Here is a 60,948-nt window from a genome sequence, read left to right as displayed (position 1 = left end):
TTTTTTATCCATGAATATCAAGAAACAGTCAATTTCATAGAAGGCTTATAGTACCTCTACTCAGTAATCAAGATTTGCCCTGAGTGTCAGCTCCAATGGTTGATGTATGAGCCTGGTTCTTTCTCCAGAATAACAAAATTTTATTTTCAAAAGAAGACGCATGATCGGTAGCTTCAATTTTATTTTTGCAAAAAATGCACTTCATTTAGCCATAGTTATAGGTATTTCATAATGTCATTCTCATTGAATAACGTTGTTATTTACAAATACTTCATACTGAAGAAATTATTAAATGAGTTGTTTGTCTTCATAAACATTAAATGAGTATACATTCACAGAACCTTTGTCAAAACGAGAATACCTTAATATTTCAATACGCTGACTGTTAAGTTCCTGCTATACACTCTTATGATTTCATCTTAACACCAGAACGGTATGTTTCACACCTTTGCAGGCAATAGCTATAGTGTATTTTCTTATTATGAATTACAGTGTATTTGAATCAAGACACACGTGTAAGGATTGGTTTTTCAGCTCCCAAGTTGAGCTAAATTTATAACCGTTTCTTTGAGTTCAACAACAGTAAAGATTATATTTGTGCTCTTAAAAGTTTTACATTTGCATTATTTTGCAACACTAATTGTACTGTTTAGATTATTTTTTGCGGCCTATTTCCCTGTGAATTTAACTGAATCGTAACATACTACGGTAAAAGTAAGCAATAAAATGATTTAGTCAGGCAGCATTTTCAATTCGTTACATTTAATTTAAGATGAAATCTTATGTTATAGACATTCATTTATTTTTCAGGTTTTTTGTAAATTTCATTTTTTTTTTTTTTTAAAAACCGATTGTTTATACTTTTATAAAAATCATGAGATAAGCTTGATAAATGTAATCTGAACCCATATAATATAATTCTGTTTTTTTTTTATTTATTAATCTTTTGTTTGTTTGTTTGGTTGGTTGGTTTTTTGGGGAGGGGGTTGATTTGATAAACAATGCAGACAATGTCATCATAAATTATATAAAAATATCTTAAGTTCACTTTTTTAAATAAAGTATAAAATAACATGCAAATAATTTATACAAAGAATGTATTGTATGAAAGATTAAGTACAATTACTTTATTGGTATAAAAACTGATATTTTAACGAAACAAGTAAAACCTGAAATACATAAATGTTAATGACATTAATAAATAGCAATCCAAAATACTATTATTGAATGAAATTTGGTCAAAATATTCTCATGTTTGATTGATGTAGAGGGAAAAAGACTACTTTCCTCTGCATGAATACACTTCAAACTGTAGCACACATTACTGGCTGTTCAGTAGTCACGTTGATGGAGTAAAATTTCACTGATGTATCAAGTATTTAAAATCATACCCAAATAAAGTTATGGTAGTATACTCTAGGGAATCCAGATATAGTATTTACCTGTAGAATCACGTATGTTTACAAGTATGGTCACAAAAAAAATCCCGCTTCCAAGTTGCGGTGAAAAAGCAGTTTAATCTTGCATCATTCTTATAAATTCTGAAATAGAAAAAGAAAATCAAGTTTCAGCCAATGTTTAGAATTGGACTTATTTTGAAATACCCATGAAAAAGTACATTAAGCTTTAATTGTTGGAGCAATGCTGCTTTGAAATGTCTACATAAGATTATACCCCTTTTCCCTGAACGATAGTATTTAAAATACTATAATTCAGTACACGTTTTTTTCTTTCCTTAATAAGTTTGCTTTTTCTTCGTGTTGTATTTTTTAGTTGATCATTCATTGATTTATAGATATTTTCAAAGACTTAGTTTTCTTAGAAACCGAATCATTCAGCTTGTATCGTCGATTTTTTGATTTTATATTGTGCATTGCCTTCATTAATGCAACTGTACCATATTTCATATTGATAGTTTTGTTTATATATAGGCTTTCTTGGTCCTGTTTTTTTTTCTTCAGAAAGCATACCAAAAATTGTGCATCGAACAGTTATGGCGATGTTATTCAGGCGGGATCAAGGATTTTTTTCCTTGGGGGGGGGGGGGGGGGTCTATCCCAGTCAAAAAAAAAAAAAAAACATTGTAACCCAAAAATTTCTTGACAAGCAAAAAAAAACTAAATAAATAAATTAATAAATTCCCTACCGAAACGTATTAAACCCAGAAGATTTCTTGACATAGAAAGAAAAACGTAGAATCCATTTTCGCGATGATGATGGCCGGTGGGGTCCAAAGTTATTTTTTATTTGCTTCGGTATATACTTTAATAACTCTGCAAATTCCAGTATACACCGGGAAAAAAACACCCAATTCTTCTTACAAAACGCCGAATTCTCACTCTCCAACCCCGTTTTTTGATTACGTGTGCACGCTTTGTTGGTATGTCTTCTTTGCAATCTTTTGAAAGAACAACTTATCTGCTAAAGTGTCTATTTTAAAAGCAAGTTTTGTTTTTTTTACTAGTATTATCCCCGACCCACCCACCCCCCTCCCCTAGATCCGCGCATGTTATTGAACAAATTCTTCAAAAATGCAATGCATTTGGTGATTTTAGGATTGATATTTCAAACTTTGGGGTTTGGGGGACAGCAGTTTGCCGATACGCCTGTCCCTCCTCCCCCTTCTATGACTCTTGAGACTTGTTACCTTCGTAATCAATTTTTCCGTCTTTGTCTAAGTCGGCCGTTTTAATCATGTCCTCTGCCTCTTCCTGTGATAGTTTATCCCCTAGTTTCATCATGGCTTCTTTTAGCTCCTCGGCGTCGATTTTTCCACTGCCATCTTTATCAAACATCTTAAAAGCGTCCATCATCGAGTTTTGGAATTCATCTGGATTCTTATAATTTTCAATCATGTATTTTTCAAACTCTTCATATTCTATTTTTCCATTACCTAAACCAAGAAAGACCATTTTATTGCATTAAAGTTTTTATTCACAGTAACATGAAGTTAAAGTTTTCTCTAATCAAAACAAGGTGTGTTTGTGAAACACTGATGTCCCCGTAAGGCAGCGTAAGATCAGCCCCTAAGCTTAACCCCAAGATCAAAGTCATAAGGTCAAAAATGTTGCTTCTTAAAGAAAGCAATATACCATTATCACCTGTATATGGGGGTTTGTGTCTACTCGATATGCAAGAGCACGCCCTACGTAAATTGATTTCTAGAAAGGAGACAGGCTACTGAGTTGATAAAAAGTAATAATATAAGGGTATCAACAACTTCGGTTAAAGTCAATATTTCGAAAATTCTACGCTCAATACAATGATCTTGTTTGCAAATATACTGTACTATCTGTCGTTAAGTAGAATGTTGACTGCATGCCTTCCATACAAAATGTTATATTCATACTGAATTGTCCACGGATTTCTCCGTTTACCCGATCATGACAAGGGGTACATTACAGTTGTGACCGGTGGGCAGGGGATGTTCACTCCTCCTTGACACCTGATTCCACTTCTGATATTTTCAGAGATCCGTGTTTGCTCATAATTGGACTTTTGAACATGATAACTGCTTCACATGATTACCTTCACATTTCATTCATACATTACAATTATTGAAAAAATCATCTATCAGGCTCATTATGAGTATAATGAAAAGTTAACCCTCCTACAAAATTATGAAAATCATGACCCCGGGGTTCAGGATTTAAGCCGAGGGAGGGGCAAAGCTGGCCACATATTCAAATGTTCAATATTCATTATGATCAGCAATTAGCTTTCCAACCGAATTGGGAAATCTATGTCCCCTTGGTTCAGGGATCAGAGTAGGGCTAAGTTAGTTACATTTTGGAAATATATTACACCTTTGAAAATCTCTCTTTCTGGACATCTAGCTGCAAACCGTTTAGATTATTATCTCGCTAACAAATTTGAGAAAAACATGTCATACGAAACCAGGGTTGAGACTAAATTGGGGACAAGTTGGTAATGTTTTGAAAATACACCTTTGAACATCTTTACTTAAAGACAAAAATGGCGTATTTTTTATAAGTTCAGATAACCAAAATTTAAAATATCTTTCTATTTGATTTATTACTTTATGTAAAGATAGGACTTTTGAATCACACAATTTAAATCAACAGCGTTTCAAAGATATCAAAAAAATAAAACAATAACCGATTTATTTACCGACTCCACGTTTAAATAAAAGACACATTTAAAGTCATTTTAATTATAGAAACGTGTGGTTATTCGAGTTCAAAATCGGTGAAAATTTTAATTTGAAAGTAAATAACATTGTATCATGAATATCTACACACAATCTCGTATTATCATTTTTTAACTCAGATACACCATATATAGCTTTAAGGCAAAGCAGGCAAATTGTTCGTATGACTTTGAAGAGTGTTTCACCCTCACAAAATTATGCATTTACGTATGTCCTCTTGTAACATTTCAAGGTTGGGACTACCTTGATCTTAGATCTTTGAAAATTCATATAATTCAAACTATACTTCAAATATGATGGAAATAAGCTACAAGTCCTTTTCAAAGGCTTTTTGATTCGCGTATTTCGCCTTTTAAAAGGCGTTATAAAGCATTTCCCTTTGCCTTATTATTCCTTTTGTATATGCGTTTGTTTGTTTGTTGACTAACGTTCCTCTCGAGAATTTTTCACTCATATGGAGACGCCACCACATGCCGGTGGAGGGCTACAAATTTATACCTATACTCAGCACTCAGGGCCATTGAACAGTGAGGCATCTTTTTTTGTGCACCTACTGCGACACGGGATCTCGTTTTCTACGGTCTCATCCTAAAGACCCGCAGTGGATTCGAACCCGCGACCTAACGATCAGCTCCTTACTCCTCGACTCTATAGCAGACGCTCTAATCACTGCGCCACGTGGGCGACTTTGTATAGGCGTAATAAATCTAAAAAGAAAACATTGATGTTGCCATCAATTGTCGCCCGGGAAATAAATGAAGTAAATTTTGATCATCAAACCGCTTCGATTTGTGTGATAAAGTAATACCTCTGAATGATTGTGACTTAATCGACAAGATTTACGGAAAGCTTCTAATCGGATGAAAATCGAACCAAAACGATGCCGTTTTTAACTTTATCATCTCCTCAAGTAACTGTTGGCTGCATAAAATATAAAGTAGAATCAGACACGTGAATCACCTATCATCAAACATTTATTTGACTTAATGAATGTAAAAAAAAATGTGTAACGTACGTTTTTATGCGATAAGTAAAATTTGATGTTCTAAAAAAGGGACCTGTCCTTTTGCCGATAGTAAATGATAAGCAACTTTGTATATTACGTATAAAAAACAAATAATTTTTTAAGATGCACATCATGGAAGTAAATATATTGTGTATCTCGTAATTTATAAAGGGAAAGAACATTCTGATGTGTTATCTTTTTAATGCCTACCTTTAATTATGTTTAACTTCTCCCATCTCAATCCAATCCACTAAAACTTAAACTTATAAAGAGAGAGAGAGCAACCGGTCTTCCAGGCTGCAATAATGCCTTTTTAGCTCACCTCAACGAAGTTGGGGGAACTTACGTAATACCGACGGCATCCCAGATTAAAGTTTTTGGAGCAGATTTCTTTTCAAGAACTTCTATCCATATATTAATCAGAAATGCATTGGGGATGCTTCTAGTATGTTTCATTTACCAGTGGAGGTTTCAGATGCTGCAATTTCAGCTAAAGAATGACCAGGTTAATGTTTTTGGAGCAGGTTAAAGTTTTTGGAGCAGGTCTCATTTCCAAGTAACTATAAATATTGACCAAACTTCCATGGATGATATATCTAAGAATACACTCTACCAGGTTTGCTTCGGATGCTTGATCTGACCTACATTTTCCGGATGTGTGAACAGGTTAAAGATTTTGGAGCAGGTCCATTCTAAAGTAACTATAAGCACTATGTTGACCAAACTTGCATTGATGACTCCGGATGCTGGATCTGACCTATATTTTCCGGATAAGTGACCAGATTTACGTTTAGACAATATACAGATGTTTTGTGATTAAAAAAAATAAATAGCTTGAACAGATACTAAAAAATAATAATGGGCGAGTGCAAAGCACCTATTACGCTGTCTAGGATGGGAAGGGCAACCTCCTATCCTCAACCCCCTCCCTTCCCTCCTTGACCTACCCCTGCGAAGTTTTCTTTCTTAGTTTTTCTACCTTATTTGATTCCTCGAGAAAAGTTTTTCTACCTTATTAGATTCCTCGAGAAAAAGAGATTGAAAGAAGATACTATCCCTCACGAATATGGTATTTTAAGTTATTTATTCTGCCTCTCATCCTCTATTGTGTTGAGTGTATACCGGTTAATCATGTAAGCGCCCCTTATACCATACCACTAAATACTATTAAGGTTTTCTTATCTATTATCAATTCCGTAACTCCGTACATAACACAAGTTTAAATGGCAAAATAAGCCGCCCACTGTAAAAGTTAGCGCTTCTCGCAGAAGTCCATTTGCCCTACCTGGACTAAACTTGTACGGATGATACATCTAATGATGCACACTACTGGACTTGCTTCGGATGATGGAACTGACCTATACTTTCCAGATGAGCGAGGAGCAGTTTCTTTCTAAAGTGACTATAAGACCTATGCTAATCAACTTTGCACTGAGGATACATTTATTGATGCACTCTACCAGGGTTGCTTTGGATGCGGGATTCGACCTACATTTTCCAGATGAGTTAACAGGTTAAAGTCTTTTTAGCAGGTCCATGACCAAGAAACTATAAGGCCTACCTGAACCAAACTTGCATGGATGATGCATCAAGGGATGCACACTATTAAAGTTGCTTCAGATGCTGGATTTGACCTACATTTTCCAGATAAGTGACCAGGTTAATTTTTTGGAGCAGGTCCATTACCAAGAAACTATAAAACCTATCTGAACCAAACTTTCATGGATGATGCATCAAGGAACGAACACTCTCAAACTTGCTTCAGATGCTGGATACTTACATTTTCTGAGAGTGACTAGTTTATAAAATTTTAAATAAATCCATTTCCAAGTAACTACAAGCCCATCAGACCAAAACTGCATTAATGTGGTACATAGGGATGCAGCACTAGATTATTAGTTTAGCATGGTAATTTGCCTTAGTTAAACACAACACTCTTTAGTCTCTGATTAGGGTGAATTAAAAAAAAAATGACCACCAAACTGAAATTTTTTGGAAAAATTCAACTACTTTCAACATATTTTTCACTTATATCATCCTATTCCACATGCATTCTAGTTTAAAATCCTGAAGTGGCAATAAAATAGACAATTGGATAAAAAAAGTTTCGGAATTTTTATTAGTAAAATTTCTTTTGAAAAAAGAAAATATCATTACACCTTAAAAGACTTTCAAAAATACATAATCACAAGAAATTAATAGTTTTTTATGCTTCAAAATGGTAATAGGGTATAAATGATTAAATCTAGACCTTGATTGAGTATCTTCTCTTGTATATGTAACAAAAAACTGGCTTTTTTGATTGTTATTTTACATTAGTTTTTCAATTCTGGTTTGAAAAGTTTTAATATGAAAAAAATATGAAGCAATAAAATTCCCCAAAATTCACTTTTTTGTCCGTTTAAGTCAATTCTTTAAATCTAAACCAAAAAAGAATTCTTATATACGAGTTCTCTTACAAAAAATACTAGATTTTGAAGTGACCCTATGTTACATTATTGTGTTGCACTCCATACATCTGATATGTATTTTATTTAACATTGTTTAAAAATTATAACACACAATAACCCATTCTTACTTTGTAAATCAATTTGTTGTTTTGATATTTTTCATCGTTTACGCCAGGTTTTTCATATTTTGAAGACCTTAAAACATGATTATTTGCAAAGTGTAATATATATAAATTGTATTGAAAATATTGATAATATTATGTGAAATGATGAAAACTATTCCCTGAATTGACTGTAAAATTTCTGTAATTTGTTGATAGACATAGTGTTTTGAACATCAAATAGTATCAAACATTTTTTTTCAACTTATTTTTTAGTAAAGATAGTTAAAAAGCATTGGTAATTATAAAGCAGTTTTGTTGCACTCCTGACTGCAGTAAAATTTAAATTTAAAACCATACAACACAAAAATTCATAAAGTGTTGGAAACATCAAGTGGTAATGAAATTGTGCAATATTTATAGCCAAATACTTCAGTATTAAAACAGATGAAACTATTCAAAATTCGCATTTTATCTGGAATTATTCCCTATTTATGCCAAAAAACTAGTTTAAATGTATATTTAGAAGATAAAATATATTTTATAGCATATTTTCCTTTAGAGGACAAACACAGTAACCCACCAGAAAAATTCTAGTCATCATTTTTTCTTTATTTTTATTCTTATTGGATGATGTATAATTCTAACATATTTGTTGCACTCCTGACCAAAAGCATTGGGGCCGTTAAAGTGGAATTGTGAAGTGAAAATTACATAAGAACTTGTTCTGCTGTTTCAGTGAAGCTGAGGAAGAATTACTTGAATTTTATGACATTTTAATGTGTTTATTTTTAATTTTCATTAAAAAAAATCACAAAAAGATAAAAACACATCTGAATTGATAAAATTGAAAATGGAAGGATTTTAATAATAAAACTGTCAATAATTTAGTATTAAATTATACAAAAAGATCATTATTAATTAATGAATACTTCTAAGCATGAATAGAAGTGTGTTCGTCACACAACTTGAATCTTTAAAAAAAAATGTGTTGCACTCCTGACCATAGAAATATAGATTTGAAGCACAGACAGATCCTGTAATTGATAAATCTATTTGGTAAAAATGTTCTTTGTGTCTTTATTTTCCAAAAAAAAAAATCAGAAAATCATATAATGATAATAGTTTTTTCATGCTTGGGAGCAAAACATCAAATGTTGCACTCCTGACATTATTGGGTATGCACATATACTTGACTCTCATTAATGCTGCTTGTGATTTATATAAAATTTTTAAGTTTTAAAATGTATATAAGTTATTGTTTTACACTTTGAAAATTCTTTTTTGTCTTAATTTTCTTTCAGAATTTTACAACTGATGTTTTTTTGGCAACACTACATTTTTCTGTTGCACTCCTGACATGGTATAACATTTTTTAAACATCAGCCATGACCACAACTTGATTAAACAAAAGTTACTACAGTCCACATTTAAAGCTCAATACTTTGAATTTTATCAGGAAAGTCTTTATTTTCAACATAAAGCATTATTATTTATTTCACAGATCTCCAAAAAATATTGAATTTTCAAAATGTCACAAAAAGGTGTTGCACTCCTGACAATTTTAGCATCATTATTGGGCATAACTTTTTTGTTAATTGAGATATCAACGATATTTAGACACTATCTAAAGATCATTGCCTGTATTTTTAGTGTGGGTTAATAAATATGCGTTTCGTCATTTTTTTTTAATTCACCCATTACCTAGTTTAAGAGTCGTAATAACGCCTTCTTTTGAAAGGTTTTAACGTTCTAATGCACTTCATCTCGCTTTCTTACACCATTTTACAGGAAAAGGCCTAATAATGCCTTTTCAAAAGGCGCAATAATGCTTATTACGCCTTTTGAAAGGCACAATAATGCCATTTTCGCGTTATGACGCTTATTCACTTTACGTTATTATGTCCCTTTATTTTGCGTTTTTGACGCTTTTCAATTTTTTTACAGTCGTTTGTTCTTATAGGATTTCGTACCTGTGAATTTACTCAAATCAGATGAGGACATTGCGATTAATAACTGATAGCCATTTTACAAATTTGGAATTGAGCGTTCGGACGTTAAAAAGTGCAAAACGCCTACCCAGGCACTGGACCGTAGTTTTTACAGATTAATTTTTAAATTACTCTAGCTTTTGATACCTAATGTATCAGAAGCCTAAAGCTTAAAGCTTAAAGCATGTTTTAAAGATTTTATTTTAACCCTCACCGAGATTAGAATCCAAACAGTAGCTGAAATAGTGTGTGCTCTATCCTATAGTAATTTTCTAAAGTAATCAACAGACAGATGCTATAAGCTTAATTACAGGGGTAATTACCGTTAGTATCGAGGCGCTTCATTAGCTGTTGTACCTCTGCCTTGGTTGGGTCTTGTTTAAAAGCTCTCATGATAGTCAGAAGCTCTCGGGTGTTGATATAGCCGCTGTTATCTTTGTCAAACATGTTAAAGGCATGTCTGAAGTCTGGAAAATATGCAAGACTTCCTATTGTTTGTATTACTTAGTATTATCTTATATTTTCTAATATGCGCTTTTTGATGTTTAAAGATTATTGCTTCTGTATCAATTAGAAGTAGCCTCAATGTATGATATCAAGTCTGCGTTATTGTCAGAGGTTATTGATTCTCGTATATTTACATTCAGTGTAATTTTCTTTATGAAAACATTGGAAATCTACATTATTCAACCCCCTAAAACACATACGAATTCTTGTCACATCGCCGTAGAATACACAATGGGGACTACATACAAGATACACCAAAATGTATATTGTTTGGCTCAATTTAATTAAAAACAAATTCCCTATTAAATTGTTGTAAAAATAAACCAATTGTACATTTAGAATTTTAAAATTTGTCACTTTTGCGCTCACAATATTCCTTTGCAATATATAATTTTCCACTTCAAAATGGATCTTACTTATTTAACCACACCAGTTTGGAAAGACGTTAAATTTATAATTAAGATGAATGAAAATAACATTTATGAAGAGAGAAAATTAGAGAATATAAATATAAGCATTGAATTCTTATATTTGGATGTCGTCGGTTGTACAAAAGCACTGTACTTGCCGACAAATCATCATAACAAATGCAATATCATTCTAATTTAGAAATAATTGATTTCAGGTAAGTAGAAATCTCATGAAGCACACGTATAAAATTTATTTTCTCTTTTTAAAAAAATGAATTGATTAAAATAGTCAAAACGTATACATTAAATAATCAGAAATGTACACTAGAATTGATTCTAGAGACAAGAACGAATTATAATTGATCTCACATCCCGTCTCTGCAACGGCTATAAATAATTTCTATTGAAAGAATTCTAGGAGGGAAAAACATTTTTCTGTGCATGCATAATTTACAACTTTGAAAGAAAATTCAGTAATATATACAGCAAATACGTGTCTAATGATTGAGAATCGTGACAGAAGTCAATCAATAATCACATCCGGTATTTCGAATTTAAAAGAACTCTGTAAACGTTGCCATTGAAGGAAAAATGTGTAAAAATTTCCATATTTAAACAACAGAAAGTAATATATGTACCTTTCTTCTTCTCCTCTGGCAACCCACTCTGTAAAAATGAGGTATAAACACGAACAAATACAAATCTTATTAGAACTAATTTATTTCTACTTTTTGTTTAATAATAATTTGTGTGACATAAAGGCCTAAATTAACATGAAGAACTCTGTCACGGTTCTAAAAGTATGTTACCTGAAATTATGGGTAGTCGTAAGGGTGAAATCGAATCGCTTACCATGGTGTTTGTTTCAGATAAAACACACAGGTCCTCTCAGGCTTTGAGCATCCTAATCAATGCCAAACAGTCAAACACGTCTCGCTTAGTAGGTATCAGTTTGTATTTCCAATGGTATTATACGCCACATTGGGCTTTTAAGCTAAATATCGGTCTCAATGCTTGTATTACAGAGGATGGTATCATCAAATGAAATCTTGTTTAATATTGACGATAAGGGGATATTGCATGGAACAGTAAATTTTCCAGACCTTTAATAAAAGATGTTAAAGGTATCTCGTGTATTTGTAAATATTTGAAATACTCATTCCATGCATACCTCGTATTAAGCCTAACATTTTCCGGACTATGATTGGAAGTACATTAACAATAAACCGTGTATGCTATATTTTTCAGTCTGATCACCAGCAAATTTATCTGAATCTGGATTATTTTACTGAACTTTAGAAATATCTGTACTTGATAGAAATATATTTAGGAAATACTTTCCACTATAGCTAAAAAATTCTTGATAAAATGACCAAAAAAAACCCCCCAGATTTAATATATTTGAGAATTTAAGGAAGAATACTTGGGTGACGGTTGTGCCAGCATTATTTTGTCATGGAGTTTTTTGTACTGTATTCCAAAATTTCCAGAAAGAAATTCTGATAATTTTTCCTGTTGCATTGAAAATGATTTGTATGGATACTGCATCTAGGATGATAATATGATATAGACAAATATAAATTACAATTACAAACAGCTCCTCTCTGTCCACTACAACTTAATATTATCACATAAATAGTATGTCCAAGAACTATTGTTCACATCACAACTTGGCCTCGTTCGGGTGATTAACAAACACATCATGTGTAAATGAGTTACTAAGTTTTTTTTCGAACAATAAGATTCCTTAGTAGCTATTAACTTCACGTGGGTTGAACGTAGATGTACATGAATGATTCTATTTCAATTGTCAACTTTTCATATGTGTAACTAAAAATATATAATAAACAAATTTGGTTTGCGTATGAAATATTGTCTCATGAATATTACGTATGAAATATTGTCTCATATATACGAGGGGTGATCAAAAAATTCTCGAACTAATTGAATAACTCCCATAAAAGAAATAAAATTAGATTTCGGTGTTTATTATTTTTTTTAAAGTAGTCCTCTCCGATTTTAATGCACATCAGCAACCGTTCTGCCCATGCGCGATTCACGTGATCCAGGCGGTCACGTGACATGCTCCGAAGCGTTCTGTTCACAGGAGCTAAAAGATTTTTCCGAGTCTTATATTTCTTACCATACAACTTATCTTTTAAAACAAGAATTGTCCATTTGTCATAAATGGCCTAATCTCGGCAATAGGATGGGTTGATAAGGATGTCTTTTGCCATTACAACCCGACTTCTCTGTCTTGGGTGCGTCGTTTTTCCATTGTGAATAAAGTATGGGCGCCTTCTTTTTATCATATCTGATATGTTTAAAGTCTGAAGTAAACGATACTTTTGTGATTTAATCATTATAATATTCTTAAAATATTCAACTATATTTCTAACTTAAACTTGACGATCTTTCATAATAAATTGCTCAACTAAGGACACACCTCTTCCCCAGCTTACTTTCACTGGGCATCAGAACAAACATCATTTTTTACCATCTCCCTTCCTTCACTAAAACAATCAATCCAATTATTGATTTAACTTCTGGCAAGTCTTTTGTCTTCATAAACCTTGTACAAATTACTATATGCTACTGCAAAGGAATTTCCAAGATATACAAGTTCAAGGTCATTAAAGATCAATATCTGGTATGCACCCCACAGACAACAGTAATTAAAAACAACCAAAATCTGCATAGGAATGATAGTACTCTCTAAATGCAGAGCGTGGTTCAGTTGTTGCAAGTCTGCGGATGGGGTTTTCTTTGGCAGATACGCCTATCCAATTTATCCAATGCATTCTCAATGGGGTTTAAATCTGGCGATTTAGATGGCCAAGACAGCACAGGATGCTATGGCTTTGCAAGAATGTGTTTGTCAAACAAGCCGTTTGTGGCTATGTATTGTCAAATTAAGATACAGCTCCAGGAGGCTACATTATTGGAAAGACATGTGCAGGTAGAACGTCGCCAGAGTACCTTTGTGCCGTCATTCAAATATGAACCAAATCAGTCATATGTATACATCATTACACTATCATGACCAAATCTATCAACCTCCTGGAGGCAATTTTCTGCAAAACGTTCATTACAAAGTTTATGCAATCTGACTCTTCCAGCAGGCTTTGCGATAAAATTTTGGACTCGTAGGTAAACCAAACTGTTTAGCGGTGTTGCTGTGGCTATACTCTGTTTGTCTAATACATTTGAACTATTTATAGTGTTGGACGGTCAGAACGATGACATGAAAATGTCTGCTTTCTCTACTTCGGGCATCCGGTAATCAATCGTAAACGGTCTCGTTTGATATTCTGTGCAGTTCAGGGAGTGCTAATGCTGTGGGTGACGTCATTGTGGAACGTTTATGAAGATTGTACGTAAACCAATGAAGCGATCCCGTGCTGCTGATGTCAAGCGTACGTGGTCTGTCATATTTTTGTCAATCGTTTGCTGTACATGATGTTGGTATCTGCTTTTAGGTAAGATATGGTGCTTTGTCCAACATTAAATCCTCTTGCAGTTGTAGACTGTTGTTCACCTGCCCCCAGTTGCCATATTCCATTTTCTGATATGCATTGCTCAAATTCAGCATTTTTGAATAGCACCAATTTTCAAAAATACCAGATTCAAAAAATCAATAACTCCAGCTTTTGATAGACCTTTTGAACCTGAATGGTGTGGAACAGAAACCAACAAAAGACCAAATCTTAGCATTTTGTAAAGTCGGGTCTTTTTGTCCGAGAGTTTTGTAGAATGACTGTCAACTTTACAAAAGCGTTAAAATATAATGAATTTTACTTGAGTGAATCATACACATCTAAAAAAAAAAACTATTTTATACTATTCACCATGAAAATGGAGATAACGAACATTATTCAAGCTCAAAGTCCTTTAAAACAGTACAAATCGGGAGCAGAGCAAACACGGGCCACCAAAACATCAGAGGTGGGATCAGGTGCCTTGGAGGAGTGAGCATCCCCTGCCGGCCGGTCACACCCGCCGTGTGCTCCTTGTCACGATCGGTACATAACGGGAAAATCCGTCCACAATTCAGTATGTAAATAATGGACTAACATTTAGTATGAAAAACGTCAGTCAGCATATGACTTAATGATAGATTGTATTTGCTGACAAGGTCATTGTATCGACCATAGAACTTACGAAATGATGACTTTAAACGAGACTGTTGATATTCTTGTTTCATCAACTTGTTTTTCAATAACTTACCTCGTTTTAGGAATTGTTCATACGTAGAGCATGCTCTTGCATATCAAATCAACTGAGAAATATACACCCCTTATGCAGGTGATATGGGTATATTGCTGCATAAGTAAGGGAAGTTGGTGATAGAAAAGTTAAAGTCATCACGTTTATCATAAGGCTTTGTTGTTAGATTACCATTAACGTCTTTTTCTAGTAAAATATCCAAATATTAAACAGATGTGTCAGACTTTGTGGTATCTTTTATTTCAAGCTCACTGGGATATATCGTGTTGACATATGAATGGAAATAACTATTGTTAATTGACAATACGTCGTCAATATATCTAAATGTCGAGTTGAAGGCCACAGCAAGAGATTTCTTTTTCTCATGTATACGATTTTGAATAAATTCTCCTTCATATGAATACAAGAATAGGTCTTCTAACAACGGGACGCAATTGGTACCCATGGGATTTCCAACAGATTTTTTTAAGACCTGGTCCCCAAAAACCACATAGACATTGTCAATCAGAAACTCAAGCATCTTTTTAATATCAATTTCAGAGTACTTGTGTGTACAATCAGAATGTTTTTTAACAAAATAATTTTGCAAATGACCAATGACAAGGTAAGTAAATTTACGAGTTTCATTTTTATTGAAAAAGCAGCTGTCAATGATGTCAAAAAGCCTGGACTTTAATTTATCCTGGGGAATGGTTGTATACAGAGTTGAAAAGTCGTAAGGTTTTGGTAAAATGTGATTTCAAATTTTCCAAAAGTTCCTTGGAATTTTTGAGTATCCACACCTGATTTACACCACTTCTTGAATATATTGCTGCAAAGTACTCCTGAAGTTTCTCCTTCATTGCTGTTAATATTTTAGTGAGGAGTAAAGAAAGAGGCTTGGTAGTACGACTACCGAAACCCTCTATGTATCTTTGTTTCGGAATCCAATATAAATATGGTAATTCAAATTCATTTTGATTGTTTGGAATATTAAAAATATTCAGAACTGACATATGATTTTGAAGAATGTCCTCCTTAGAAGGGGAGCCATGGGAGGAAGTTGGGTTCCCACTTGTAGAATGCCAGTTCTTCTAAAATACAATATTATCATTCCTATTATGCATTTCATTTTTATGAATAGTATTACGAAACAGAAATATCCTTATGGACGCTAAAAGATTCTACCCAATTTTAGAACAATCGGAAAATATGGAAAGTTTAATACAACCAAATGATATTATCAATAGTCGACGACAGGCACCCAATCTTAAAAAATTGTTAACCAAGGCCCGTTTTACTACACAGGAGGAAATTCCAACCATTAAAAAATGCGGAGGTCCAAGATGCGGAACGTATACATATTTAGAAGAGGGAAATAGAATCCAACTTAAATCAGGAATGGAAATTAGAACCAATTCACCAATGAACTGTAAATCCGAAAACGTTATCTACTGTGCAATCTGTCCGACATGCAAAGAATTCTATATTGGACAAACGGGAAAACTAAATGCCCGGGTTCGTGTACACAAACAACAAATTAAAGACCCTAGTGTGCATAATACACCATGTTGTGAACATTTTGCAAAATGCGTCAAAGGAATATTTAAGATTTTCCCTTTTTATAAACTTCCCAATGAAAATGAAAATCTACGTTTGGCAAAAGAGGACTACTTTATCAAACTCTTTAAACCAAAGCTTAATCGAAAATGATACATTATTATATAACATATTGTAAGATTTTATGCATATCATGTGTTCAAGTTAATGCAATATTTGTACACTATCTAATACGGCAACTTTACGCTACCTTGATCTATTATGACGTCACAATGAACTTTTGCTTTTGGACGTTACCAGGTAACCTACCTGACATTTGTATAACTGCCTGAAAAGCCTAACATGGCGAAAGCGCTTGCAGAAAATATTTTGTGGTTTTTTGGATTTTTATTTTTAATACACCCAGCAAAGCTGGGGTAGACTTTACTTTACCGGTCCCCAGATCCGCAAGATCCGCGCGCTCATTGCACTATGACGTAAGATTTACGTCACTCAACTGATTAGGGTTGGTTTTGCACATTTTTCGACTGGTTAGGGTTAGTCTTGCACCCACCTGAAAGATTAGGGTTAGTCCTTGCATAAGTTTTCGACTGATTAGGGTTAGTCTCGCATATATCCGAGAGATTAGGGTTAGTCCTCGCACATGGGTTAGTCTAGCATGGTCTAGCATCCGCCTGGGAGATTTGGGTTAGTCCTCGCATACCATCCGAGAGATTAGGGTTAGTGTCTTGTTCTTTTAGATTAATTAAGAAATTCAGTTGCATCTGTATTTTTGCAAGATCTTAATTCAGCTTCAACGACATCTCGTTGGTTTGTTTACATGAAAAAAATGGCTAAGTACGAAAGAAACGGCACTAAGCATGCGCCGCACGCGCTTCGTTCACAATTATTTTTTGTCTCCTTTTCACTGAATAAACAACATTTATTACTTTTTTTTTCAGAAAACGAGGTTAAAAACTTCGTTTATAAACGAAGTTTTAAACTAAACTTTTAACCGTAGAATTCGAATGTGGGGTCAAAAAGGCTTAAAACCTCATATTTTTTATTTTTTTCGATCGCTCACGCGATCTCATATATATTGAAGTCGCCTACGGCGACACTAAATTTTAGCGCGTTTTTCTGGGGACCGGTAAAGTAAAGTCGTTCCCAAAGCTGTACCGGTTCTTCATTTTGTTTTTGAAATTATTATATATATATATATATATATATATATATATATATATATATTACACTATTTCATACGTAATATTTATGAGAGAATATTTTATACGTATCAGAATTGATTAGTCTTAAATCCAGGTTGGTAATTGAGATGTATGCTTGAGAAATAGCGATAATAATGAAGAAATATTGCATGATTTTATATTTTCCCAAGTATTCGATTATTGATTTCAGTATCCGACACTCGGACCTTTCGACGAGTAATCGAGTAACCGGTTACTCGTTGACAACCTGTTGTGTATGTGTGTTTGTATGTGTGGGGGGGGGGGGGGGGGCACGTATGGAACAATGGCGATGATGCCAAAGGTTTTATTTTATGCAGCCTTCTCGGAAAAATACAAAGTAACTTACCACGAAAAATAACAAACGTGTTTTCTTATTTTTATTTATTACATCAAGTATGAAGTATTTTAGTACACTGCATGAAGTATTGCAAAGATTGCTATGTTTATAAAGTGCGTAGTATACATACTGAAACGGTTTCTGTATTTATGTAGTCATGAATTACATTGTAAACAACATTTTTTATTATTTTGTTGGATCAAACTTTCTTTTAAAGTATATAGAACCACAACATATTTTACCCATTGTTCAATAAATCATAAAATACCCATTGTTTGTAATGAACGGATCTTTCCTTGTTTCTTAGCTGCCTCTGTATACTTTTGGTAGGAATGTTCTATTTCATCATAATTTTAACGAATTCTGAAAATTAAAAAAAATGGCTATCTTAGATCTGCAATTTACAATAAACCATCAAACGCCAAATCCTCACTCTTCTTGACCGTATGCCTACCTTTATAGTCTACCTTCCCGTCAGAATCTAGATCCGCCGCTGCAATCATTTCATTCACATCCTTGTCTGACATTCTTTCTCCTAAATTCATCATGGCAGTTTTCAATTCTTCCGCGTCAATCTTTCCACTCCCGTCTTTATCAAAAACTTTGAATGCCGCTTGCATTTCATCTTCGACCTCGTTTGGGTCTTTGAATTTACCAGCCATGTATTTCTCGAATTCTGCATAATCTATTTGTCCATTTTCTAAAGTAAACAGAAAATAAACGTCAAAAATTTGATATTCACATTTGTAAATTTCAATCAATTATTTTAATTATAAGAGCTTTGTATTTTATTTATACGTCAGGATTCACATAAACTGTTTTATCCTTTGTATATTTTTTGGTCACCTGAGTCACTCAGATAACCTGTTGCCTTTTTCGTCCGTCGTCGTGTTTTAACATTTGAACATTTTCAGCTTCTTCTGTGGAACTTTTTTTCAATTTCAACATATTTTGGTATATACCATCTATGGGCAAAGGGAAACAAAAATTGTAAATTTCATGGTGTTTTGTAACCTGGGGCCTGGGGGGTGGGACCAAAACGATCAAATTTAATGCAATCTTCAAAAATTTCTTTTTACTTCTGGACATTAAGCAGTCATACTGTTGGCATTATTTTAATAAACACTGAGTCTTCTACCAATATTGTGAAATTCATGGCCTCTGGGTCAGGGGTTCTGGAGTTAGGATGGGGCTCTATTAAACATATAGTGAAAATACTTTTATCTGTTTAATTTAAGAATCCTTTTCTCTCCATCTGTATATTTAGCCAACTGAGTGCTGATTGACTAAAAGAATTATAAAAGAATTTTGAATGTATGATACAAAAAGTGGTTTTATAGTTTTTAATGGTCAGTATACTTTGAAATAATAGATGAATAAAAATGATACAAAACACCTAACATGTGTACATTGCATGTTATTCAAAGATCAAGACTGGTCATTGGTAAGCGGATCCCGCAGGAGTCAACTATATGAATACCTTGTTTAAATTCATGCACAAGTACGTTACATTTGGTAATAGCTAGCACTAGGACGGATCTACTTTCTTTCTTGTTTCTGATTACCAGACTAACAATTTTGTTGATCCCTGAGGATACTATTTCCCTTGTTTATAGCAATATATCTTCATCTCCTAGTTTATTTTGTGTTATAAATTTCCATTCCATTTATCCTTAATAGCCACAAATTCATACCATAGATTCATATCCTTTGATTTAGATTGTAGTTACTAAGCTCAGCTATTATTAATACCTACAAATTTATATTGTAGATTCACATCTTTTTAAAAGTTTGGAATCAAAGCACAGTGTCACCTACATCAAATCCTTTTCTACTATAGGAAAATATGGAAAACAGGTGAGAATCTGTTAACGTTGAAATTATCGTTAAAATAAATTTATCGACGTCGAAATACAAGGTACAGCAATTTCTGATAAATTACAAAAAAAATAATTAAATAAATAAATGCAGAATATGATATAAGCTAACATGAAGTAGTTTTAAAAGGTAGTTCCGGTGACGTCACTTACTGTTTGTGTCCAGTTCGTCAATCATCGCCTGCACATCTGCGTCAGTAGGGTTCTGCTTCAGTGAATGGAGAACTGCTTTAAGTTCAGCAGAATCTATAAAGCCACTTCCATCCTTGTCAAATAGTTCAAAAGCAGCTTTAATTTCTGAAATGTAGAGATTTTATTTCATCAGTGTTACAGGGAAGCCACAATAAGGGGTCCAACTTTGACATATTTGCAAAATAAGACAAAAATCTTTCAAGTTTCCTTAAAGAACCGAAGGACTACAATTTGTTATTTTGATATATAAATATTCCAAATGAAGTGAAGATTCATTTTTTTTTTTCAAATTTTGCCCCCTGGGCGTAAGGAGGACACAAATAGAACGGGGTGGGGGGTTCAAAGTTATGCAATAGAATAAATCTTCAGAAATCTTCTTAAGAAACAATCAGACCACTGATATACTGGGACCCCATGTAGAGTGAATTCAGACTATTCAAATCATGACTCAGGGGGACAAAGTATACCCTTAAATAGAATTAGATATATTACATTGGAATATATATTGGAATTTCTTTTTAAAAAATCTTCCCAAGAAAAGCAGGGCTATAATTAGTCACATTGATTAAGAAGCATCTGCAGGTGGTAAAGATTCAGATTTGTTCATCGTCCCTGGGGCTTGGGTAGGGTCACAAAAGGAGTGTCAATTTTTTTTTTATATGTATTCCTAGAAAAGTCATCTGAAATTAGGGGTACTGTGAGCAGGGAGCTCACAAAATGACCCCCTCTCCCATATGAGTATAATGGCAAAGTCCATTTTTTGCTGTGGGAAAGCCCAAATATCTGTCCAATCAAAATATAAAGTAGGAGGTACACAATGGTTACTATGTAATAAAGATTATGTGAAAGTATCATTAAATTTTATCCATTGGTATAGGAGGAGTAATGGGTACCCCTGATATTTTAGAAAGAAAGGCAGTGTCCATTTTTTTGCTATTGGAAACTCGAAATATGTGTCCAATCAAAAAGCAAATTAAGAGGTGCACAATGGCATTATGTAATAAAGATTCTATAAAAGTACCATTAAGTTTTAATCATCATTAATTAATCAATCGGATGAGAAGTCTCCAAGATCACTTGCGGACGTTTAGTCCGTTATTATTTCACAATTTCAAAGCCTGGTGACTTAGCCTTTTGACCCATTTTTTAAAATTCATAATCAATAAGGTTTGAATCCTTTCCCCTCAAAAGTTAGAAAGTTACTGCCACAAGATTTTGTAACAGTGAGCTAGACAGTCTTACAATAGTCCAAAACCAACAGGAGGAAACAAAAGGAAAACCTACATATATTCAATATTTGCTGGGGATATGTAAAACATATGTAAGTTATATATGTCTGAATTTTTTGACAAAATTGACAAAGTTTCAAAGTAATGCTCAGCTTACGTTCGAAGCATAATTTGAGGATGTTTCTTAGGTTACAAAATTAATGGTGTACATATACTGAAATATTATATGGATTATGAAGATGTTTTGCCTTGTTCCTCATTTTCTATATTGAACATATCTATCAATTTCACCTCTGTGGTAAGTTCAGAGATTTGTTTCCTATTGTGATATTGTTTTATTAACTTATTACTTAAATAATTTGAAAATTTAATTTCATAAAATATTCAAAACACATTGCCTCTACCATAAACATGTACCGTTTTGCAGATTATACGAAGCTATAAAGAACAATTTAATAAGCTGATTTTTTTTAAATCAGCCATCGAAGAAAAACGTGGATACTAAGTATTACAGAAATACGCGGCAGTTTATGCTTTTGCTATAAATTTTAACGGTTTTGAAAAGTTATCTGCAATAGAGTTAGTTACGTATGCTTTTGTTGCAAGCTGTTCTGACAAAGTGATCTGCAATAGAGTTAGTTACATATTTTTTTTGTTTTGCAAGAGTTCTGACAAAGTGATCTGCAATAGATCTAGGTATTTATGCTTTTGTTGCAAGCGGTTCTGACAAAGTGATCTGCAATAGAGTTAGTTACGTTTGCTTTTGTTGCAAGAGTTCTGACAAAGTGATCTGCAATAGAGTTAGTTACGTGTGCTTTTGTTGCAAGAGTTCTGACGTAGTGATCTGTAATAGATGTAATGTAAATGTAATAAATGCTTTTGTTAGAAACTGTTCTGATTAAGTGATCCCTAAGAGAGTAAGTTACCTACAAAATACTAGTATCGTGTAAAGTATAACTCACCTTGTCTCTGTGAATCCGTAAGATCACCCTGGAATTAGAGGAAAGAGAACACTAGTTTTATTATTCTTTAAGAATGATAGAAAAAGTAGCAAAAACGCATATTGGTTATTACTTCCAAACTTTATAATTCAGTAATTCAGTGTACAATTTATCATCTAATCTTGGGTAACAGGTGTTCCCTGTGTTCATCTCAAAACCATTTAAAGACTCTACTCTCAGTTCGGCGTTAATTAATTTCTGTACGAGTGGGGGGGGGGGGGGGGGGGTGTAAAGTCGTGTGTGTGTATTAATGTGTGCTGTGATTCCTTGTATTTTTATAATGGTTTCGGATACCTGCAATTATAAAATGCTTATCGTCTCAATCATTGTAAATCATGGTAATGTTTAAAAAGAACTCTCAATAGAGTTATTGAATTCCTTTTCAATACGATACCCATTGTTCACAAGCTTGTTCGACGAAAAATTCACATCAATAGAAATTCAGAAAGTATTGAACGTGCAGGTTTAAATGGTTCAAAACAGCAATTATTGGCAACGGCATTGTTTAATTTCATACATGTTAACGTTCAATTGATTTGTGACTTATTAAGTTTCAGAATAAATTCACAGATAAGTCCTTCACAGTTCTTGTTTATCCGTTATTTGTGCAAGTGATCATTAGCTTATATTTTACCCTTGTATATGATCCTCAAAGATTAAATTTGAGCTCCAATACAAACACTTACATTCATATGCTGAACCAATTGAAACTTGCGCAATAATGTCGGTCTCTGTTCAAAGTTTATCACGGTATCTTCATGACAGCATTTAAATTTCTATGAGTTTAAATTACGATGTAATGTTTCTTGTATCAGATTTTTTCCTTCAATTTAACTGCATTTGTTAGCAAGAAACTATAATATCGTACAATGTGCTATTAAAATACCTCAGACTAATCAACTAACGTGCATTGTTGTCGAATTTCATATATGTTCCTGAGGGAAATCAACACAATTTTTTTTCTTGATTTATTTGATATTTAAATGTATGCATTGTTATATTTATTAGTTAATTGGCTTAAAATACAACAAACACTTACCATGTTTAATTTTGACTGTCCTAATAGCCACCAGCGAGTGTTGGATGGACTCGGTATTGTACCAACACAAACAGTGTCGATCGTAACTAAGATGTTCTATCTATACCGACGTCAGTCGATGATCACAATCCATGACATGTCCGAGAGAGAAAAAAAACATTAAAGTTTGTTTTGAAATTATGGGATTTAAATAGACAGCGCTCGAAATATCAACTATTGCTTAAGTTATCTTTTGCTGTATTGATATTGTGAAATATACTTGAAAAGCATTGATCTTAAGTCACAATACGAGTGTATTAGAAAGATTCGTGTGATTAGTATTCGATGTTTGAAGTATTCCTTTTTATTGATTGTTAATTTTAAATTGTTCTTTCTACCTTGTAATAATGAATAAGTTTTCACTTGTTTAATGAAAGTGTTACAGTTACCGCATATTTCAGTGTTTGGTCTCTAATGCATTGTCACCACAACAAATTCAAATAATTTGCAACAGCAGTTCGTGGAATCCATACTCTCTTATTTGTTATTTGGGTCTCCATAAAGAGCTGCTTTATGCTAAGGATTAAGGAAAGTCGAAATAGTTCCTTCAAACTCATTGAACTGAATACGAAAATTATCCATCTTAGCTGGTAATCCGGTAAATTGATTTTTAAGGCAGAAAAAAATCACTAGGAAGATATGGAATGCCTATTTTTGTTGCTATAGTACTGACATTTTGGACAGAAATAATGAATAAATTAAAAGCCATAAATGAACTATATTTTGCTGTTAGAAAAAAAGTATTGATTTCTTTTCTATTAGACATAATTCTAATTAATTTTACATTAAAAGTTTATGATGTCCATATGCGAAGGCGATTAATATATAGGCTAACCCCTTGAGCATTTAGAATTGTTTTTGAAATCTGGAAAATAGTTGAAGATAAACCCCTCTGTGTTTTCCCCATTTTTTGAATCACTTTTCACCTCTAAATGAAATAGGAGAAATTCTGCAATTCATGAAATCGTAATCATTACACTCTACTTGGTTTCAATAACCAATCCTTAGAATGTATTCCATGTAGGTTATCAACTTCGGGTATGATTTCTAACATTAGGAACACATATCTGCATACCACTGTGACAAAGTTGTCAAAGAGATTTAATAAGAGAAGAAATTATACAATGGAAACAAAGCACTTCACCAAAAACATAGGGAAAGCATTGAAGAAATACAAGATGACAGGAATATCAATAAATATACTCAAAAAGTATGAAAGTATCAAAGGAGAGAGTAATGGATTATTTTATGTATCCAAAACAAAGACTGGAATATGACGATTTTGACCATCTTGTTTCAGATCTGAAAGTGTTAACTTTAAAGCTACTAAAAGGTGGAGACAACGAACAGTGCTCAACCTCAGAAATCCTACAAACAATACAAATCTGTGAATAGGGCATAAAACACGGGCCCCCGGAAATTACAGAGGTGGGATCAGGTGCCTAGGAGGAGTAACCATCCCCTGTCGACCGGTCACACCCACCGTGACCCATATGTATTTACCAGGTAGACGGATTAATCCGTAGTCAAGTTAAGTATAAAAACAAAGGCCTTGCATTTTATTTAATTAAAAAATTACTTTACACGAGGTTGTTGAAATCCCTATAACATCAACTTATTTGTCAATAGCCTGTCTCGGTTTAAACTTTTGATCGTACTTAGAGCATGCTCTTGAATATCGAATAAGTTGGGAGACATAAACACCATATGTTAGTGGAATATTATTAAATAAGTAAGGGAAGTTGACGATGGAAAAGATGAAGTAGTCTCGTTTGTCATACAGTTTAGTTGTTCGCCCTTATTGTCTATGGCCAGTAAAACATTCCAAATATGAAACAGACATGGTACACTGTGGACTCTTTTATTTCGAGTTTACTTGGATACATCGAGTCGACATATTAAATTGGAATTTGCTTTTAAAATCAGTAATTCGAACTGGATATAGATCAACATTGTGAGTTTGTGTTGATGATATCTTTTTTATGTGTGGGATATGCCAAAAAGTCATCATAAAAAAAGGGAAAAAAAACAGAAATATCAGTGACAGCGGAAGCGGGAGCGATTTCAAACAAGTGACAAAACTGAGCAAACTAGAATTTGATTCAAACTCTCCCGATGTGAGCGTAAGTGAAATATTAAATCAAACTAATGTAGTTCTATTTGAATCAAGTGAGCAGCTTAAAAATAGTGTTTTTGAGGATTCATTATCAAAGGATACTAGGAAGAAAGAGCTGCAAAACTCAGATATGGCCCCAGGGTCCTTACCGATTAACACTCCACCCAACATCGACTCTACAATATCTGATAAGCTTGATACTGTTATAAATGCTATTCAAGATTTTAAATCTAACCAAGATTGCATAAAACGTTTGTTTGAATCTCAGCTTGATAAATTGAGAACTGATTTAATAAAAAAAAACGTTGATGAAAAAATACGATGACTTCAGGATGAGCTATTGGTAGACATGAATCAAGAGACGCAGCGTATAGACCAGCTCATGAGAACTGCTTAGTTATTAGAATCTCGGATAAAGGGTGTCGAACAACGCATACAGGCAGTAAACGATAGTGGTACAATTGTGAACTCAGGCGAATCAAATCCATTAGACCGCAACGATATTACAGTTACGGCCAGCGGCATTCCGATTTCTGAAGGCGAGGACCTCTTGCTCAAAGCAAAGGATCTGATTCATGCACTGGGAGAAGAGGTCTCCTCAAATGTACAAGTGATAGCGGCAATGCTGATCCAAAGCAGATTAAATAATCGTCCCGGTCTCATTAAATTTAGCTTCAGAAATAAAGATGAGAAAATACTGGTTCTGCGAAACAAAATGAAACTGAAAGAAACGGACGAGTACAAAACAGTCTTTATTAAAAGTAGCAAATCCCACGTGGAACGTCTCATTGAAATGAATGCACGGACCATATTGAGGAACCTACCGCAAGGTAGATTGTTTAGTGTCGACGCAAACGGTTGTATCAAAACAAAATCAGATCAAGCTACAGAAGTTCTAGAACATGTCGGTGAATGAAAACAGAAAATATTCACAGCTCACAAGACTCGATGATCTATGTCAATGTTTTTGTTGTGATGACAATACTAATACAATCCATTGTAGATATGTGACCGCGTGTTTTTATCAATAAAGATATTATCTAATAAATATACTGCATTGAGTTATTGTTTTAATTTTTGTCCATAATGTATTTCCATACTTTAAATAGTATTAAGTAAGAGCGTTTGTATATATTTATTACACTAAGGCTTTTCCAAAGTGTTTCTCATTAAGTCAAGCATGCTATTCATGCATGGATGAACCCAGGTTTTTGATTGGCTACTCTGGTGAGAAGCTCACTATTGTAGTAATTTTTAGACATTCAAAAAAGATCCCTAGTAGACTAGTGAGCAGTGTATTTTTACTGACTCCAAAAATTCCAAAATAATTTACTGACAATTTGTATACCAGACCTATGGATTTATGGACAATTTATATCTACTAAACGGGTCAGTTTATTAACATTTTAACATTATTAATTATGAGCATGATGTGTGAAAGTTATGGGAATGAGATTTATGTAAAATATTATTTTTTTAATGAGTTTTAAATATATTTTGCCAATAATCAGACTGACTTACTTTGTGATAATTTATTATAGTTATGACTGACTGAGAAAGGGAAGATCAGGTTCATATACCATATATTTGGAAAGATTTGTGTTTAGTGAAGTTTGTGTATATTGTGATGTCTATTTGTGTTGTAAATAGAATTTCATTCGGATACTATGAATGGAAATGTTTATGGTGAAAAGTAAATTATTTTATGATAATGAATTGCGTAATATAATGCTTGAAATGATTGTTTTATGATGATCCTTAAAGTTATGAGGAAAATGAAGTTATTTCCCTTAGCCAGAAAATTCAGTGTTTTATGTGATGTTTGTGTATGTTTGTTTGTCTGTGAATTATTTGTTAAACATTTTATTTACAGAACTACACATGAAATGACCTGTACATATGATGGAATATACAATATATTAATTGAACCTAACTTCCTTCGTTGTTATTAAAATCAACGTTTACAGATACATATTGTATATTTTGAAATCACGTGATGTATGTTATCAGATACAGACAATTTCGTCCTAGGTGACATACAGACCCAAGGGGCCGGTGTTTGTATACTATTGCTTAATTTATACAAATGTTTGTTCATTTTGTTAACTTTAACACATGTCACTATAATAAATAAACACTACTACTACTATTAATGGAAGTAGCTGATGTTAATTGATAAAACGTCATCGATATAATTATCTGAATGTCGAATTGAAGGCCACATTAAGTGTTTTCTTCTACTCATGTATAAGTTTCTAAAATAAATTCTGTTTCATAGGAATAAAAAAAAAACAGTCGGCTAATAAAGGTGCACAATTAGTTCCAGCAGTTTGTTTGAAGACCTTGTCTCCAAAGACTACATAGATGTTGTCGATGAGGAACTCCAGCATCCGTTTACTATCAACTTCAGAGTACTTGTGGTTAGAATCAGACTGATTTTTAACAATTTTGTTGATGACGAATTATGAGATAAGAAAATTTACAAATTAACAATTTTTTAAATTGAAGAACCATTTATCTATGCTAAAAATTAAAGATAGATCTAGATAATTAAGACTAAACTCTGTTTTTAATATATAACATGGAAATGCACCATTTTACCCCTGTGACCATTTTGTACTAAATGATAATATTACTAAAGTGCAGTTAATAAAAATTTCCAAAAAGTAAGTAAAACATCAAGGTCAAGGTCAAAGTTGTTGGTATCGAAAGGAAGGTCTTGTCACAAGGATTACATATGTGAAGTATGAAAGCCCTAGCACCAACCATTCAAAAGTTATGGCCAAGGTTTGAGTTTTTCGAAATTAGGTCAAATTCCTATGTTAAGGTCAAAGCGTCAAAGTGTTTGGTATCCAAAGGGAGGTGATGTCACAAGGATTACATATGTGAAGTATGAAAGCCCTAGCACCAACCATTCAAAAATTATGGCCAAGGTTAAAGTTTTTCAGAAATAGGTGAAACTCCTAGGTCAAGGTCAAAGGGTCAAAGTGGTTGGTATCCAAAGGAAGGTGATGTCACAAGGATTACATATGTTAAATATGAAAGCCCTAGCATCAACCATTCAAAAGTTATGGCCAAGGTTAAAGTTTTTCAAAAGTAGGTCCAACTCCTATGTCAAGGTCAAAGGGTCAAAGTGGTTGGTATCCAAAGGAAGGGCTTGTCACAAGGAATACATATGTGAAGTATGAAAGCCCTAGCTCTAACCATTCAAAAGTTATGGCCAAGGTTAAAGTTTTTCAAAAGTAGGCCAAACTCCTATGTCAAGGTCAAAGGGTCAAAGTGGTTGGTATCCAAAGAAAGGTCTTGTCACAAGGATTACATACGTGAAGTATGAAAGCCCTAGCTCTAAACGTTCAAAAGTTATGGCCAAGGTTAAAGTTTTTCAAAAGTAGGTCAAACACCTAGATCAAGGTCAAAGGGTCAAAGAGGTTGATATCCAGAGGAAGGTCTTGTCACAAGGAATGCACATGTGACGTTTGAAACCCCAAGCACCAACTGTTCAAAAGTTATGGCCAAGGTTAAAGTTTTTCAAAAGTAGGTCAGACTCCAAGGTCAAAAGGTCAAAGTTGTTGGAATCCAAAGGAAGGTCTTGTCACAAAGAATACACATGTGAAGTTTGAAACCCCAAGCACCAACTGTTCAGAAGTTATGGCCAAGGTTAAAGTCTCATAAAATTTTGCAAAAGTGGGTCAAACTCCAAGGTCAAATATGATGGTACCCAAAGAAAGGTCTTGTCACAAGGAACACACATGTGAAGTATGAAAGTCATAGCTCCAACCAATCAAAAGTTATGGGCAAGGTTAAAGTTGACAACAGACAGACAGATAAACAGACAAACAGACAGGACAAAAAGAATATACCCCCGGGATCTTTCGATCCGGGGGCATAAAAAATGAAATCAAAAAGCCTAGTTTTCAATTTATCGTCATGAATGGTTGTATAAAGTTTGGAAATGAGATACGTTTGGATGTTACTGAAGGATGTATTCACTATTACAAAAGAATCGACCTAAAGGAGAGAACAATTTCCCGGAAAAAGTGGCATTTAAAAATCAATCTTTATTTGTTGTTTTCTACCGTATTATTGTCTAAATTTTTCAAATTGTATTTTACAACTAAAATCTATTATTTACAACTTTACAATAAACCTCCAAAGTTGGCCGAAACACAATTTTGTCCGTTAAAGCATTGATTTTTGCATGAATTTTCGCCTAGAAGTCCTTCAGGGCTGGCCTGCCCGTAAATAAAATTGTGATATTTTGATAGGTTGGGATGTAAGGAATAATTTAAAATAGGAGTTTTTTTAGGGATATCCTTGCCCTACGGTAGAAATTCACAAAAAAAACCTACAAAACATTAAGGAAACCTGATTTTGACAATCTGCTTCAAATTTATACCAATCATTCTTATAGTTAGAATAGCTCAATTGATATATGCGCTGACTATTACACTGTGAATACTGTCTTTTTAAAGTTGGGGGTTCGAATCCACCTGGTGCCACACTTTTATAGTTTTAAATTTTTGCCTTTTCAAAGACTATTTTAATTTTTTTATAGGCTTGTTTATTTTCCTTCAATTATCTATCCTTTATGCATTCCCATTCTTGATATAAGAAACACTAGAGAGAGATCAAATCGTAACAATCCAATGTACAGTTGTCAGTCAACAAATCTCAGTATAAGCACACTTTCTCCGAGGACAAGAATAACTCACTCTGTGTTACTCGATACAAGTATTCTCGGCAGCATTGAGCTGCGATGAATTTCAATTGTATATATTCCTTAGAACTCAATCACATTGCTTTGATTCTTTCTGTGCTACTAGTGCTTGTCTGGGTTACATGTAGTACGTTACGTATTGCTTGAATTATTTGAGCTTAATATATTTAGAATAATAAGCATGTACTTTTGTTTTCAGTCAATGTTCTAGGATCTTAAGTTTTGAACAGTAGGGCTAAATATATCAGTAACTGTACTCCCTTGGATTTCATTTAGGCCTCTATAATTTGCACACATTAATGGCATGTTTTTATTATATCCACGGAAATGTGTTGTAAAATAAATAGCTTAGACATAATGAATAGAATTCCACAGTAGACATTACCATTATGTACAATGAGAAGTAAAGAAAAATATCAATTATTACATATGGAGATAGCAAACTCAGAATATCAATGAAAGTGTTCCTCCTACCCCTCCTACCTCTACTCACTGAAACAAAGACTTATGAAAAACAAATTGTTACATGTATTCAGCCTAATGTCATTAATCGGAACGGAAATCGACAAGTTTTTTGTAGAGAAAAAACCAAGCCCGGCCCTATAGGTCAGATCCCTATTTATATCGAAGTGAACATTTTGAAAATTTTTGTGATTTTGAATTTTGAAAAAAAAAAATTTGGAGATTTTGAGAATCCATATTTGATTTACACCACTTCTAGAATATGCTTCAGCACAGTATGCCTGAAGTTTCTCCTTTACAACAGTTAATACTTTTGTGAGGAGTAAAGATAGGGTCTTGGTAGATCATTGCTCGACCCGGCAATGTATCTTTGTTATCCATTATAGGTAGGGTAGATCGAACTCACCTTCCTTGAATCCATTATAGATAGCTGAACATGGTCAATAAGGGGCCCTTAACCTGCTTTGTAATGTATAAAACTGTACCTTAAGATTCAACACTGGTTCAGTCTGTCGTAAATGTCGGAATATACAGTATATATAAGAAATGTCTTTAAAGACACACTATATATCAGAAATGTTTTTGAAGATGTCGAAATATGAATGTCTATAATATATATATATATATATATATATATATATATATATATATATATATATATATATATATATATATATATATATATATATATATATATATATATATATTTAAATGAGAGATCAATGGAAAATTAACTAGATACTGTCTTATTAAGACAGTAATACCCACATAGGTGTTTGCCTCTAAATACACTATCCTTCATATTTGGCTAACCAGGAAAGAAGCCACAATAATTTTACATATATATATATATATATATATATATATATATATATATATATATATATATATATATATATATATAGAAAGCACAAAGAAATTCACTTTTTATAAGGATACCCACTTCCGCCCCAGCCCGGGGTTGAACTCTCGACCTACGGAATCTGTCTCCTAGCAGTACAGGAACAGCGCGCTAGACCGCTCGGCTATCTAGGCAATATATATATAACTATCAAATTGAGAAAAAAAAGTCTGGGTCCAAGGGCCTCTTGTGTAAGTATTTTATATAATAAATTCATTACTTGCAATCTCCAGTCATAAATGTTCAAAAATCCTTAAATTTGTGAATTTTAACCCCACATCCCACTTGTCATCAATACTTATTTAAAAAGATGATTTGGCTACTGCAAAAAAAAAATGTAAGATGATCCCCAACCCAACCCAACCCCCAAACCCCCGATGTTGAAGATTGAAATTCCAAAACCTTATTCCACTACTTCTACGGGACACTCCAGTTATGTTTCAGAATATGAATGAACTACTGCAAAAAATGTTAGAAGTTTTGTGAACCAGGTTTTCGTACAAAAAGTCATTTTTACCCCCAATTACCCCCTCGGGTGAAAATCAATTTTCGAAACCTTATTGCACATCAACAAGACACTCCCAAACATATTTAAAAATTAGGGATGTCAATTTTGTCAATAATTCATATTCGATTATTCAATGAAAGTATTCGAATATATTCGAATATTCGATAAAATAAATAAAATCTGTTTTATTTTTACAAGTGCTTCATCCTACTCTCATGAAAGTTTTAGCGTAGGTATTCTTATATTGGAAGTAAAATTGTATGAAGACTTTTGTAGGTGTACAATAAGGAATTCCATTTGATATTTGTAAGTGTTTGAAATAAATAATTGATTTCAATGTAGAAAAGTATAATTTAACAAATGAAATGCGCATTTATAGTAGCTCTAACTGAGGGACAAGTCGTCTTACCAAAGGCAAGATAGTCGTATACTGTTCAGATTTCAATACGTATCATAAATTACAATTATCTGTCTAATAAGAGATATGATTATAATCTTTGATATAATGTTTTTAAAATATTAAAATGTTTTTATAAACAAAAATCCATATACAATTTTTCCTAGGTAATTAACTAATTTCCCGATAATGAATATAAAATTCAGGATTTTGTACAACCCGAGATAATCAAGTGATTTACACATTTATTCTGAAATTGGGCCCTTTACAATATCAATTATAGACTAATTCTATCACACACTCATTCAATGATCAATTAAATTTGTTTTGATAAGTATACTCTTCACGTCTTTTAGACATTCTAAGAATGTTTTCCCTTTGTTGTCCTCGATTCTAGATCCCATCGTATTTAACTAATAAAAACTATGAAAGTACGTTTTGTATTATACATAAAGCATTATTGTACAACCCTTTAACAACTTACTCAAAGCAAAATAATTTAGTATATCTATAAGAAAGTAATGAAAGAAATCAGACGATCGAAATTGATCGTTAGCAAATTAAACAGTGATAATTCCAGCACTGTTCTAATCAGAATTTATTAATCACAGTACTCCTTTTTTATGAAATCTGAAAAACACCGAATATTCGAATCTTAAATTCATATTCGAATATCAACTCCTCGAATGAATATTCGAATGTTCGCATATTCATTGCCATCCCTATAATAAAAATATTAATGCGCTACTGCAATAAATAAATAAATAAATAAAAAGAAGAAAAAATTCAGGAAGCCAGGTTTTTGTAGGGAAAAAAACGATGTTTTTACCTTGTTTGTCCCTCACGTTTAAAATCAAATTCCCAAACCTTATTGCACATCTACTGGACACTCCAAATTATATTCAAAAAGATGATTAGGCTACTGCAAAAAATGTAAAAGGGGTTAAAGGAGCTAGGTTTTTGTAGAAACCCCCTTTTTTACCCCATTTGGCCCCCAGGGTGAAATTAACATTTTCAAAATCTTTTTGTACATTTTCGAAGCACCGCCAAACATATTCCAAAAGATGAGCTGGCTACTGCTTAAAATGTAAGAGTGGTTTGAGAAAGAAGAAAGTGTGACAGTCGGACGGACGGACCAGAATAACAACAATATACCCGAATTTTCTTTCGAAAGTGCGGGTATAATTAATTTATCACAGTCATATGATATTTATTTTATTTACCTTATATTTAAACAATAAAATGCTTTCTTTGGTTGTTTGTACAGGAATTAATGTTGCAGCTGTTGCAGAAAAAATGCAAAACCCGCGTAAGCGGGTTATGTAATGTTTTTTCTGCAATAGCTGCAACGTTATTTCCCGTACTAACAAAGACATTTTATTTAAAATGAATTTGAATTACCATATCTATATTGGATTCCGAAACTTCATAAAAATCCTTACAACAAAGATACATAGCGGATTCCAATAAATATTCAACCAAGCCTCTTTCTTTACTCCTCACTAAGATATTAACAGTAGTGAAAGAGAAACTTCAACAGTACTGTGCAACAATATTTTCGAGAAATGGTGTAAATCAGATGTGGATACTTAAAAATTCGAAGGAACTTTGAAATTTGAAATCACAAGATTTTTCCAAAAATCAACAGCTTAATTATTTACGACTCTTAACTTTATACACAACCATTCCTCACGATAAAGTCCAGGCTTTTGATATCATTGACAGCTGCTTTTTCAATAAAAATGGAACTCGTAAATTTACTTACCTTGTCATTGGCCATTTGCAAAATTATTTTGTTAAAAAACATTCAGATTGTACACACAAGTACTCTGAAATAGACTTTAAAAAGATGCTTGAGTTTCTGATTGACAATATGTATGTGGTTTTTAGAGACCAGGTCTTCCAACAATCTATTGGAATTCCCATAGAACCAATTGCGCCCCGTTATTAGCAGACCTTTTTTTGTATTCATATGAAGCAGAATTTGTCCAAAATCTTATACGTGAAAAGAAGAAAACACTTGCTGTGGCTTTCAACTCGACGTTTAGAGATATCGACGACGTATTGTCAATTAACAATGGTTATTTCCATTCCTATGCTGATACGATATTTCCTGGTGAGCTTGAGATAAAAGATGCCACAGAGTCTGACACATCTGTTTCATATTTGGATATTTTACTTGAAAAAGACGTTAATGGTAATCTAACAACCAAGCTTTATGATAAACGTGATGACTTTAACTTTTCCATCGTCAACTTCCCTTACTTATGCAGCAATATACCTTCATCACCTGCATACGAGGTTTATATCTCTCGATACGCAAGAGCATGCTCTATGTATGTACAATTTCTAAAACGAAGTAAATTATTGACAAACAAGTTGATGAAACAAGAATATCAGCAGTCTCGTTTAAAGTCATCATTTCGTAAATTCTATGGTCGATACAATGACCTTGTCAGCAAATACAATTTATCATTGAGTCAAATGCTGACTGACGTTTTTCATACTAATTGTTAGGCCGTTATTGTCGACGGATTTTTCCGTTATTTCCCGATCATGACAAGGAGCATACGGCGGGTGTGACCGGTCGGCAGGGGATGCTCACTCCTCCATGGCACCTGATCCCGCCTCTGATGTTTTGGAGGTCCGTGTTTGCTCTGCTCCTATTTTGTATTGTTTAATGGACTTTTGAGCTTGAATACTGTTCGTTATCTCCATATATTTCATTGTTTATATTTATATCTGTAGACATAATCATATAAAGTAGGATTGTGACAAAGATATTGGCCAACTTCCTTTTTTTATTTAAGTATTATGAGAGATAACTCTTAGATATATTTCCCTTATGAATGATCTATGAAAATCATAAATGCCTTTTGGACTTTGTGTTGTAACGCTATCATATTTTTTATTCGCGTAGCATGAGCCTAATCAGTGGCGTACTTAGACAAAAATGTGGGTGCTTTTCTGATTACAGGGGATCTGAGACTGCATTATCCCTCCTCCTCCCACTCCTTGTCGGTCCGAGGAGGTTCAGTCCACAGAAATTGACAATTTAAACTGAGTCTCAGAATGTGCAGTGTGAAGATAATAGAAAACAAATTATCCTTGCATTATGAAACGAATTTGTAAAAAAGTATAAAAAAAAAAAAAAAAAAGTTCTTTCATCAAAACAATTGTACATTCTAATCACTTATTCTTTTTTAAAAATAATGTGGATGCTTTCGCATACAATCATACGTGATAACTACGCCATAAATTTTTAACATGGTCACATGACTCAGTTTACAACGTCATAGTTAATATAGATGCAAAACAATATTTAAATCATCCATACTTGTGTAATTCTTAATCAAATTGTGCTTCAACAAGTTATCAGAAACATTCTTAAAGCTTTACGTTTATGTCCATATTTACACATTTTGAACTAGCTTCCCACAATGGGGGTCTAGCAAGTCAATGACGTCATACTCTGTACATGTACCAGTCCAGCAATATTTGATTACATAGACGGTTGAATATAATATGATAGCAGTATGATGATGCTTATTATGAAATAACAAAGTAATGCATCCTGTACACAAAGTAAATATTTTTGACTCAATTGGTATCTGTTTTCCTGTGACGCCATGTAATTAATTTTAAATACTAGGAAAATATCAAAAGATTGTGTTTTAGCATGACAATGTCCTTTTCATTTGTGTTCTATTAAAAATTAAAGTAAGCTTCTACTTTTGTGCATCAGTTAATTAATAACTTGGATGACTTTCATTTCATTGTAAATTTTCAAAAATTGACGACAAACTTTTTTTCTAAACTCATTTTTGGCTAAAATTGTCATGAAACGTCAACTTGTACTTTATGACGTCCATATGCAGTCTGTAATAAGAAATGAAAAAGGTGAAAATATAACGAACAGTTAGAGATCTCAAGAAAACTTTATAAACAGTACAAATCTGTGAACAGGGCATAAAACTTTTACCCCTGAAAATTCCAGAGGTGGGATCAGGTGCCTAGGAGGAGTAAGCATCCCCTGGTGACCGCTCACACCCACCGTGAGCCCTATGTATTGATCAGGTAGATTTCATAGTCATATTCCGTATAAAATCAAGACATAATCGTTAGTATGAAATATGTCAGCCAAAATACGACCCAATGACAGGTTATATTTGCTAACAAGGTCATTATAACGAGAATTTAGGAAATGCTGACTTAAACGAGATTGTTAAAATCACTGTAACATCAATTTATCTGTCAGTAGCCTGCCTGGCTTTAAATATATATCATACTCGGAGCATGCTCTTGAGTATCGAATAAGTTGGGAGATGTAAGCACCATATGCAGGTGATAACTGGATATTACTATATAAATAAGGAAAGTTAACGATAGGAAAGCTGAAGTCATCTCGTTTGTTATATAATTTTGTTGTTAGTTGGCCCTTGTCGTCTCTAGTCAGTAAAACATCCAAATATGAAAAAGATGTGGCAGACTCTGTGGTGTCTTTTATTTCAAGTTCACTTTGATATATAGAGTCGGAGTAAGCATCTTTAATTGATAATACGTCTAAATGTCGAGTTAAGGCCACAGCAAATATTTTTTTCTCATGTAGGAGTTTTGAATAAATTCTGCTTCATAGGAATACAAAAACGCATAAAAGGTATAAGTGAGCCTTTCAAAATAATTAACGCGAAGTGAAAGGGCGAAAAGGCTTGAAATAATAGGAGGCCCAATAGCCTTAAAGGTAACCCGAGTATAATAAAACTGAGCAGGAAGATTTTCCATTACTAGTAATTAATGAATTTTCACTGTTTGCACACCAGTACGCCTGTTCCAGGGACAAAGAATTTTACAATTTTGATAAGGGCATCCTTGCTCATTAAAATTTTGCACTTAGTTTATACTAAATACCCAGGAGCAGAGAAGAAGCTTTCCAAAGAACGTATTTGCATTATATAATCAATAGAGCCCCGCTCACACACCAGAACCCTATGACCCAGGAATTTCCCAATTTTGCAAGAGGCACCTTTGCTCATTAAAACAACGCACTTAGTTTGCTTAATACCCGGGAACAGCGATGTTTTTAAAGAAATAATGCATTTACACTATAGAATCCTAACACCAGAACCCCTGACCTTAGGGACGAAAATTTCACAAATTTTGAAAGGGACATTTTTGCTCATCATAACAATTCTAAATATACATGGAGAGAGAAGATTTTTTAAAGAATTTATTTATTTTCATTTTAGGATCATTTGAACTCAATTTTGGAAAAGGTACCCTTGCTCATCATAACCATGGACTTTGTTTATTTGCTTACTACCTAGAAGGAGAGAAGATTTTCAAAAGAATGAAATGTATGGAGATAACGAACAGTATTCAAGCTCAAAAGTCCATTAAACAATACACATTTTGGAGCAGAGCAAACACGGACCTCTAAAACATCAGAGGTGGGATCAGGTGCCCTGGAGGAGTGAGCATCCCCTGCCAACCGGTCAAACCCGCCGTGTGCTACTTGTCATGATCGGGAAATAACGGGAAAAAACCGTCGACAACTCAGTGTGTAAATAATGGCCTATCAATAAGTATGAAAAACATCAGTCAGCAGAATTTACTTGATGATAAATTGTATTTGCTGACAAGATCATTGTATCGACCATAGAACTTAATGAGAAGAATTCATACATTTTCACTATATAATAAATAGAGCCCTACGTTAATACCAGAAATCCCAACCCAGGGGTCTTGAAATTCACAATTTTGGAAAAGGCATCCTTCTTCGTCATAATCATGCACTTTGTTTGCTTTATACCCAGGAGCACAGATGATTTTCAAAGGAATAATGCATTTTTACTAAACATGAATAGAGCCCCACCCTAACACCAAAGGTGTAAAATGTACGCATAAATATAATTATAATAATTATAATAAATAATAATTATTTCATTATGTAAATTTCACAATTTTGGAAGAGACCTCTTTGCTCTTCATAACCATGCAATTAGTTTGTATGCTGAATACCCAGGGCAGAAAAGAAGATTTTCAAAGAATTTATGCATTTTCACTATATCATCAATAAAGCCCCGCCATAACACCACAACTCCCTGACCCTGGGGCCATAAAAATTACAATTTTGGAAGAGGCACCCTTGGTCATCATAATCATGCACTTTGTGTGTTTAATAAACGGGAGCAGAGAAGATTTTCAAAGAAATAATGCATTTTTAGTTGTTTTTTTAACTATATAGCGAATAGAGCCCCGCCATAACAACAGAACCCTGACACAGGGGCCACGAATTTCCCAATTTTTGAAGAGACACTCTTGTTCATCATAACCATGCACTTAATATAAAGGGGGAGAGCAGAAGCTTTTAAAAAAAATTATGCATTTTCATTATATGATCAATGGATCCCAATCCAGCCGCAGACCCCTGACTCAGGGGCTATGACTTTCACAATTTTGGAAGAGGTATTTCCTTGCCCATCATAACCATGCACTTAATTTATCTGTTGAATATACAGGAAAGAAGAAGCTTTATAAAGAATTTATGCATTTTCACTATATGATCAATAGAACCCCAACCAGTTCCAGAACCCCTGACCCAGGGACCATGAACTTCACGATTTTGGTAGAGGGTTCAATGCTCATTACAGTCATGCTGACAGTTTGAGTGCTTTGTGTCCAGGAGTAAAGAAGATTTCTATAGATTGCATTAATATTTATGGTTTTAGTCCCACACCTCAGGTCCACAAAGTGGCGGAGACCATTAAATTAAAAGATTTGTCCTCCTTTACCCATAGATGTTACATGTTTATGCCAAAATTTGTTGAAATTGTTTCAGCCGTTCCAGAGAAGAAGCTGAAAGTATTCAAATGTTAACACACGACTAACAATGACGGACAAAAACAGATAGCAATAGGTCACCTGAATTACTCAGGTGGCCTAAAAATGCGTTATAATGCAAATCAAAAGGCGGAAAATGCATATCAAAAGTTGTAATAACCCAATGGAGAGGCGTGATACCGCTAAGTGCAAAGGTGTTACATGTATTACCTTTTACAAGGCGCAAAGTGAAAGGGCGCTATTACGCAATAATAATATTTAACGTGGAAAGCGTAATTAATAAAACGGATCAAAAGGCATTTGGTAAAGGGTCCATTGATAAATTGCCTTTATGTATACAGTTTGTATGCTCAGCTAAATGTCTAGGTTTAAATAAAATTTTCAAAATACATGAATTTCTATATGACCAGCGTAGTCCTAACCTAGAATGTGAACCCAGGAAACATGAATATCATAATTTTGCTAGAGAGTAAAACACTTATTGAAATCATACAAACAATTTGCCTACTAGAATAACGTAAGTAAAGAATATTTTCAAAGGTGTATTTTCAATACATGGCCTCACCTTTGGGTTTGAACCTTGAATCCGGAGGACATTAATTTCATAACTTTCACAAATTTTGTAGAGAATTAATTGTTCAATTTAAACAGTTTGTATTTAGATGTCCAGGAAGAAAGATTTTCAAAGTTGTAATATTAATTTCAGATATATTTTTCACCTGAAGGCCGAAATCCTAGAGGAAGGGGACATGGATTTCACAATTTTTTTGGGAAGGTTAATTATTGATTATACCCAGCCTTCTTGATGAGGAAAAGATGTTCAAATGTGTAATAAATACGTAACGCATTTTTTCGCATTATTTTTCGCTTTTGCATTATATCGTCTTTCAAATTTTCAACTTTAGCTTGATCCTAATTGAATTCCTTGAAAATCAACTTTCAAGCATCTTGAATCATTGAATATCAAACTATATATACGGGCTTCATATATCAATTAAATTCCGAATTCCGGAATAGTTTTAGTCATATTGTTTTCCAGAACATCTTAAATATGAGAGATTTTGAAGTAGTAAAGGAAACATTTAAGATAAATTTTAGTAAATAAATTTGATCATAACTCCTGATTTTTTTTTATTTTATCATTTTCTTGACATGGTTGATACAGTACAAGCTTGTCAAACTTCCTTTTCTGGAATTCTGATTATAAGCCATATTGTGTTTTTAAAGTTGGTTTACATTTACAAAGACTTTGAATATTGATGAAATGAGCGTACATAGCAGCTTATTGTTTTGATCGGGGATTATTTGATGCTTGACATGGCTAAGGTACATGCAATACCGTATAGATATGCCTGATCAACTCTTATCTTTCAAAAGAAATAATAATCGACTTTGCCCCCTCCCCATGCCATCTGTTAATGGGTTCGGACAAAGTCCACTGAACATGGGGTATATTACGTAGACAAGCGATGTGAAAATAATATAATTTATTGACCAGTCAAGATTCCAGAAAGGGACAAGAGTAACATTTCGTAATGTATACTAATGACGGACAACAGATACAAAATATCAGTCACGGTCACAGTCTGAAACCTCTGACAAACAGTGAAAGTTGTTTATATATCATAAATGTATTATGTGAGAAGTTGTTGGACTTTGAACCCAACAGTAAAGGTTTTCAAACTGCTTGACTGTTTGGTGATTTACAAAAGATTATATAAACAATTGAAGGCTTTGAAATATATTGACATTTTAAAATGTGTTTTCTATCTGAAACACAGTCGTCCTATGGTGATTTATGTTAGCATTCATAAATAAATCTACTTTTTAAGCAAGTATAAATTCTAGATGTCGGCAAACCTTATACTCATATGTTTACGGTGTATATAGTGACCTGCCCATCTGACCGATTACCCCTGTGTGACGTCACTTGCCAAAGTCCGAAGCGCTGACTTAAAGCAGGAGTTCAAACGAAGTAAACAATTGAACAAACAACATATTGCTCTCTGATACATCGGATTTTAATGAAATTTTGAAGGTAATTTTTGAATGATACTATAGTGGCAATATCGATCTACTTTCCGATTTCTATGGAGACTTCGTCATGGTTTATGCATTTGTACAGAAATGAAAATTTCACTCAAAATAATTATCCAGGAATTTTTTATAAATATTAAGTTAATTATTCAGGTTATGTTGATAGTTTCGAAGTCAAATTAAGTTTATCTTATAGTCGTTAGAATGTTTCGTCTTCTCAGGGACCTATAGGTCCCTGGTCTTCTTGTTTTTTCAAACTCATATTCGAATCGCTCGTCTATACAGGCTATAAATATTTGTATTTATTTTATTTTATACTGCAAGAAGCTTTCTTCCGCTGTCGTCCATCATTTGTGAATGTTGGATAAGATCTTTGGTCTCAGTGAAATTTCATGTTAGTGTTTATCACTTGAATTTGAAGTTTGTGAAATACAAGTATGGCGTGTAAAACGTTGCATCATTATACTTTTTTTGTTATTCTTATTCACAGAATTTATTATACTTCTTCTAAAACGTATCATTCCTATTCAATAAAATATTATTCCTATACGATAGGTTGTTATTCCTATTCGAAAAAATGTTATTCCTATTCGATAATTCTTATTTCTTTTCGATGACTTGTTATTCCTATTGGAATTCCTATTCCAAATAATATCAATCATATTCGAAAACGTGTTTCTACGGAAGCCCATTTAGGATCTATCAAGAAATATTTTTTGAATTCGATATAACGAATTGTCGAATTTGTTATATCGAAGTTATTCGTCATAACAATTTCTTTGAATTCGTTATAACGAATTAAATCTGTTATAACAAATTTATTGAATTCGTTATAACGAATTTTAAAATTTGTTATTACGAATTAAATTCGTTTAAACGAATTCTAAAATTTATCATAACAAATTAAATTCGTTTAAACAAATTCTTAAATTTGTTATAACGAATTAAATTCGTTTAATCAAATTCAGAAATCGGGGCCTATAGAAAAATATATATGAATTTTATATTACGATTTGTCGAATTCGTTTTTACGAATTTAATTTGATATAACAAATTAAGTAATTCGTTTTAAAGAATTTAATTCGTTATAACAAGTTTTAGAATTCGTTATAACAAATTTGATTCGTTATAACAATTTTTTGAATTCGTTATAACGAATCAACAAATTTGTTATAACAGATTAAATTCGTTATAACGAATTCAAAGAAATTGTTATAATGAACTAAATTCGTTATAACAAATCGACTATTCGTTATATCGAATTCAAAAATATTTTTTGATAGGTCCTAAATGGACTTCCGTAGGACAACTATTCGATAACATGTCATTCCTATTCGATAATTTTGTCATTCGATAATTTTATGATTTATATGCAATAAACTTGTTATTTCTATTTGAAAACATACGATTCCTATTCGATCAACCTGCTATTCTTATTCGACAATTTTATCATTCTCATGCGATGTATTCTTATTCCTATTCAATAATTGCATAAGAATAACAATATTATCGAATAGGAATTGTATGTTATCGAAAAGTAATGATGTTTTTCAATAGGAATAACATGTTTATCGGATATAAATCATTTAATTATCGAATAAGAATGACAAAATTATCGAATAGGAATGACAAAATTATCGAATAGGAATCACATGTTTTCGAATAGGAATAACAAATTATCGAATAGGAATCACATGTTTTCGAATAGGAATAACAAATTATCGAATAGGAATCACATGTTTTCGAATAGGAATTACATTTTTTCGAATAGGAATAACAACTTATCGAATAGGAATGATAAATTATCGAATAGAAATAAAAAATTTTTTCGTATAAGAATAACAACTTATCAAATAGGAATCACATTTTATCGAATAGGAGTGATATCTTTTAGAATAAGAATAACAAAATTTTTGAATAGGAATAACAAAAAAGTTTAATAATGCAACGTTGCTTCTTGCTCCCTTTGGGTAATTAGCTAGAACTTTTACAATATACACAATAACTTTGTACTATAATGACCACGGATGACTACCTGATATATGAAGTGCATATAGAGGACTCGTTGCGGATGTGACCGTCAAAATGAATGTTTACTCCTCCTAGGCACACAATCCCAACTCTGGTGTTTCCAGTGGTCCATGTTTTTCTTCTGTTTTTGATTTGTATTGTTTACAGGATTGATGTTGATAGTCACTTTTTTTCATTATAGATATTCTTTAACAATAAATTACAACAAAAAACTTCAGTGAAAAAAAAAAATGTGAAGTGCATGTCCCTCGAGTCATGGTTTTGTCATGTTGTAAATTTTGAATTTAGCTGGTGGCAGTAAATGCAAAATTTACAATGTTGTAAATTTTGTATTTACTACCACCCGCTAAATTCAAAATTTACAACATGACAGTTTCTTATCCTTGGAGGGTTAAATCTGGTCATGTACATGTACAAATGGCATGGAAATGTCACAAAAAGGAGCGAAACTCACTTTTGCTTAAAATAATCTCGTGAAATGCCTTTCTGAAAAAATGTGTCTCTCAAACGTAACATTATATGTTCGAAAATTGTAATTTTGAGTCGTTCTTATTTAGAAGAGTAATCAACTCTTCGCATTTTGTCGCAGGTGCGCTCATGTATTTACGGCTCTTCGTTTAGAACGTTTTAACGAAGACTGAAGAACCAAGATCCACCCCATCCCACCCAATCCAAAGCTGCTTGTCATCTATTGTCTCGCACAACTCTTAGATAAAGTGTCGATGATTAGCGTAAATTATACGTTTGTTGAGTTTACCCCAGTCGAAATCGGACGAGATTCCTTGACATGGCATTAAAAATTAAAGTTTTGCTGTTAACAAAGCCTTTCTCTGTTATTGCATTAAGGTATGACGACACGTTGCTCGAATATCTGTTTTGTATCTGTTTATAATATACAACAAATTAATCATAATTATCATTAATTTGAGGTTTTTAAACTTTTAATTTTTTCAAAATGTCTAAGTTGATAATTACACCAAAACATTGCAATATTGGCAATGTTAGTGATTTCCAAAAGGATTATATAATACATAACATCCTACTTTGTCAGTATTAATGTACCATGATGTTGTTGTGCTTTGTCATTAATAATGTAGCTGATGGTATTTTCTTTCTTTTTTCGGGGGGGGGGGGGGGGTCTGAAAGAAGAAAGTTTACACTTATCGCTTCACCACCCGGGGGTTTTTAGTCAACGTTTATATTTTTGTCTATTCATTAATATTTATATTTGCAAATGTTTTCTTTTATATAACACTATTTAAGGTCAAGATCTAGTAAATGAAAGGTGCTTACAGATTTCTCAAATTTTAGAAATAAATTCCTTTAATGATGCTTTATAATTTTAGCTTTGTCAAAGAAGTTGTTTCGGGGCATGATTTGTAGGTAAATAAGACGAAAAATCATATTTTAAACTGTCATTTTCAAATATTTACATTTGCTGTGATTTTCTACTAAGCCAACTGTGAAATTGATTTGAAAGTCATTTTTTTTTTGTGTATACTCACGCGTAGAAATATACACGGTGAAACTCGCGCTAAAGTGACGTCACAATGAGACTACAGAGACGTAAATAAAAATTTAACGATATAGCGCTGCAAGAAATTCAAATATTGCGTATAATATTGGTGCTTTTAAACTTGTAAAATGTAAATATAAGGAATGTTTTTAAGTTTAGTGTGAATTATTGGTGTGTAAATCACACAGACTTGCACGTAGGCATATTTTTCATGAAGCGCTAGCGCGCTTCATGAAATATGCCTACGTGACAAGTCTGTGTGATTTACACACCAATAACTCACACAAAACTTAAAAACATTCCTTAATAACAAATTAAGAAAACCAGTCATGAATACGGGAGGTTTTTTTCAAATCAAACAAATGAAATGTATCCAGATTGCCTACAGTCTCTCAGAAAATGGTAATTTGTGTGTTCTTGGCTTCTTCTTTAAAATAATATTAAATTAAATATATAGGTTTCCGGATTACTTTTCACAGGATTTCAAATTGAATTCCATGAAAATACTTTATTTTCTACATAGAGCCGTAAAGTACGGGAAAAAGAAAATTGAAATGGATTATGACGTCATAATGAAGTTAATCTAAAGTCATTTATAGATCTTGACCTTAATGCACTCTTTAAGCAACACAGTTAGCTACGTCATAAATATTCAACGTAATTTCTCAGTGACGTCATAAAGGATTGACGCGCATTCAATGGATCAAACTTGTGCCGTTGAGTTTTGAAAAATAAATCATTTCATGCATTAAAGATTATCCTCGGGCAAATATATATTATAAAGAAGTCACAAATATATTATAAGTAATAAGGTACTATTTTTAAACATATATCGGGATATAAATTCGGGCTTTATGGAATTTGATCCCGCGACCAACCCGTAATCATATCCCGAGAGATGTGTAAAAATGATACCTTATTCCTTAAGTAATATCTGATATATTTTTTAATTTCTTTAGTCCCCGTGAAGACAAGACTAGATGACGGATTCACAGTATGACAAAATCCACACAAGGGCACTGGGGACTGAGCCCTGAGCCGGCGCTGGGAGTAAAAGTGGTTAAAACTGACGCTCCTCTCTGGGTCAAGCTGGTCAGTGCTGGGACTGGGGCCTGTATAGCTGATGTGGCTACATTTCCTCTTGATACTACCAAAGTCAGACTACAGGTCAGCCCTTACGTTTTAAAGGCAAAATACAGGATCTTTGCAACCATTTTCCCAAGGCTTACATTCTATTTAGCCTTTAGTCTAATCACTATAAATTTGCTGTATGAATATAAGATCTTCATTAAACTTCTCACAACGTCAGGGGTCCTGGGTCCACTCGTGGCCGTGGGACCCCTGACAAAATTCAATCGATCTTCAGTGATCTTATATGGGCTGCGGTGCTCAACGTCTTTTGGGAAAATTATAAATTCTGATTGTTTTTTCTTATCTCTTGACAACAGGTACTTCTGAATTTACAGAAAAATGGCCACTCTTAAATAGATATTTATTTAGTTCAGTACAAATTTAAATTGACTGATACACTATTATACATTCATTTTTATAATCTGACAAGTAACCATTATTTACTGTAGGTACAGGGTGATGTTGGTTTCCATAGTAAATACTCTGGCGTTGTTCGGACGATTCTGACTATTTTCCATGAGGAAGGTGGCAGGGGGTTGTACAGAGGACTAATGTCAGGCTTACAGCGACAACTCTGTTTCTCTACAATAAAACTCGGCTGCTATGATGATGTCAAGAACTTGTACGCAAGTCTATTATTTACAGGTAGTTAAAAAAGTTATCACTTAAAACTAGTATCATCTTTATCTACAGGAGGGTTTAACAGAATTTATCTATATATTTTTTCTGTTACCTTATTTAATAAAGAAGACGATAAACCAAACACAACCCCTGTTTCAATCCGAATTTTGGCGGGAGTCACTACGGGAATGCTGTCAGTTGCGGTTGCGCATCCAACTGACACTGTCAAAGTTCGCATGCAGGCTCAGAGTGGCAACAACCTTCGGTATGCTAGCACTTCCGATGCATACAAGAAGATATATACCAAGGAAGGGATGAAGGGACTTTGGCGTGGTAACATAGAATATTATATCTTTTTTTTAATGTAATGTCTCTCGTTTTAGTACCTTTTTCAGAATTTGTAATCTTCGAACATAAATTGCTTTTTTCAGGATGCCTACCGAATATGTTAAGGAACGGAATTGTAAATGTAGCAGAAGTTGTGACGTATGATGTCACTAAGAGCCATTTGATAGGTAGCGATGTCATGTGTGAGGGTGTTCAGTGCCATCTGGTGTCAGCCTTTGCGGCGGGATTTTGCGCAACTGTGGTCGCTTCACCTGTTGATGTGGTAAAGACTCGCTACATGAACTCTTCGTCATCTCGGTACAAGAATGTCATTCACTGTGCCAAGGATCTTTGGAAGGAAGTTGGCTTTAGGGGTTTTTATAAAGGGTTTGTCATTTTTTGTATGTCGTTTAAACAAGCTGTTAAAGTTTTATATATAATTATATTTTTTAAAATTCACATTTCAATTAAAGTTAAGGACATACGTAGCGTAGTTTGGAACTGTTATATCTTTATTTTTTGTAATTTAAGAGTTCCAGTAAGTTTTCCATTGATATGATGCTGTATATCTCCATTAAAACATTTCTTTCTTAGGAAATTTCAGCTAAAATGATACATTTAGTAATTTTTGTATATATTTTTTTACTGAAAAACAAAATGATGTTATCATCTGATATATTTTTAAAGCCCCTGATAATGTATGCTGATTTTTTTATCTAAGAACATCTGAAGGTAACATGATATTAACCTGATAATATCCAAAAAATAGCCAACAGAACAAAGTATGTTACATGTGTTCTTAATCTCAAAAACAAAGTTTGTTTCCATTTCCAGATTTTTGCCTGCATTACTAAGGATTGGAACATGGAATGTATTGATGTTCTTGAGTTATGAGCAAATAAAACTCTGTATTCAGCCACCTTTGGTACAAATTACTTCACATTCTACAGATGTTGAAAAAGCAACACAAATTCTCTTCAAAGAAAAACATACATAAATCCATATTGGAATTGAATCTATATGTAGATGAAGTTATAATACAATCTGACTGATAAACATGTATAACAACAATCAAGTTGTACTTCGAATAACATTGTTTAGATTTCCAATGTATTTCTGTTTAATTAGTGCAATAAAATTCATCATCTTCAGTAACATTTTAAAACAATCAAGAAAATATTACATCTAAATATTACATGGTTTTAAAATTGCTACCATATTGATATGAGTGTTAATCTATAACAACCTTCACTTATGTGTACACAACTGTGTATGTAATGTCTAAATTCTTTTACTGCATTTAAAATCACAATGTGATAATTTATTACTGTATAGATTTATTTTATGCCTTGAAGTTTTACATCATGTTTTTTTCTGCAATGACTTGGCATATATATCTATTTCAACATGTAGTTTTTTACTTTTTTTTTTTTTTTTAACTTTTTTTTGGTCATTAATACATGTCTTTTTATTGAATCATAGTTTTGAAATAAAACTATAAAATAAAATGTTTTCATGCTTTAAATAACAAGATGTTTGATATTTCATTTAATGTCAGTTGATGTCGGAGTGTACATGATAGTCAAGGATAACAAATCTCTAAAATGTCAAACTTGTTATAAATCTTTTCTGCATGTACATAAAGAATACAATTGATACACCATAATGAATATCTAATGAAATTGTAAAAAAGAAATTTTTTTTGTATGTTGAAATGAAGGGTCTATACAATGCTAAAATTAATGTAAATATAAAAATGAAAATCTAGAGACAACGTAATTGGTTCATAAACAAAGCAATTATACCTTCAACTTCATTTCAACAAATGAACTGTTTTGTAAGAAGTTTGAGATGAACCTTAAAATAATGGCTGCCTTTATAAGAAAAAGAAAAATCGAAACATTGCTCCAACCACAATTCAGTCAAAAACCACACCATGGGCAGCCTTCCTCTTTTTGCTGGTTGGATTCACTACACTCATGCCGACTTTTTTTGGTTTGGGTTTGGTATGGGATTCTCTCTTGGAGCCTATATCTAGGGCGGAATTTCCTGCACCAGTATTAGAAGTTTGGGACTTCAAGGTCTCTATGGTTTTGTTTGCTACTGCAAGCTCTTCTTCAAGTTTTGAAGAGGACAATGCTAACTTAAACAAAAGTTCTTGTAGTTCTATTTTCTTCTCAGCTGCCTTACACTCATAAAGGTCAAAAGTCAGTGCACTTGCTCCCTTTCCAATGGTTAAGGTAATTTTGTTTCCAATCATCGCCACGGAAAGATCTCCATCTGTAAAGCCCTTCCTGTAAAAAATGTAACTAATTAGACTAACATACAGATCAGTGTCTTAGTATGAATGTGAAATATTTGGGAAAAAGATGCATTCCTGTAAACTGTGTCCCAATACAACAAAATTGTTTTTAAAAAATAGATTTTTCACAGCAAATTGTAACAGGAAAGGATAAAAATGCGACGGACCAGATTCGAACCTGGACCCCCAGAATCTCAAGTCAGGTGCTCTACAAACTGAGCTATCTGGCCACCAGTGATTGAACCCATCTTACCACCACATTCCTCCCTTAAAGGTCTTTGACCCCGGAAGACATCAACCCAGGCTCTTCCCTGGCAGGTCTTTCACCTGTTACTTCCAGGGCATGGCAAATATAACGGTAGAGGAGAAAATGTGACGGACCAGACCAGGATTCCAACCTGGGCCCCATGAATCTCCCATCAGGTGCTATATCAACTGAGCTAAAGGCAAATGGTGATCAAACCCTTCTGACGACAACAATATAAACACTTTATGCTATATGAAATTGAAAAAAGGGAATTGTTTTAACTTCTTTGGCTTAAATTTTTTTTTACCATTAGTTACTCATGTCCAATTATTTCTTGAAATAATAATAATGAACTGAAAAAAAAAGCCTGATGAATTTTAGATTATTGCATAAAATGAAAAATTCTTGAAAACAAATTTTAATGTAATTCATATTCTTATGTAAAATTCTGGCCCCCTCTAATATGGTCCTACCCTATTCATTAATTTGTTCAAACTTTAATCTATACTATGATAGAAGAACAGCTGCATGATGAATATCAATACATTTTAGCTTGTTTGTTCTTTCAAGGAAGATTTTTAAAGTTGTTAGGGACCAAGACTTGAATAATATTGAGTTCATTTTCACTACCTGAGACTATAAAAGCATTGCTATGTAATTTTTAGCTAGCAGAGCAATAACTTAATTGAAAAGATTTACAAAAATTACAATCTTAATATCTCTCTGCCAAATGCATCCTTATTAAAGAAGTCTTTGTAAATTACATAATTCTTTTATTAGCACATAAATAAAAGGCTAAGCATGGTTTTCTGATTTTGTTGGAACTGTGCAAATTTTTTTTTGAGAAGTCCATAATCTAGCTTCCAATTTATGGGTATATCAAAAACATAACTGTAATTTATTTAAGATAATAAAAATTGTGTGGAAAAAGACATCATGAGATGCAATAAACTCAAGCTATGAAAATTTACTGAAACATGTGACAACATTCATTAAATTGAAAAAAGATTAGGAGTGAAACGGTTCACAACATTATTGAATCACTGCAGTATTTTTTGTTGATTTGATACACTCTAAAGAATCTCCATTTTTGGTAGGTTCATTTTTCAGTTGGGATCGTTATTCAGTCAGTTTAGCATTTGTAAAAACTTGCTACAAGTCAGCATGATTAAATTTTGACATGATTTTTGAGGACTAATAGTTTGTAGAATCATCGAATAATCATTAACAGACAATACAATCTAATTATTTTCTTTTAGTCAATTTGCACATGCACAGGTTAAGTTACTGGTTTTAGTGAAACAAAACAACTTCGAATATTCATTTCCTTCTATCAAAATGCATCAAAAATTAAATAAACGTACTGTGACTAAATTATATGAATCAAATCATGAAGGAAGTGTATTGTTTCACTCCCTACAAAATATGCAAAATGAAGAACCAAGATATTGCTTACTGCCCTCACCCTTATAGTTTCACCATCTGACATTGCATATGAAATGTTTAATATAGTAAAACTTGGTTATAAGGATATAAGTCAAAGGGACCTCAAATTCAAATTCCTCATAACCGAGATTCTCTATATCTGTATGTAACAGAAGAGGAGAAAGATGTGACGAACCAGACTGGGATTCAAATCTGGGCCCCCTGAATCTCCAGTCAGGTGCTCTAACAACTGAGCTATCTGGCCACAGGCAATCAAGCCCATCTGACTGCCTCATTCCTCCCTCCTTAAAGGTCTTTGCCCCTCGAAGACACGAACCGATTAAGCTAGATTCCTTGGCGGGTCTTGCACCTGTCACTTCCAGGGCATGGCATGGCACCAAATGTAACAGGAGAAGAGAAAATGTGACGGACCAGACCGAAATTTGAACCAGGCTCTCTGAATCTCCAGTCAGGTGCTCTATCAACTCAGCTATCTGGCCACCGGCGATTGAACCCATCTGACAGCCACTTGTATACGTAACCAAGTGCAAAGTCACCTAGAGGACTCACACAAAATCTCTTGTGACCAAGATTTCTTTCTAATTGAGTTCTTTATAACCGAGTTTTACTGTATATGACATTACACAAATGTTTGTAAAATTTAATGAAAAATTATGACTTAGAACTGATATTTAAATGTTCCCCTAATTAGAAAGATTCCATTAAAAGTTAAGTGATGTATACAAAGTAATTTAATGATAATACCTTATTTTTAACAAAAAAGCCTCTTTTGAAGAAGTCTCTGACAATTCTCTATGTGATTCAAATTCATCTTCATCCATCTCAAGCCGCCAGACATCTAGACCGTCTGTCACATTGAGAGACCAATAAGTTCCCATTTTTGTAAAACAAATGAACCGCTGACGCCCATTTTCGACTACTTTGTGTAGATTAATTACTTTTGCATCCAAAATACTGTCTTTGTATGATGACATTGTTTAAACGTCGGGTTATTCAGAAGAATATCGGATTTGTTTGAGTTCTCAGTTTTCGCTTTTTATGGAGGCAGACATCTTGGAATTTTGTCCAAAACGAAAGAAATAAATTTTATTATGTTTTTCTTTTTTTTTTAATAAATTGAGGAAATTCAAAAAAAAATTTAATGAAATTTATTTGTTGATTTTTCAAAAATTAGGTAAATAAAAAAATCAGTGGATATTCGTTTTACCATTTCATATTCTATGTTTTCAATTAGTAACCATCGTAAACAACATGGCGGACGAAACAAAAGAAAACGCAGGTAATTTACAAAATAGTCAAAATTTCCTCTTCATTAACTAAATGAAAACATGACATATTTTTGTCACAGAAATAAATAAGAAGTAAATAAATAAGAAATAAATAAATAAGGTAAATATGTATGTGTACTTGAATACATTCAGTCATTTTTAGAATACATCCAAATACATAAGGACATGGTGAATGTGTTTAATTTTTGCTATAAATAGGACCTAATATTTTATTTTCTTCTTAAAAATACACGGATTTTCATATTGACTGTTTTGTTTTTCTTTGCTTAATTACAGATTCACTCATTGCGGATATCCACAAAAGGATAACAGAAGCTTTTGAAATATTCGACAATGAAAACAATAAAACGGTAGATGTAAGGTTAGTAACAACAGTACTGTTCTATTTCAACATTAGTCTACCTACATAACCAAATATATTAGGGACACCCTTCTGACTGTAAAATAAATTCAAGTTCAAGCTGGGATCTCTTCAAAGGAAACAAGATTAATTCAAATTTATACTTAAATAAATAAATACTAAGATACAAAATAGTATAAATCTGTACATCCTTGGAAAAGTGAGTTTGACTTGTTAAGTTTCACATATGAGGGATCGGACTACACTGGGTAACAATGTGGTTGTATATAAGCAGCATCTCAAACATTGCCATTGCTGTCAAAAAACTTTAAGATAGGAAACAGTTTTAAACATATTGAAGCTGAAATTTAGTTATAATGATAAAACTGGCACTTCCGACTAACTTCAAAATATCTTTGGTTATAAATTCATTGCATTGATGTTTCTTTTCAAACGTAACTTAGAAACTCAACATTTCAGAAGTGTCTGAACAAACTAGATTTGGAGGAAATTGACTTGGTACTTTTAGTTTATGCATATTTTAATGTGAAAGTTAATCATTTAAGATGTAAGTATAATGTTTGAATATATTTCATTTTTTGAAAAGTGACTGAGAGATATGTATGAAGTACTTTTTGCACCTGTAGGCAAATTTTTGTGGGGCACTCACATGCTTCATGAAATGTGCTGTGTGTAAATTTCATATGTTCATGAGTTTTACAACAATATAAAAAGTATTTGCTATTTTTTTATTGGAATACACTACACTGCATCACAATCTGTATCACAATACTATAATTGATCAATTTTACATTAAATGACAGGGAAGTTGGCACTATCATCCGTTCTCTTGGTTGTTGTCCCACAGAGGCAGAGCTCACAGATATGCTGGTAGAGGTAGGCAGATTTTGCACAAAATATTCATATATATATGGGGGATTTAGATTTACAATTAAAAAAGTTTGTAAGAGTTCTTGTCATTTTCTAAAATCAATTTTTACTTCTGAAGTGTAATTATACATGTACTATGAAATTGTTATCAATGTTATTAATTTTGAATTCAGATTGAAGAGGAAGATGAGGCAGGCTACATTAGATTTGAAAAATTTCTATCAATGATGACAAAAGTGTTGATGGAAAGGAGGTTAGGTCACTGTCTTCTAACCTTCATTTGCTTTTATTGTTTCATGACTGAGTTTTACAGTTAAGTTCAGTATAGTATTTTATTTTTTTCTGATCCTTTACTGTTTTAATAAAACTTTTCCCACCATTTCAGGTACAAACCTGCACCAGAAGATGTTCTCTTAAAAGCATTTCTTGTATTAGACCAAGAGGGAAAGGGGTATCTCACCCAGGATGAACTAGCCAAGTATATGACAGAAGATGGTATGTACTTTTGCCCAGTTTCTATACAGTATTCTGCATATTTCATATGTACAAAACAGTCTTCATGAAACTCACAAGTCTGACACCTGAGGCTACCAAATTTTGGCCCATATTACTGGATAGTCAAATATTTATAAAAAAAAACTCAGTAGAAGGCCAACTGCCTAGCGAAAAACAAAATTATAAATTGTATATGTCAAAACATACAGGAATAAACTACTGGTACATTCATCAGAATCTTTAACCCTTTTTTCACTTGTGTGCTTTGCAATAGTTTCAGATAAAGTTTGAGAAAATCATTAACTGAACTTACGAGGGGTGATCAAAAAGTTCGCGAACTATTTCTATATTTACAAAACCACAATTCAGATCAGAATGAAATTTGGCACTCATGTAGTCATACACATGTTCTATAAATAGCAGATGTTATATAATGTTTTGCTCCGTGTTTGTGACGTCACAATGTGAAAATGACATCAATATGTAGGTGACTTGTGACAAAAAATGGTTGACTCTGTCATACTTGAGGGACAAAAGGCTGTAAAGTTTAATGTATATCTAGGAAATTCCTTTGCAGTAGTATATAATAATTTGTACAAGGTTTGTGAAGACAAAAGACTTGCCAGAAGTTCAATTATTAATTGGATTGATTGTTTCAGTGAAGGAAGGGAGATGGTTAAAAATGATGTTTGTTCTGTTGCCCAGTGAAAGCAAGCTGGGGAAGAGATGTGTCCTTAGTTGAGCAATTTGTTATGAAAGATCGCCAAGTTAAAGTTAGAAAAATTGTTGAATATATTAACAATAATATAATTATTAAATCCCTAAAATATCGTTTACTTTAGACTTTAAACATATGAGATATGATAAAAAGAAGGCACCCATACTTTATCCACGTTGGATAAACGATGCTCCCAAGACAGCGGATTTGGGTTGTGATGGTCCCCATGCTAATTCTTGGAAGGCATATCCTTATCCGCCCATCCTGTTACCGAGATTTGGCCATTTCTGATAAATGGACTGTTCTTGTTATAAAAAAAATAACCTGCATGGTAAGAAATATAAGACTCGGAAAATTCTTTTAGCTTTTGTGAACAGAACGCCACGGGGAATGTCACGTGACTACCTGTATCACGTGATTCGCGCATGGGCAGAACGGTGGCAAATATGCATTAAAATCGGAGAGGACTACTTTGAAAAATGATGAACACTGAAACCTAATTTTATTTCTTTTATGGAAGTAATTCAATTAGTTTGCGAACTTTTTGATCACCCCTCGTAAATAGTTCTGGAAACATGGTTTTTCAAGGCTAGTACTGGGAAACAGTAGAATGAATACTATAAACCATGAAAATCTTTTATGGTAACTCTGAAAGATATTTGATTTCTTCTAGGTGAACCATTCCAGCAGGAAGAATTAGAAGAAATGCTCTCAGCTGCTGTGGATCCAGAAAAAGGGACAATTTTATATAAAGAGTACGTGTCCCGGATGGCCGTAGAAGAAGTGTGAGGGGTGGGCAATACTATAAAAATAGTAATACCATGATTGTAATACTATAAAAATAATACCATGATTGTAACACTATAAAAATAATACCATGATTGTATGAAACATTCCCATTATGTGATATTTATGTGGAAAAGGATTTAAAAGAAAGGATTATGGTGAATGTATATATGTACATGTGTATTATTCATAGATCAAGGGTGTAAGTGTTGAAGATGATTAAAAATTATGATAAGGATGCAAGGAAGAATAAATGCATAAAAGAGTGAATAAGAAATGTTTTTGTTGTTTCCTGTTTTCTGAAGTCCTTTATGTTTTCAGTAAATTAAATATGAAGTGGCAAACAATGTAGTTGTTTATCATTCTCAGTTAATTTCAGAGAGAGATAAATACAAAATTTGAACAATCTGCTTCTCGAAAATTGACAGTTTTGCTCTAAACCTACAAAATGTAAATATGTTAAAGAGATAAAGAATAATGCTTGTATTTGCAATTCTTGTACATGTATCACATGCAATTTATACATGTGTCCAGAAAACTGAATGAATCCAGAGCTAATTTTTCCGACACACAGATATTGATACTGTGTATGGCTTATTGTTTTGAAGTGAAAGAGAAAATTCAATCAAATGTTGCTTAGAGAGTATAATTACTGTGTACTATCTTAGTGGGCTTCCTAGTTTAAACTTTATAGAATGGCAATTCAAGATCACAATTAAAATATAAATCTTTTTTTTTAATTATACATGTAATTTATATAAGCATGTATGGCACTTGTTCATGACTGTGTGAAATGTCTTAAATTTTAACAAATCAGAAATAAGTACACATACATATACAGCATCTGTTCAGTGCTTGACTGACTGATGCAGTGCATACCATTATTGATGCAGCTATTGTGCGACATATACTCCATATTTTCTGGATAAGAATATCTCATATTTTTGAAGCATAATTATGTATCAGATCTATAACAAGCCATGTCTGATGTACAGTGCAAACTGCCATGCATGCCCCTGGAGGCCAAAATGCACTTTATCAGACAACATTTAGATTTGATTGAAGAAGCTAACACACAATATCTTATGAATGAAAGGTAGGTGTTCTTATATGTTGTAGCTTATTTAAGATAGTTTTTAACTGAACTCCACATCATTTGACAAATTATCAACAACCAGCCCATCTAAATTGTCTCAGCTCACTTGTTGAGGTAAAGCTCTGAAATGCTTTCATTAGCCAAAGCCCTCTCCTACTACATGGAAGTATGCATGGCTGTTTGCACTGTATCTTAGTCTGATTAATGCCAGCCCCCTACGATCTGCTTCCATAATCTGACTAATGCCAGCCCTTTATTAATCACTACCATAGTCTGACTAAATCCAGTTCCATATTATCAACTACCTTAGTTTGACTAAGGCCAGCCCTTTACTATCCACTATCTTAGTCTTACTAATGCCAGCCAAATACTATCCACCACCTTAGTCTGATGAATGCCAGCCCTCTACTACCCACTACCTTAATCTGACTAAATCCAGCCCCATATTACCCCGTCTAACCCACTACCTTAGTTTGACTAAGGCCAGCCCCCTACGATCTGCTTCCTTAATCTGACTAATGCCAGCCCTTTATTATTCACTACCATAGTCTGACTAAATCCAGTCCCATATTATCCACTACCTTAGTTTGACTAAGGCCAGCCCTTTACTATCCACTATCTTAGTCTGATTAATGCCAGCCAAATACTATCCACCACCTTAGTCTGATGAATGCCAGCCCTCTACTACCCACTACCTTAGTCTGACTAAATCCAGCCCCATATTGTCCACTACCTTAGTCTGACTAATGCTGGTCTTCTACTATCCACTACCTTAGTCTGATTAAATCCAGCCACATATTATCCACTACCTTAGTCTGACTTAAGCCAGTTTTCAACTATCCACTACCTTGACTAAAGCCAGTCTTCTACTATCCACTACCTTAGTCTGACTAAATCCAGTCATATATTATCCACTATCCGCTACCTTAGTCTGACCAAATCCAGCCACATATTATCCACTACCTTAGTTTGACTTAAGCCAGTTTTCAACTATCCATTGCCTAAGTCTGACTAAAGCCAGTTTTCTACTATCCACTACCTAAATTTGACTAATACCAGCACAAGCCTCTACTATCCACTGCCTTAATCTGACTAATTGCCACCCCAATACAAACCACTACCTAAGTCTGACAAAAGTCAGCCCTATACTATCTATTACCCCACCTCTGATAATACATGTATTGACAGAAGCAGTAAAAAAAAAACACTCTGAAAAGTTTAATGTTTTATTTATCTTTTCTCACAACAAACAGACCCTATGCTGTATATAATGTGTAACAGGGTTTTTGATCACCAGTGAAAATGAATAAATATTTGAAATAAAGAAAATACAATAGTGGTGTTTCTATGACAACACCCAGACTTCATGGTACCGGTACACTGAGAATAGTACAAAAATAATAGTATCATGGCTCTACCTAGAGCAGATCCTAATGAAATGGGAGAACAGGTATTACATAGTAATATACTGGTTACGGGTCTGAGAATCCACACAGATTTCACAAACCACAAGAGAACATACTAATGACACAGAGGTTTGGCAATATTGTCCTCACTCACACCTGTAACAAGGGTTAGATTTAATTATAGGTCACACTGTCGATAAAAATATAGCAGTTGAAGATTAAATCAAATTTACAATACATGGTTTTACAGAAAATTAAACTACATTATAAAATGCAAACATAACAACTTAGTACCTATAGACCAATTAAATCTGGGATAACCAGAAGATAAATAAAAGTCAAATTAATTTCTATAGTTCACTAAAACTTTTTTCAAAAATGTTTAAGAAAATTAAATTGCATTACAATTGGCAATTCTCATCAAGGAATCATCTGCATGTTTGTTGATACTTGTACATTCTTTTCTCAGATGAAAATTTGCTCATGACAAAGTGAATTTATGATAGTTAATCTTACACAATGAAGTAAAATTGATCTATCTTACAAAATTAATACTCCTGTTATTTCTTATTGTTAATTTACTTTCTTTAAGTTTGCCTAAGTACGATTTATTGAAAAGCACAAAATATTGCACAAGGTTTTCAAACTACAGAAAATCGCTTGTATTTTGCATAATGTTTCTGTAAATGATAGCATTTATTTTATTCACAAGATATAATTTTCCTAACACCATGATTCCCCGTCATTATTCACACAAACTGAATTTTTGTATTGCAAAAATTCCCCCCAATTTACAGGAAAATAAAGAAGTTATGCCAAATAAAATTTGATCAACATTAATATATATATATATATATATATATATATATATATATATATATATATATATATATATATATATATATATATATATATATATTGGCTATCCATAGAGTGACTTTTTTTCGCCATGCATGTAAATTTGAGCAAATTGACCCCCCCCCCCCCAAAAAAAAAGAGAATATTCTGAAATTGTTTGCTTTACTACAACTAATCTGGTTAAAAAGGTCTAGAATAATTCATATGAGTCACATAATCCTTTAAGCAGAGTCAGTACACTTTTTAATAATTGAAACAAACAATTCTTTCAATAAATATATTATTTCTCAGTACATATTTATTTGGTAATTGCATATTATCAATAACCAATAATCTCTCTTTCCAAAGTGCCATTTTTGTTACAAATGATATGTACATAACCTCTTTTCATACCTGCAAGTAATCTAGACATATCCTGAAAAGACATATATATACATATTTTGACATAACCTGGATAGACAAACCTACATGCAGTTTAGACTTAACCTGGATAGACATTCCTACATGTTAAGACAAATCCTTGATAGACATACCTACATGTATGTATACTGAATAGAGATACATACATGTACATGTATTTAGACTTCACCTGGATAGACATACCTTCATGTGGTTTCAACATATCCTGGATAGATATATTTACATGTATTCAGACATAACCTTGATAGACATACCTACATGTAGTTTAGAGGTATCCTTGATAAGCATTCCTACATGTTTAGACATATCCTGGATAGACATACCTGCATGTAGTTTAGACATAACCTGGATAGACATACCTACATGTTTAGACATATTCTGGATAGTCCTACCTACATGTAGTTTTTACATTTCCTGGATACACATACCTACATGTAGTTTAGACATACTCAGAATAGACATACCATGTATTTTAGACACATCCTGGAAGATATGATTACGTGTAGTTTAGACATCCTGGATACTAATGTTTTATTGAGAGTTGTAGTTTAGCTCCATATTGTCAATATGTCCTCTTAATTAAGGTGTTATAATTGTTAATCTTACTGGTGTAGCTTGAATAAAACTATACAACAAATAGCTCCTGGTTTTGATATACACTTGAAGTGTCAAGGTTGATTTTCAAATGCACTCTCAAGGGTTTTATCATTTGGTTTATATATAGCTTTATATGCAGTACAGAATTCTTACTTTTCTAGTATCTATGTCTATAAATCTATTTTCCTTATTATGGTGCACTTTTCATTGTTCTAACCAACATTAGAGTAAACTTATTTTCTCAGAAGTAAAAATGTCATTAAAAAATAATAAAACTGAGGATTAGTATAAAATAGCATCAATAAAGATGAGACCTCTTCTAAAGAGGAAAAAAAATCAGCAACAAGTCAGAGGCTACACAAAAATAAACAATAAAAATATATAGTGGAGAGACCAGATCTTTGATTGTGAGTATAATAGATATCTATATTATTTTAATCTAAGAAAAATTCAAGGCTATATTTTAATACAATGATTTTTTTTCCACAAAGTTTAAGGGAAGTGTTAAATCGAGCTTAAGTTTTTGATCTTCATTTGGTCACTTAATCATGTTCTTCCCATATATAGATCTTGGTATTTGAACATTAAATTGGGGAAAGGAGTAGAACTGACAGCATTTCCATATTTAGAAAGCCCAAGTGTTTTAACAAATTTTACACATATTCATTTGTTATATAAGCTTAAGAATATTTGGAGTAAATGTTATATCATGGTTAACTTTTCTTGACATCTGACAAAACAAATAGGAAACTGGTGTATACAAACACATGTACTATGGAATTGTTCAATAACAAAAACTTCAGCAATAGCAACATAATTTGATTGTTCAAGACTTTCATACAATGCCATATAACAAAATTGTCAAAGGAAAAATATTTTTGATATCAGAATAATCATGTTAGGAAAAAATATAACAAAAACACAGATTATGTAAAGAAAATACATAGTTGATTCACATGTAAAAAAAAAAAAATTAATTCTTCATTATTGGTGACTGGTTTAAAGGAGGCAAATTTACAAGAAACACATTTTTTGTAAAATAATCAGAACTGCACTTTATTTCCATGAGCTTGATCCAGAATAGCAGAATAAATGTGGTGGTATGTAGGCT

General features: G+C 33.0%; 6 protein-coding genes across 6 annotated transcripts in view; 2 read left to right on the top strand and 4 right to left on the bottom strand.

The window, feature by feature from the left end:
- Nucleotides 1-1,175: 1,175 nt before the first annotated feature.
- On the bottom strand, nucleotides 1,176-15,705 carry LOC133182518 (neo-calmodulin-like). The gene is made up of 5 exons (XM_061317364.1): nucleotides 15,646-15,705; nucleotides 11,275-11,302; nucleotides 10,043-10,186; nucleotides 2,648-2,893; nucleotides 1,176-1,541 (listed from the first exon to the last, which is right to left on the bottom strand). The coding sequence occupies exons 1-5, from the start codon at nucleotides 15,703-15,705 to the stop codon at nucleotides 1,516-1,518; spliced, it is 504 nt and encodes a 167-aa protein (XP_061173348.1). The 3' UTR covers nucleotides 1,176-1,515.
- A 2,338-nt stretch (nucleotides 15,706-18,043) lies between these two features.
- Nucleotides 18,044-20,143, bottom strand: LOC133182517 (uncharacterized; the record flags this gene model as incomplete). Its single annotated transcript, XM_061317362.1, has 3 exons — nucleotides 18,044-18,328; nucleotides 18,420-18,665; nucleotides 19,996-20,143. Coding segments are annotated over 3 exons (420 nt in total), but the record flags the coding sequence as incomplete, so codon positions are not given.
- Nucleotides 20,144-45,600: 25,457 nt separating this feature from the next.
- LOC133181970 (dicarboxylate carrier SLC25A8-like) lies at nucleotides 45,601-47,994 on the top strand. The gene is made up of 6 exons (XM_061316640.1): nucleotides 45,601-45,679; nucleotides 45,827-46,034; nucleotides 46,448-46,643; nucleotides 46,746-46,952; nucleotides 47,051-47,333; nucleotides 47,781-47,994. Exons 2-6 carry the CDS (start codon nucleotides 45,864-45,866, stop codon nucleotides 47,941-47,943), a joined length of 1,020 nt encoding a protein of 339 aa, XP_061172624.1. The 5' UTR covers nucleotides 45,601-45,679; nucleotides 45,827-45,863; the 3' UTR covers nucleotides 47,944-47,994.
- A 634-nt stretch (nucleotides 47,995-48,628) lies between these two features.
- On the bottom strand, nucleotides 48,629-51,966 carry LOC133181971 (uncharacterized). The gene is made up of 2 exons (XM_061316641.1): nucleotides 51,686-51,966; nucleotides 48,629-49,240 (listed from the first exon to the last, which is right to left on the bottom strand). Exons 1-2 carry the CDS (start codon nucleotides 51,913-51,915, stop codon nucleotides 48,865-48,867), a joined length of 606 nt encoding a protein of 201 aa, XP_061172625.1. The 5' UTR covers nucleotides 51,916-51,966; the 3' UTR covers nucleotides 48,629-48,864.
- Nucleotides 51,967-52,168: 202 nt separating this feature from the next.
- Nucleotides 52,169-55,758, top strand: LOC133183428 (dynein regulatory complex protein 8-like). Its single transcript, XM_061318388.1, has 6 exons — nucleotides 52,169-52,220; nucleotides 52,507-52,591; nucleotides 53,395-53,467; nucleotides 53,635-53,714; nucleotides 53,847-53,956; nucleotides 55,348-55,758. The coding sequence occupies exons 1-6, from the start codon at nucleotides 52,193-52,195 to the stop codon at nucleotides 55,461-55,463; spliced, it is 492 nt and encodes a 163-aa protein (XP_061174372.1). The 5' UTR covers nucleotides 52,169-52,192; the 3' UTR covers nucleotides 55,464-55,758.
- Nucleotides 55,759-60,733: 4,975 nt separating this feature from the next.
- Nucleotides 60,734-60,948, bottom strand: part of LOC133181969 (ras guanyl-releasing protein 3-like) — a 53,191-nt gene continuing 52,976 nt past the window's right edge. The window contains exon 19 of the mRNA XM_061316638.1: nucleotides 60,734-60,948. This exon is cut by the window's right edge and continues 789 nt beyond it. The gene's annotated coding sequence lies outside the window, so the exon portion shown is untranslated.

This window comes from Saccostrea echinata, unplaced genomic scaffold (assembly GCF_033153115.1).
Source record: "Saccostrea echinata isolate AGI-Se365-2 ecotype Australia unplaced genomic scaffold, CSIRO_AGI_Sech_v1 ptg000009l, whole genome shotgun sequence".
NCBI classification, from domain to species: Eukaryota; Metazoa; Mollusca; class Bivalvia; order Ostreida; family Ostreidae; genus Saccostrea; species Saccostrea echinata.
This window is presented reverse-complemented; position numbering and strand designations above follow the sequence as displayed.

Coding starts and splice junctions, on each gene's coding strand:
- LOC133181970 (XM_061316640.1), top strand. CDS start 45,864: ATGACAAAATCCACACAAGGGCACTGGGGACTGAGCCCTGAGCCGGCG. Junction 46,035..46,447: donor CTACCAAAGTCAGACTACAG/GTCAGCCCTTAC, acceptor TATTTACTGTAG/GTACAGGGTGATGTTGGTTT. Junction 47,334..47,780: donor TTTAGGGGTTTTTATAAAGG/GTTTGTCATTTT, acceptor TTCCATTTCCAG/ATTTTTGCCTGCATTACTAA.
- LOC133182518 (XM_061317364.1), bottom strand. CDS start 15,705: ATGAAGGAGAAACTTCAGGAGTACTTTGCAGCAATATATTCAAGAAGT. Junction 2,894..10,042: donor GAAGCGCCTCGATACTAACG/GTAATTACCCCT, acceptor TTCTTGGTTTAG/GTAATGGAAAAATAGAATAT. Junction 1,542..2,647: donor CGGAAAAATTGATTACGAAG/GTAACAAGTCTC, acceptor TTTCTATTTCAG/AATTTATAAGAATGATGCAA.
- LOC133181971 (XM_061316641.1), bottom strand. CDS start 51,915: ATGTCATCATACAAAGACAGTATTTTGGATGCAAAAGTAATTAATCTA. Junction 49,241..51,685: donor GCTTTTTTGTTAAAAATAAG/GTATTATCATTA, acceptor CATTTTTTACAG/GAAGGGCTTTACAGATGGAG.
- LOC133183428 (XM_061318388.1), top strand. CDS start 52,193: ATGGCGGACGAAACAAAAGAAAACGCAG. Junction 52,221..52,506: donor CGAAACAAAAGAAAACGCAG/GTAATTTACAAA, acceptor GCTTAATTACAG/ATTCACTCATTGCGGATATC. Junction 53,468..53,634: donor TCACAGATATGCTGGTAGAG/GTAGGCAGATTT, acceptor TTTTGAATTCAG/ATTGAAGAGGAAGATGAGGC.